The sequence below is a fragment of the Panthera tigris genome, chromosome C1 (genome assembly GCF_018350195.1).
Source record: "Panthera tigris isolate Pti1 chromosome C1, P.tigris_Pti1_mat1.1, whole genome shotgun sequence".
Lineage (NCBI taxonomy): Eukaryota > Metazoa > Chordata > Mammalia > Carnivora > Felidae > Panthera > Panthera tigris.
In genome coordinates, this window is record NC_056667.1 from 31,060,898 (window position 1) to 31,132,728 (window position 71,831).

The 71,831-nt window shown below is 41.6% G+C and overlaps 1 protein-coding gene and 1 long non-coding RNA gene across 3 annotated transcripts; both read left to right on the plus strand.

Annotated features, from left to right (window-relative positions):
* The first annotated feature begins 1,066 nt into the window (after positions 1-1,066).
* On the plus strand, positions 1,067-55,446 carry SMAP2 (small ArfGAP2). 2 transcript variants are annotated; one of them, XM_042996754.1, is made up of 10 exons: positions 1,067-1,156; positions 38,805-38,938; positions 40,209-40,294; positions 41,268-41,346; positions 44,775-44,861; positions 45,897-45,978; positions 47,227-47,336; positions 48,140-48,305; positions 48,764-49,080; positions 54,073-55,446. In XM_042996754.1, the coding sequence occupies exons 3-10, from the start codon at positions 40,212-40,214 to the stop codon at positions 54,196-54,198; spliced, it is 1,050 nt and encodes a 349-aa protein (XP_042852688.1). In that variant the 5' UTR covers positions 1,067-1,156; positions 38,805-38,938; positions 40,209-40,211; the 3' UTR covers positions 54,199-55,446. The 2 variants fall into 2 exon arrangements, with proteins under 2 accessions (XP_042852688.1, XP_042852687.1); XM_042996753.1 differs by lacking the exon at positions 1,067-1,156 and adding an exon at positions 7,114-7,625.
* Positions 8,395-17,161, plus strand: LOC122241258. Its single transcript, XR_006221292.1, has 3 exons — positions 8,395-8,412; positions 13,959-15,038; positions 17,060-17,161. It is a non-coding gene; the product is annotated as an uncharacterized LOC122241258 (long non-coding RNA).
* Positions 55,447-71,831: the final 16,385 nt, after the last annotated feature.

The window sequence follows — 71,831 nt, forward strand, 5'->3', positions numbered from 1 at the left end:
TCAGCTCATCTATAAATTTCATTTTTCTTGGCACTTTCTGTTCTAAAGTTTGTCTTACGCCTCTAATCAAGAGTAGGCATTCTGCATAACCATCATCCTGGAATTTCCCTTCATCAGCACACTGGGAATGACCTTTATCTTTTTCCTGTACTAAATGCTTTGCTTTCGGGATTTGGTGTTTTCCATTTTCCTAGGTTTACTTTGTCATTTTTTTTTAACATTTATTTACTTTTGAGACAGAGAGAGACAGAGCATGAACAGGGGAGGGGCAGAGAGAGAGGGAGACACAGAATCTGAAACAGGCTCCAGGCTCTGAGTGGTCAGCACAGAGCCTGACACGGGGCTCGAACTCATGGACCGTGAGATCATGACCTGAGCCGAAGTCGGACGCTTAACCGACGAAGCCACCCAGGCGCCCCTGTCATTTTTGACAAAGTATGCACGGGAGGAGAACTGGTTTGGGTTCCAAGAGGAAGCATATGGCTGATGCAAAAGAGGCAATTGAAGACAGTTTAAAGAAGCACGGGCAGGGTTAAAAAACACCAATAAGGGGCATGATGTACCTTGGGGCGAGCAACAGCAGAAAGCCTAAAAGGGCAAGAGGAGAGGGTATTCTCAGAAAGGCCACAGCTGTAGGAGAGGGTCACCCTCACAAGACTCTCGCTGTCATTTAGGGTGTGTTGGCTCAGCCAGCAGGGAGGGAGTAGAGAAAATTATTCAACCTCCCTCCACCGCTGCCCTCCGATTTCCCTCAGAATGCCTCCCATTGGCTGAAGCCAGCCTGCCCTCGAGTTGCACTGATGCCTTACGCTGCACCTGGGGGGCACACAGCAGGGCTAAGAGTAAAGTGGACGTGGAAAGGCCAACAGAGCACAGCCAGCACTGGAGGTAAAAGTTTGAAATCTAGTGTATCTGAGAGTCGCTCTGTTCAAAACTGCCTCTAGAGTAACACTTTGGCTGGTATGGAATTCTGGGTTGGCAACTCTTTTGTCTCAGAATTTTGGAGCCAATGTTCCATTGTCTCCTGGCTTCCAGAATTGCTGTCGAGAACTCTGTGCTATTCTGATTCCTGATGCTTTTTATGTGACTTGTGTTTTTCCTTCCTGGAAGCTTAAGATCCTGTCTTTCCCCCCAGCGTTCTGCTATGTGGTGAGGGGTGAGTTCCTATCATTATACAACAGGGCCCCAAAGTAAGCCCAGGCCAGGTATACTTGTTCTGTCCTTCCTCGGCCCTGAAAATGTAAGAAATATGGATACAGGTGCCCACTCTCCTACATCATCACAGAGGTGCAGCACAACGGCTCATGTGTGATGTTTGGCCATTATTATGCATCTGTGGACAATGCAGCAAGATTGCAATGGTGGTGAGTTAGGCTGGGATTCAGACACTGCTAATACAGACAGCTCTGTCTCCTCTCCTGGAATCTGTGCTGGTTGATAGTAATGGGCAGTTATATTGTGAAACTAGGGGCGAGGAGGGAAGAGGGAGACGTTCAGTAGAAGGAAGGGGCACAAATTGTTTTGAAGAAAGTGGTAGGTTAGTATGGCATGAACAATGGGCCCACCAGGGTCCTCGGGTCTCTGGTGATGGGCCTGAGCCCCCAGGTTAGAGGGAGAGGTTCAAAAGCCAGCCAAGCTGTCTTTAACAAAGACTATGAGACTGCACACAAGTAATCTGGGGCCTAAGTGACAATGTGTGACCCGGAGGTAGGGAGAAGCCACTCTCTCTGTCTTTGCAAGGGATTGCCTGGGATCCGGAGAAGTCTTGGTGCTGTGAGTATCAAGAAGTTGACAGGGACACCAGCCTTCTCACAGTGGGCTCCATTAGCTGTGGAAAAGTGACGCTCTTCCAAGAGTGTCAGGCTGTGGAAATTGACACATAGGAACTGGAAGAGGAGAGGAGGGTCATGTAGCTCAACCCCAGGGCTCAAAGAGTTGGCTTGTGCAGCAGACATATGTATTCAAGGCTGAACACTCAATCCACTGCAAGGCAGGGGAGGCTTTCAAATGTCACAAATTCTCTACACTAAGAAAAAAGTTTGAGGGTTGGTTGAAGAGAGTTGATTGGAAGGACTATGAGTTTATTTGAGACCCTTAGTTCATTTATTTACACGTGACAAATAGAACAGAGCTAGCAGTAAAGTGGGGGAACATAATTATCCAACTTTTAAAAAAAATTTTTTTAATGTTTTATTTATTTTTGAGACAGACAGAGAGAGACAGAGCATGAGCGGGGGAGGGGCAGGGAGAGAGGGAGACACAGAATTCGAAGCAGGCTCCAGGCTCTGAGCTGTCAGCACAGAGCCTGACGCGGGGCTCAAACTCACAAATCTCGAGATCATGACCTGAGCTGAAGTCGGACACTTAACCAACTGAGCCACCCAGGTGCCCCGTTATCCAACTTTCTTAATGAAAGTCATTTTATGAATAGTACCCTATTCAGGTAAAGTGACTGACCAGTCGATTAGAAGCTGGTTTAGTTCTGAGGCAGCTGGGTGGCTCAGTCGGTTAAGCGTCCGACTTCGGCTCGGGTCATGATCCCACGGTCCGTGAGTTCGAGCCCCGCATTGGGCTCTGTGCTGACAGCTCAGAGCCTGGAGCCTGTTTTGGATTCTGTGTCTCCCTCTCTCTCTGACCCACCCCCATTCATGCTCTGTCTCTCTCTGTCTCAAAAATAAATAAACGTTAAAAAATAAATAAAGAAGCTGGTTTAGTTCAACATATGACTCAAGAGTTGACCTCTTAACAAGATGATGATACACTAATGAAAATTTCCAATAGCAGTAGTCCCAAAATATTCACCATACCACCTTTCTGGTAGTATTCTGGGCATTTTGTCACAGTGGTTACTATAATATAACAGTTTTAAAAAGTTTCTGTTTAGTCCTCTTATTTCTAAGAGTTGGGTTTTCAAAATACTCAGATATAAAGACCAAGGAGAGAAACCATCTGGAAGTCAAGCATGATATGTGGTGTTAGGTTTCTCCAATTCATCCCAGTTTTTTGAAATCCACAGATACAAGGTGACCAAACTTGGTTCAGTAGCCACTGAGACAGATAGGAGGCTCTTCTCTCTGGCGGTAACTAATGTGAATCACTTTTATGATAAAATAACACAATCATATTATGGAATAAAGGGAACTGTTTTGTAAGAATTGTCAAGGTAAAATTCAAGACTTCAAAAACAAAATCTGTACTTGGGAAGAGAAGAAATTTGCTTTAGCCATATCCTCAGACCCTGGGATATGCATTCACTTTCCTCTAATAATAATAATAATAATAATAATAATAATAGCAAATACTTGATGTATCTGTTAAGATAGATAGATTATGGGGTGCCTGGGTGGCTCAGTTGGTTAAGCGTCCGACTTCAGCTCAGGTCACGATCTCACAGTTTGTGGGTTTGAGCCCCGCGTCAGGCTCTGTGCTGACAGCTCAGAGCCTAGAGCCTGCTTCGGATTCTGTGTCTCCCTCTCTCTCTGTCCATCCCCCACACTTGCTCTGGCTCTCTCTGTCTCTTGAAAATAAATAAAAATCTTTAAAAAATTTTGTTAAATAAATAAAAGAGATCCCAGAGAGCACTCGCAGCTTTTGCCACATGAGGATACAACAAGAAGTCACTGTCTATGAACCAGGAAGTGGGCTTTCAGCAGACATGAAATCTGTTGGTATGTTGATCTTGGACTTCCCAGTCTCCAGAACTGTGAGAAATATATTTATGTTGTTTATAAGCCACCTGATCTATGATATTCCATTATGGCATTCTGAACTGAGACAACCACCATCATGAAGGCTGATGGTTGCCATGCCAGGGGGAAAGAGAATCAGAGGAGTCTCAAAGCAGCAAATAAATGATTTGGACATGAAGTGACACATCCTTTTTGCTCAAACTCGTTGGCCACAACCAACCATAAGAGAGCCAAGAAAGAAAATCCTACCATGAGCCCGGAAGGCAGAAAGCCAGAAATATTTAGTGAAGAGAATTAATTGTCTATCACTCACTTTGTGGCAAGAGCTGTTCCAAATATATTGCAGGCACGGGGTGCCTGGGTGGCTCAGTCAGTTAGGCGTTGGACTTATGGCTCAGGTCATGATCTCAGGATTTGGTCCCTGCATCAGGCTCTGAGCTGACAGCTCAGGGCCTGGAGCCTGCTTCAGATTCTGTGTCCCTCTCTCTCTCTCTCTCTCTCTCTGTCCCTCCCCCACTTGTGCTCTCTCTCTCAAAAATAAATAAATAAAACATTAAAAAATATATATTGCAGGCGTTAGTTAAGCCTCATAACAATTCTGCGAAATAGGTCCTATTAATATTATTATCATCCCCATTTAATAGATGAAATAACTGAGGTACAGACAGGCTAAGTAACCTGATCAAAGTCACACAGACAGTAAATGGTGAAGCTGAAGATTTAAACCTACCCATTCTGGTCCTGTGGCCTGTGAGCTTAACCACCAGACTATGTAGTCTCTCACTAGATGGGAAATTTTGAGAAGCGCTGTCATAGATGATGGAGAGCCACTAAAGGATTTTTAAGCAAGAGGGTGTGACTCAATCAGATTTGCTATTGAGAAAGCTCTCATTGAAATTGAAACTGTAGGGTTAGACTAAGGCAGGATGGCTATTTGCATAGCGAAGGGATGGAGATGAGGAGGGATTGAGCTAAGATACATTTACTACAATTAACGGGATAATCTTGAGCTTCTGTTTCATCAACTTGAGCCTCTGTTTCATCATTTCTTGAACATGATTACGGTAATACCTACCTTAATGGGTTTTTCTGAGCATTATAAAAAATAACATAAGCAAAACCTGGCACTACTATCTGGAATTACAGAGATCTACATTAAAAATCCCAGCTCTACTACTCACTGGATGACAGAGTTCATTATTCTAAGTCTCAGTTTGCTCGTTTATAAAACACATGTTAGGGGCGCCTGGGTGCCTCAGTCGGCTAAGTATCTCACTCTTGATTTCGGTTGGAGTCCTGATCTCGTGGTTTGTGAGTCTGAGCCCTGTGTTGGGCTCTGTGCTGACACTGTGGAGCCTGCTTGGGATCCTCTCTCCACCCGTCCCCTGCTCATGCTTTCTCTCTCTGTCCTACTCATGATAAATAAATACGACTTAAAAATTTTTTTCTTTAAATGTTTGTTTACTTTGGAGAGACAGACAGAGTTCGAGCGGGGTGGGAGATAGAGCAAGGGAGACACAGAATCCAAAGTAGGCTTCAGGCTCTGAGATGTCAGCACAGAGCCTGATGCAGGACTCTAACCCATGAACCAGGAGATCATGATCTGAGCTGAAATCCGATGCTGAACCGACTGAGCTACCTAGGGGCCCCAATAAACACAGATAAAAAAACAAACAAACACGTGTTGGGGCTCCTGGGTGGCTCAGTCAGTTAAGCATCTGACTTTGCTCAGATCATGACCTCACCTCTAGTGAGTTCAAGCCCCGCATCAGGCTCTGTGCTGATGGCTCAGAGCCTGGAGCCCATTTTGGATTCTGTGTCTCCGCCTCTCTCTGCCCCTCTCCTACTTGCGCTTTGTCTCCCTCTCACTCTCAAAAATAAATAACATTAAAAAACCACGTGTTAATGTCAGAAAAGTTAAATAAGTTGAAAAATTATTACAAGTTGGTTGCAGGTTGAGAAAATTAGCTTAATTAGCTTAGGAGAAAGGCAGAATTCCTTCCAGAGAAAGAACTGAGATTTTGTTTAGGAAAAATACCTTGATGAACTTATGTGTTTATGAAAGTCAAGTCTCCTAAGCATGGATAGAAGAGAAGAGGATTAGACAGAGAAGTAAATGTTTTTGTGGGCTTTTTTTAAATGTTCATTTATTTTTGAGAGAAAGAGCACAAGCAGGGGAGGGGCAGAGAGAGAGGGAGACCCATAATCTGAAGCAGGCTCCAGGCCCAGAGCAGTCAGTGCAGAGTTCCATGTGGGGTTTGAACTCATGAACTGTGAGATCATGACCTGAGCTCAAGTTGGATGCTTAACCAACTGAGCCATCCAGGCACCTGACAAGTAAATGGTTTTGATCAATAAATAGAAAGTGTTGGTTTTCTACTGATGAGATGAAATTTTTGAGGGAAGCCTGGGCTTGGGAGAAAGTAAAGAGATGGAGGAGAGGGTTTCACTAGAGAGAACTATGAGAATCTGGTCTTACCAGCTTCCCCAGTCCATTCTTCCCACCGCAGCCAGAGTGATCTTTTAAAACTACTAATTGGATCATGTTGTTCCCTTTCCCTTAGTCCAGTGCCTGATACTTAGAAGTTTCTCAGTAACAATTTGCTGAGTGAATGAATGAATGAAAACACTTGCCAGGTAGCAGGTGGATCCCTAAAGAAAGAGACTTTTGTGGAGAAGTTCTGTGTAGTGAGGGCGGTTTTGGACACTGATGTTTAATAGTCATTTTAAGTAGTTCCCCATTTGTTTTGCTGTAATCACCCTTCCTCTCCACCGCATCCCCCCAAATAACCTTCAGTGAAAGTCTGCTGCACAAAACAGCACTGTTTGGGGAGGATTTAAGAAATGAAAAAAAAGTATCTAGGCAAACAATGTCCAAAGATGGCAGGAAATCTAATGAACAGGGGAACCCAGAATTCAGTGGGACCAGTGAGAGGTGACCAGAATCCTCTGAAAATGTGGGGGAAGATGTGCTGTCCCCCTTATGGTGGATTAGGGGCTTGGCCCTCCATTTGGCTGTTGAAGAAAAGAATAAGCTGGACGACTTTGGAGTAGCCACAACCCTCAGGTTACATAAGAATGATAAATATTTAACTCATAGAGACGTTTGTTTTGAGGATTATATTGGGATAATTCATATAAAGCACTTAGCACAGAGCCTGGCACATAGTAAGAACTCAGCAAATGTTAATTGTTTCTCTTCACTTTCTTCCACTCCCTCCACTAGCTTTCTGCCAGGCTCCATTCATTCTTTTCCAAGGACACTTAGGGGGCGTGCCCTGTCCTCTCTCCGCCCACCACAAGCTCCGCCCCTCACTTCTGCCTGGCTTGGTTCTTGAGAGGCGGAGCCGAGGGAAGAGCCCAGGGCGACGCGGTAAGGGCGGGGCGCATGCGCGGGCTGGGCTGGGTGGAGGTGGAGAGGAAGAGCTGCCGGAAGTAGGCGGCCGAGGTGGTGGCAGAGCAGGCGGCAGCTGCCAGGGAAACCGAGGCGCGGGACGCACGGCCCGCAGACAGGCAGGCCAGGCGGCGTCTCTGCGCGCCCAGGAGTGCCCCGTTTGCCTGGGCTGAGGGTCTCTAGTCCGGCAGCCTCCTCTGGACTCGGGCCTTTCCCTGAGCCCGCCAGGGGGCGCCGCACTGAGGGGGCTGCAGAGTGGGGGGCGGGCGCGGCTGACAAGAGAAGGGGGCGCCCGGTCCGGCCCGAGGGGGAGGGCTTTTCCCCCCGCTCAGGAGGTGCCCCTGGGCGGGGGACCCGGAGTCCTCACCTCCGAACTGAGGCAGGGGTTCCTGGGGGCGAGGAGGGCGCTTCGCCCTCTGCCCCCGCCGGCACCCTGGCCATGACGGGCAAGTCGGTGAAGGACGTGGATCGGTACCAGGCGGTCCTGGCCAACCTGCTGCTGGAGGAGGATAACAAGTTCTGTGCCGACTGCCAGTCCAAAGGTAGCGCATCCCTCCTGGCGGGCACGGGGTGCAGCTAGCCTCCGGCCGCGCCTGGGAGGTGGCCTGTGTGGGGAGGGGGTTTCTGGAGCTTAGGCCGCCCGAATCACGTTAAATGGTAAGGCGTGCTACTCTTACTGATGAGGCTGCCGCGTGTTCTGCGGCGCCGGGATGGTGTGGGGAGAGGCTGCGAGGGAGAGTGTGAGTGCCTGGGAGGGCCGGTGATGATGGGGGTGGAAGTGGCGTGGTGTGTGCAGGTGAGAATGTCTGTATGTCAGGGCTCCGAAGGAGTTCTGGGCCGACTGTCATTTAGAGGCAGCCCAGAGCTCACCGCCTTCCACTTGCAAAGCTGGGGGCGGGAGCGGGGGGGGGTGGGGGAGGAGGAGGAACTGCAGTGTGTGTGTGTGTGTGTGTGTGTGTGTGTGTGTGTGTGTGTGTGTGTGGAGACGGTGGGGGGGCGGAGAGGCAGAGAGCGGGGGAGGAAGAGAGGGAGGGAGGGGGAGGAGGGAAGTGACATGACGGTAGAAAAACTGCTTAAATAATTTTTTAAGGTGGTGATTGTTGCTGCCCGCTACTTGCGTAGCAGCTCCTTCTGTCATTTTACAGCCTTGCTGAACTCTGTCAGAGTGCATGGGTAGCTTTCTTTCTGGATATGTGAAGTGGGTACCTGCCTTATGCAGTGACACAGTGCGGATTTCTAGACAGCCTGGCCCTGGCCGTGGAGTGCGTTGGAGGACTAATGTATGTGTGTGTGTGTGTGTGTGTGTGTGTGTGTGTGTGTGTGTGTGTGGTGGCAGAAACTGGTACATTGTGGTTGAAGTGCAGGATCCTGTTTAGTCAGTGGAGAGAAGGAAGCAGTGGATGCATCAAATATGTTGTTCCATGATGCTTACCCTTCCAAAGGTGAAATGCGATCATTGTAAATGGGCAAAGCCATTTAGTCTTTGTTTTCTGTGTCCTCAAAGATTCATGATTTGATCCCATTAAAAATCAGTATGATAGGAAAGCTTGGTTATAAGTGAAAGCTTGGTTATATGCACCCAAAATGTATAGATGCAAGATTCTGTAAATATTTTGTTTCCTTATTTTCCTTCTGAATTCTTTGGAATACAATTGGAGAAGTTGGGAAAATACTTTTCCCTTTGGGGAGAAGGGGATAGTTCTATTTGGGGAGCTATTGTTAATTTGCTTCTGTTCATAATGCAGTGGATTTACCACAGTCCTTTGCCATATAGCATATTGGGCACACAGTATACAAGAAAGATTCAAATGTATTTGTATTTGTCAATATCGAGAAAGGAAGGACATGCCTAATTCATACCTTTAGGTAATTACCTTTTATTTTAGAAAATGAGGTTATGAAAGGAGAACAGGGACACGTAGATTTAAATACCTAGTAGTGTATTTTAATGCCCTCTGCTAATAGATAAATGGCATGTGCTCTTAGGAAAAAGGTCCCCAGACTTCTTTCCTGAATTTTTGCTGTAGCAAGAATTTGCTTTAAAAAGTATTTTAGAATCAGGGAGCCTGGGTGGCTCAGTTGGTTGAGCGGTGGACTTCGGCTCAGGTCATGATCTCCCAGTTCATGGGTTTAAGACCCACATTAGGCTCTCTGCTATCAATGCAGAGCCAGCTTTGAATCCTCTCTTCCCCCTCTCTCACTGCCTTCCTCTGCTGGTGCTTTCTCTCTCAAAACATAAATAAACTTTAAAAAAAAGTATTTTAGAGTCAATTTATATTGAGTAGGTTAATTTCTTATAGTTGACTCTTGTTAAATCTTGTCTTAGATCTACTGGAAGATTCAGTTTAAAATTTAGGAGTGTATCTCCTGGCTTTACTCACATTCCCTTATGTCCTTAGTTGACAGATCTGGAGTCACAGTGAAGCAACCCACGAGAGTGAGCATTGCTACATTTGGGGAGTCAGATGCCATTTTGATGATTAGTACTGCTTTCAACCCCCCATTTCTCCTACTACTCATACTTACTCATATTCCAATGAAATATAGCATATGGAAGAGAGAGCGCGATTCATCACTTCTTTCCCCCAAACTTTCCACTGCTCTTTCTTAATAGCATTACTGGGAATCAGGTAATGAAATATTAGTTAATTCTTAATGAGAACTAGTAACTACTGGCTTGTGAACTTTCTTAACTGCTATTAATGGTAGAATTCTGCCTCCTGAAATGATTTCTTACCACACATTAGCTTCACATTTTGGCTTAGTGGCTTCAGTGACTTGGCCATTGTAGTAGACATGTAATGACAAGGTGTCAGTCATCTTTCTAATTTTTTAAAATATTTATTTATTTTTGAAAGTGAGAGACAGAGTGCAAGCAGGTGAGGGGCAGAGAGAGAGGGAGACACAGAATCTGAAGCAGGCTCCAGGCTCTGAGCTGTCAGCACAGAGCCCGATGCAGGGCTTGAACTCAGACTCTGAGATCGTGACCTGAGCCAAAGTCGGATATTTAACTGACTGAGCCACCCAGGTGCCCCAAGTCATCTCTCAATTCAGTTTAATTACACATTGATGAAGCCTCAGCTTATCCATTTTGTGAATAATCTAGCTCCTTCCACTCTTTCAATCTTTGTCACTCATTTTCCTCCTCTTTCCTAATTTTGGTTTCCATAATGATCATGTAGACAACTACCGGGTCATGGAAGTTGACACTTCCATGGAAGTGTCCATGGAAGAGACACTTATATCAGGAGATTAAGTTACCTGTTAGCTCTGGTAAAAAATACATGTAGTGGGAGGAGGTATTTAAAAACTATTGGGTTTGGAAAATGAGATTCAGATCTGAGTTTATTTATCCCTATGTCTCATGTTGTTTCTTACTTAGAAATTGAGATCTAACTATACAGAACTTGGTGAGTGATTACTAATCCATTAATATTAAATCACATAATATAGCCCTGGGCTGCAGACCTATGAGCAGGTATTTTTGTGATGTTCTAAAACAACCCTTTGGTAATGGCTCTTCTGTTTAAAATCTTATACTTGCTTAAGGGTGTTACTATCTTTAGATATGTAATGTGAACACCAGAGTAGAAAACAAGCATGTGTGTTCTTTACGTAGTATGAGCTTTGTTGGTCCTGGGATTTTTAACTCTCTTGAACACAAGACTCACCAGTTTCTGGGACTTCTAAGGCACTGAAGTGATTCCTGTGTGGCAAAGGAAGCTGCTTTGTTACTACCTTTTAAAAAGTGCTTTGACTTACTTTTAGGTCCAAAGATATGGTTTCCTCATCACCCAAGGATATTGTGACCTTTTGGGTAAATTTTTGGACTGATTTAAGTAGTGATAGAACAAAGGACAAGCTTACTAAAAATTCCAGATATGCCAAAGGTAGCTCTACTCAGTTGAGGCTGGGTCCCATTTTTGGATAGAACCTTGTGGGGTTGTACTAGTCCAAGGCTTAATCTTAACTCTGCAGTTCCATAGTCAGTGGCCCTGAAATGACTCCTACTAATCAACCTCTTCAGAGACTGGTTTAAACTAGACACTATCTTACTTACCATGTAAGGATCTTTGTCATGACCTGAATACCTGTTTCCACTAATGGGACGTTACTCTCTCAGTATCAAATTTTTAAAAAAAATTCAGAGCTTTTTAATGAGCAGAGAATTAAAATGGAAGAGATTTGATGGTCTTGTGGAATATTTACTACAGACTGTGAAATACCACATGGAATTCTGGAGTTTGACGGAAACTTTGTAATATTTGGTACTTTCCCCTTCTGCTGCATCCTGTCTCTGAAATGTTTTACCTTGAATTACCTAACCATTGCTTCTGTTCCAGTTTCCATTATATGTTCTTAAATTTATTTTATTTTTAAAATTTTGTGTTTTTGTGAGAGAAAGAGAGTGTAAGCGGGGAAGAGGGGCAGAGGGAGAAAGAGAATCTTAAGCAGGCTCCACGCTCAACGTGGAGCCCAACTCAGGGCTCGATCCCACAACCCTGGGATCATGACCTGAGCTGAAATTGAGAGTTGGAAGCTCAACCGACCGAGCCACCCAGAAGCCCCTATACTTTTAAATGTAAGAGATATCACTGTCATGTGGTTCAAAATGTAAAAGCTTCAAAGGCAAATATGTACAAGAAAAAGTTGTATTCTTCGATCCAACTACTAACTAGGCCCAACCCTGGTTAGCTTCTGAGATCAGACTAGATCCAGGTGCATTCAGGGTGGTGTGGCCATAGACAGGAAAAGTTGTATTCGAATTCCTGATCCCTTGGGGCACCTGGGGTGGGGGGGCAGTTCAGCCAGTTAAGCACTGACTTCGGCTCTAATCATGAGCCGAAGTTCATGAGTTCTAGCCCCACGTCGGGCTCTGTGCTGACAGCTCAGAACCTGGAGCCTGCTTCAGATTCTGTGTCTCCCTCTATCTGTGCCCCTCCCCTGCTCCTGTTCTATCTCTCTCCATCTCTCAAAAATAAATAAATGTTAAAAAAATGAAAAATAGATAATCCCTGATCCCTTAGCCACCATTTTCCCTTCCTCGAAGTAACCACTTTTGGTAATACCTTATGTGATTTTTGAGAGATGATATATACACAAACAACTACTTTTTTGAAAGTGTACTTCTTTTAGTAATCTCTGTACCTAGTGTGGGGCTTGAACCTACAACCCCAAGATCAAGAGTCACAAGCTCTTCTGACTGAGCCAGCCAAGCACCCTACAAGCAACTACATTTAATTATATGCTTTTTCAGTGCTTTCATGCAGGGAGTAATATTACAGTTCATAGCACCTTGCATTTTCAATCAGTAGTATAATATGGACAGCATGCAGGTGCTCTGTCCATGCACATTCATTCAGGAGCTTCTTCATTCTCTCCAGGTGTTTTCTAAGGTGATACCTAGGATATTTTGATTAAGTTCAAAGATATGCCTAAGTGATTTGGAAACATCTGCTCTTGTTGAAGTCATTTTAGAAAATGTCCTAGGTCTGTCCATAGCACATATTTACCACATTTCAGGTGGTAAAGAAGTATAGGAATGGAAGGGGCTGCAGACTTGATGTTGAAACATCCAATGAAACTCCTTCACACTTATTTTAGCTTTGTGGCCTTCAGCACTGCCCTGAATTTTCCTCATTTGAAAAATGAAAGTGCCTTGTAAAATAAATGTTCCACAAATGTAAGCATCACTTGCTTATCACCATCGCTGGTCTGATTGATGCGGCCTTGGTTTTAGTTGTTTCACTTTCTGATTTTATGCCCTTAAATACTCTGGTAACTGGAAGCCATGGTTAGAATGACTCACTCAATAATTCCCTAGTCTTTAAGCCAAAACCATTTCCTATATATGGGGGTTCTGGCATTTTTGCAAATGTACTTTATGGTACCCTTGAGGATGGTCTCTGATTTTTTCCTCACTCTTCAAAATTGTATGAAAGATTAGACCAGGGAACTTTATGTAGAGATTTTCTAAAGTAGTCCTAAATTTTAACTCCAGTAAATTAATCTCTGGCTTTGCTTTATATTTGTTTTGTGTTGGTAGTTAAGTCATTGCGTGTTAAGTAACATTTTTTAGAACATGAACTTTCCTATCAGTTTTTAATTATTTTACCTATATTTGTGACACCTTTTGAGAGGTTAAAAAAATTCCATCAAATCTAGACAACAGAAGAAGTTTTGTGTCCATCTCTAGTTGTTAAACACTCTTCTCTGGCCAAGATCAAATAAGTTTCTGGGTTTTTACAGCAAATGCACCTTAACTCTAACAGTCATGGCTGGGTTGACACAGTTACACTGAAAGTAATTTATCAAAATCCTCATTAGACTGTCTTTTAATATCAACTTGTTAAGCCTGTTCCCTGGGAGATGCTTTCCTATTTGTTCTCCTTGTCCTTTAAATAACATTCTGTGGCAGTGGGATAGGGTACAAAATACCTTATCATTTAAGCGGAACTCTGCAAGCCTCAAATCCACACCATATATATTCTTTCTGAAAATATTTCTCAGCACTTACTTTGCGTCAGACACTGTATCAGGATATGTGGTAGATTCAGAGCTAGGGCCTTTGGTCTGAAGGATTACACAGTTGAATGGGGAAGCAGATGTGTAAACTGATAATGATGCAATGTAGTATTATCATGATGGCACTGTGTGCAGGGAGAAAGGAAAGACTGGAGAAAGCAAACAAGTCCGCCTCAGGAAGTCATGACTTCAAAGGCTGTGTAGGCTGTGTCTTGAATGATAAGCATGACTTTGCTAGGTGAATTTAGGGGACTTTGCATTCTAAGCAGAGGAAAATGGAATGTCCAAAGTTTCCAAAGTAGTGTGTGTGTGTGTGTGTGTGTGTGTGTGTGTGTGTGAGAGAGAGAGAGAGAGAGAGAGAGAGAGAGAGAGAGATTGATTCTCTAGTATATTTTGACTACATGTTGGAGAGTGGCAAGGGATAAAGTTTTTGACAGGTAGTCAGGGGCCAATAAGGTTAAAATCCTAGCCCTGTAGTTGATTTGGTGTATAGTATTGAGATTATGGATATGCTTTAGACCCTCTGCTGTGTAAGAAGCCCATACTATTGGAAGTCTACCTGCTACTCAAATGGAATAATAAGTATTGCAGACATGAAATGTTTTCTAATTGATGAGTAGTAAGAAAGGTCTCAATATTGTGCCCACAAGATCAGTATGGAAGTATGCCGTCACGAGTACATTAAATGATCTTAGAAAAGTCTAGTGAAATGCCAGCAGTAGATATTATGTCATTTCTGGAGTTGACGACGTTGATTTTGAGGCTGAGCATGCTTAGATACTCAAGCGGTTTAAGAGTGCTGAATATTTGATGTGTGCTCTTGGTTGCTGAGTGCTTAGGAGGTGTAAGCAGGTAGCTTGCAGCCTGATCTCTCAGTGCACTTTTCAGCAAACATATTGCTTTCCAATAAACCAGAAAATTACTTTCTTTCTGCATTTTTCATGTGATGTCATTATGATATGTAGGTGGCAGCTTTCTTGGGCACAGTTGTCTATGTAACTGTTCACCACATGAGTCATTGTCTGTTCCTATTCTTCTGCCTGAAAATTCCCTCTTGGAAATGATGTCATGCAGTTGGTGACTGCAACACTTTACTCATTATGCACATTGCAGTTTGCTCTGTATGTTATGTTGATGGAACCTACCTATGCCATAGACAAGGGATAAAGTGACTTGTTAAATGGACTCAGACTCAATTCCTTCAAATGATATCCCCTCGTAATAAAGATGCCAAGAAAGAATCTGCATAACACACACACATGTGTTACATTCTGAGCATACAGTGCCTAACTTCTGTTATTGTGTCTGCTTAAATCCTTATCACAGTTGTACTTCTGTTTGAGCAAGTGGCCAGTTTATGTAGATACTAATTTTGAAGAAGTTCTGTATTGGCCCTGGAATGTGACAGTTCAGCTTACCACACTGAAAAGGTAGGAACCAATCTATGTAGAGTAGAACACTTTAAAGTTAATTCACTTTTACCAAATTCCTCTACTGTTAAAGAAATATTCCTATATTGATACACTTAAAAAAATTATAATGTGCCACAATTAACATGTCCACTAGAATGTAAGCTCTACAGGGGCAGGCATAGATGTAGCTCTTAGTAAATATTTGTTTGAAGGAATGAATTGATCTTGTCATTATAAATCCTTTGTTTCTTACTAGAAGAAATCTTTTACAGATTATCTGAATAGTTGTTTAATTCTTAAGAAAGTTAAGTTTTAAAATATATTTTAAAGTCCGGGACCTGTCAGGGAAACAGAAACCATTGTAGGTAGTACAAGCAGAGGGGATCTAACATACGTAATAGGAACATACGTAATGGATGATGTAAAAGCTTAGCAGGCAAATGGGCTGGTGAGGCAACCCAGATATGAGCAACACCTTGGAGCTACTGTGACCCTAAGGAAATGAGAAGGTGCTCGTGTCACCAAAGGCCAGAAGTCTGAGCTATCTGGTGTAAGCTAGACGCACAGAAAGCAAAGCTGTGTGGTACAGCTGGAACTGTGACCCTGTAAGAGAGCATTACCCTGGCTTCCCTCTTCCTCCTTCCTCTTATCCTCATTGGTGCCTCCCATTGATGGAACTTACCCAGAAATCGGTTGGCAAGGGAGCCTGGGAGATGTAGGTCCCACTGACAGAGTGGAGCAGGGGTAGGATCCAAGTGGAAACAGGCAAGGCACAGGGACACTTAAAAAAAATCTCCATGATGTTATTCTTTCTCTTTATAGGTAAAGAGTTGAGTTATTTTGGACAAGAGATAAGTGTTTTCAGGCAGATACGACCTTGTGTGCTTCTAAAGAATCTTAAGGGTTGCTGAAAAAATAATTAGTCCCAGGAAGTAACGTAACAACTCAGTTATTGAGCTGGCATCCTATATAATTAGGATGTGTGACCAGGAAAATTGGCTTCTGTTGAATCTGTATTTCACTATTTTTTGCTCTAGGAGCAGTTTATCAGTTTGGGTACTCAGAAAATAAGTTCCCACCCCGTCGATCCTGGGAAGTGTTGGGCATGATTGTGTGTGTGTGTGTGTGTGTGTGTGTGTGTGTGTGTGTATACACATACACTAAGCTTGTCTCATCTACAACTGAAAGACTTGAGTCAATAACACGTAAGATGTACAAAGAAAGTTTTAAGGATTTCAGCCTTCTAACATGGTGCAGATGAGACTTTCCTTGACAGTTAAAGTAATTGCAGTGGAGCTAATTTTCCTTGTGCTACACACCATTTTAACTAGTGTTATTGGTTCGTCTGGGGTTTTCCCCCCACAGCTTCAGATAGGTTAGCACTGGGGGAGGGAGGTGAGATCACCTGATCCACTTTCTTCTATACTGGACCTGAAAAGTATTTTTTGTCTTCTAAGGAAGGTTGCTGCTGTTCCATTTAAAGGCAGAGCTTTCCAAGGTACTGCTAGTAGTTTTCTTCTTGATTATAAAATGTTTAATGAGTTACAAGATAGAAGTTTGGCACTTTCTAGAAGGGCTTTTTTTGTCAATCAGGTCACCTGCCTTTGGGCCCCTGCTACATTAATGGAATTGGTGGAACTAGGCCAGCAAAGGTTTTCAGTAGAGTGTGAGTATATTTCTCTTCAGGCTGTTATTTTCCACAGAGGTGACGGGGTAAGGGACTCTGAGTAAAGTTACCGTCTATAAAAATTGCAGATTTCATTGTTCTTCTCTTTCCTCCCAAAATTAATTTCCTCTTGGCAGGTACAATTCACAGATGTAATTAAAGTGTAATTTGGTATTCTAAAAAGCGTATCAGACTGCTTCCCAAAGTACCAGTTCTTTTCAGCCAGTCCATTTCGATTTAAGAGGTACATCTATGCATTTTTTGAAGCCTCATGTTTAATAATTACAACACTTTGCTACTGTATTTGACTCTTCCATTTTCCAAACTTTCTCCTTCCCTACCCCACTCTTCTGGCTCCTGTATTTCCCCACAGGCTTTGTGGATGCTGGTCCATTGATGGCTGAACTGCAGGTCCCTTCCCAGTGGAAAACCCCAGAGATGAGCCAAATCTACCTTCAGCTGTGGCCATCCATCAGTGTAAGGTTGCCTGGCGGTTGTCTTCAGTTTGTCCAGCACTCCTCTCCCTTGCTCCCCCTCCCCCCATCCTCCCTCGTGTGTGGCTGAAACTTGCCCTGGAATCCCGCCTTTGTAACATGTCACTGGGTAGTAATAAGATTTTAATACCGCTGCTGCTTTTCGTTTTCAAGTAATGTTAAATAGTTCTCTGACTGTTTTTGTTGACCATAGCCCTCTTTTGCCCACCCAGTTTGTATATTTCTTATGGGTATTCCGGTTTGCTTTTGAATGCATATAGGATATGGTTTATTTAGAAAGTATTGGATTTCATAAGCCCAACTGGAGAATACTTTGTTGATTTTTTTTTTCTTAATTTCAAGTCAGAACTTTCAAAAAGAAATTTCTTAATCTGAAAGACTGAGAACTGGATCCCTCAGGCACCATTTCATTTCTCCTCACCCAAAAAACAAATGTGTAATGTTCTCATTTTATGATGCGTTGAAAATAATAAAGCGAATACAGGAGTAAAGGAGGCCTACTCTCAGCTCTAGCTCATAAGCCTGGCCTACCGTAATGATTTGAGAAAATAGAGCACCTTCTCTTTTCCTTTTTTTTTTTTTTTTTTTTTAAATTAGCATGCTGTCTTTCACAGCTAGTGATGGAAAGACCGTAAAATCCCCAAGCCTTTACTGGGGCCGCCTGTCTTACATCTTTAAGGCCTGCACATTAATCCTGCAACGTAACTTACTGAAGTACACTCAAAGTTAATTTTATTAAGCTTCTTCCTCTTTCCTTGCCTTACTGGAAGTCCCCCAATGTGTAGATTTAGAAATGAATTCTCTAGAATTTCAAGCCTTGAGTTAAACATTTTGTCTTAATATTGTTTAGATGGTTGCTTTTCTTCTTCTGCCTTCAAAAAATAATTTGTTACAGAATTTTCTGTGTGAACTGGTAACATCTTATGCTGCAATCTAAAGATCGTGAAGGAGAGGGTGTCAGTGTCTTCTTGCTGATACTTTCCCACTTGCCTTATAATTGACACAAGCTCTTCGATGAATAATAGGAAGGACATTCCGTGCTCTTACCAGGATGCTTTTGTTCAAAGTAGCGATAAGCAGCGGTTAGTGGAAACCAATTTATGTGTGGCAGCTGATTTGAGAAAGAAAGAGTGAAAAAGATTTAGGCTCTTCTGCTATGTTGAAAGCATTTGTATTGAAAGAACAGCTGTTTGAAACTGGGGGCCCTGTCCCTCTGAAGGTAGGCCTGAGGAGTTTGGTTAGAGGAACTGTCTTAGACTAGAGGAGAATTGTGAGAAAAACTTTCCTGTAGTGTGAGTGCTGTGTGAACATCCCAGCTTGTATGTGAGAGAAGGAAAAATCATTCGATGCAGCATTGGAAGGAAGATTCCAGAGCAGTTCCTCTGAGCCTTCTGACTAGGTTCTGAAGCTGGTTTGTCTGATACGAGTGACTCAAATCAAAGGCCCATATTGTGGGCAGAGTAAAAATAGGGCTCAGTTTCATTAGACTTCTTTTTTTCTTTTTTAATTTTTTTAATGTTTATTCACTTTTTTGAGAGACAGAGAGCGTGAGTAGGGGAGGGGCAGAGAGAGAAGGAGACACAGAATCTGAATCAGGTTCCAGGCTCTGAGCCATCAGCACAGAGCCCAATGCACGGCTCAAACCCACAAACTGTGAGATCATGACCTGAGCTGAAGTCGGATGCTTAACCAACCGAACCATCCAGACGCCCCTCATTAGACTTCTTAATGCATTTAAGGAAAAGAAAAAATTCATCACCATAGACCAATTATTTTTTGTATTGTGGGATATTGGGGAGTGGGGAAGCAGGAAGGTCCTTATGCCTATTAAACATCTTTAAATGTTATTTTCTTTAAAAAACAAACTTTATTTTTTTTCCTGCTTTTGAAAATTACTCATATTTGTGAAAAAAAATGATTGGGAAGTATGAAAAAGGGTAATGATGCAGAAGATATTTCACATAATCCCTATCACCCATTGTTTTACTTGAAATTATTCCATAATAATTTTATATCATTGTTTTGCTTAACACTTATCATAAGCGTATTTCATGACATTAAAAACATTTACGTATCTTTACTGTATTCCATCATTTGAATATGTCATTGGTTATTTAATTCTTGCCCAATTGTTGAACATTTGGGTTTTTAGTTATTCAGTATTATAAATAATGGTATAATGTAAATTTTTGTGTTGTTGTTAGACTCATGGGTTATTTGTGTGTTCAGAGTTGAGTGGTCACGTGGGCCCTCTAATTTTAAAATGTTGTCAGGGAGTCCTCTTGGCTGAGCCCATGCAGAGATGGCCTTGCTGTGGGGTTGTCATTGTGAACTGCTTCACTGCAGTAGACATCTGTTGAAGTGAGGAGTGGAGAGCTGCAGAGAATCCTGGCGTAACCATAAAGAACAAATTTATGGGACATGATCACAGCAAGATGGGCCAAGATACATTCTTTTTTTTTTTTTTTAAGTTTTATTTATTTATTTTGAGAGAGAGAGAGAGCACACACACAAGCAGGAGAGGGGCAGAGAGAGAGAGAGAGAGAGAGAGAGGAAAAGAGAGAATCCCAAGCAGGCTCCTCACTGTCAGTGTGGAGCTTGACTCAGAGGTCGAACTCACCACAAACCATGAGATTATGACCTGATCCAAAACCAAGAGTTGGACACTTAACTGAGCCACCAAGGTGCCCCCCAAGATATATTCTTATTTTATGCATAGTCTTCCACATTATATGCTTGATATATGGACATGTTGCTGTTCATTGATGAGCATCTTTTGTTGTTCATACAGCCCTCCTTCACTTAACCAGTCCACTGGGAAGGTAGATTAGAAGTCCTCCATTGGTAGAAAGGGGGTGATACTGCTGCATTTTTTGTTTGTTTTGCGGTAGATTTTTTTGGTTCTGTTTTAAGAGCTTTCCTTGGACTGTAAATTCCACAAGGACAGGGACTGTGTGTTCCATGTATGTCTGTATACCTAATGCACAGCATCTGGCGCACATTGGCCATGTCTCCATCACGAACACTATTATTCTGTTAATGTGTGTTCGGATCATATGCTTTTTTTGTTTTGGCTTTTGAAAGTCATCCTCATGCTGTTAACTCTGATGTTTGAAGACCTGTGACAGTCCAGGAAGCCGAGCAGGTGAATTTCGTGGTTGCTTTATTGTGGTTACTTCTTTGCGCCATCTCTTTCTTTTTTGTGCTTCTGGCATCTGTGCCGCCTTGAAAGAGGGAGCCAGTCACGAAGCCAGTACTCTGCCCTCTCAGTGGGAGGTTTTCGTGTGACACATCATCTTGGGAGAAATGTAGCATGGGGTGTGAAACAGGAGGCTGAAAAAGCACTCCTTTAGCCTTTTTGTGGGATGGGAGTAAATGTTTAGACACTGCTCTCAGGTGCTACAGAAATTAATAATAACCTTGCAGCAGTTTTAGAAGCTCTTCTTATACCCACTGGAACAGGTTTACTTAATTTGGAGAACCCTGCTTTAGCTGTTTTGAAGCTGCGATTTTTTTTCCTAGAGGCCTGCCCTGGGTTCCTCTACACACTGTTCCTTTTGCAGGATCTTTCTGTCCACACCGTTGACATTTGCCTCACCCCATTGCCCCACACTTTCTGACCCGTATCTCATTATTGCCAATTCTGAAACATAGAGTTTTGAAACATGGTAGTGAGTGTTTTCTTTTTGAAAGGGCAAATCTCTACCTTTTGCTCTCCTCCCTTAAGCCAGGACTGTTTAGATGACTAACATTCACCTTGCCACTGGACTGTCTGTACTTTGATCCCAGAATTCATTTCTAGTATGCTGTTTGTTTGAAAATGAAAGTTCTCTAGCTTGTTTGGATACAACTGTGATTCAGTTAAACTGGACCTGATCTTCCGTCTGCTTGCCATTGGTTGGGGATCCAGTGATGTGTTAGGAAAGCTGCTGCACACCGTTGCAGAGAGAAGGCCATGTGTCATGGTCTTACACAAGGGTTTGTTTGTTGACTCAGATTTTGTGTAAAGCCTCCTTCTGGGTGAAAGGCACGAGCTTCCCTTCAAATAATGGAAAGTCATATTCTGCCTGGCCACTTGTTCTGGAGCCCTGGTATGTTCCACTCTTCTCCACTTTTGGGCTTCTTTTGAGGAAGAGGAATGTGGGTAGGAAGAGGTGTGAATAAGCCTTCACACACAGTCTCAGTTTTTGGGCATCCCAGTAGCAGAGAGTGAATTGTATGTTGTAATAGAAAAGAACATCTAAAGAACAGGGTATCAATTTAGCAACCATTATTGAGCATCTATGTGTAACACACTTTTGGGGGTATAGAAAGATGATTCTGGCTCCAGCCCAGCTGGTGATTTCTTCTATGAAGTTGGGTAAATGACTTGACCTCTCTGGGTCTTGGTTTCTCCATCTGTGCTTGGACTAGACAATCCTTATGGTTCTTTCTGTACTTAATGTTTATCTGTTTGTTACCGAACAAGAGAGAAGGCTTTTTCACAGAATTGATATATTCTTAAATCTCACGTGCTTCAGACTAAATGGCCTAGAAATAATTCCTGTAGAGAAGAACTTCTCAATATCAGCCCTATTGATATTTTGGCTACTTCTTTGTTGAGAGATTGTCCTGTGCCTTGTAGGATGTTTACCAGCTTCCCTGGCCTTGCCCACTAGATGCCAGTCATGACAGTCCCCACCCCCTGCCAATCGTGACAACTAAAAATGTCTCCAGACATTGACATTGCCTCTTGGGGAGAAGTTGCTACAGTTGAGAAGCACTGCTCTGAGGGCAAAGAGTGGTACTGTTTGAATGTGGGCTCTTCTTTCTTTTTTTTTAATTTTATTTTTTATTTTTTAAAATTTACATCTAAATTAGTTAGCATACAGTGCAACAATGATTTCAGGAGTAGATTCCTTAGTGCCCCTTACCCATTTAGCCCATCCCCCCTCCCCCAACCCCTCCAGTCACCCTCAGTTCTCCATATTTATGAGTCTCTTCTGTTTTGTCCCCCTCCCTGTTTTTATATTATTTTTGTTTCCCTTCCCTTATGTTCATCTGTTTTGTCTTTTAAAGTCCTCATATGAGTGAAGGCATATGAGTTTTGTCTTTCTCTGACTAATTTCACTTAGCATAATACCCTCCAGTTCCATCCACGAAGTTGCAAATGGCAGGATTTCATTCTTTTTGATTGCCGAGTAATACTCCAGTGTGTGTGTGTGTGTGTGTGTGTGTGTGTGTGTGTGTGTGTGTATGTATATATAACACATTTTCTTTATCCATTTATCCATCCATGGACATTTGGGCTCTTTCCATACTTTGGCTATTGTTGATAGTGCTGCTATAAACATGGGGGTGCATGTGTCCCTTTGAAACAGCACACCTAGGGGCGCCTGGGTGGCGCAGTCGGTTAAGCGTCCGACTTCAGCCAGGTCACGATCTCGCGGTCCGTGAGTTCGAGCCCCGCATCAGGCTCTGGGCTGATGGCTCGGAGCCTGGAGCCTGTTTCCGATTCTGTGTCTCCCTCTCTCTCTGCCCCTCCCCCGTTCATGCTCTGTCTCTCTCTGTCCCAAAAATAAATAAAAAACGTTGAAAAAAAAAATTTAAAAAAAAAAAAAAAAAAAAAAAAAAACAGCACACCTATATCCCGTGGATAATGCCTAGTAGTGCAATTGCTGGGTCATAGGGTAGTTCTATTTTTAGTTTTTTTTGAGGAACCTCCATATTGTTTTCCAGAGTGGCTGCACCAGCTTGCATTCCCACCAACAATGCAAAAGAGATCCTCTTTCTTCGCATCCTCGCCAACATCTGTAGTTGCCTGAGTTGTTAATGCTAGCCATTCTGACAGGTGTGAGGTGGTATCTCATTGTGGTTTTGATTTGTATTTCCCTGATGATGAGTGATGTTGAGTATTTTTTCATGTGTCGGTTGGCCATCTGGATGTCTTCTTTGGAGAAGCGTCTATTCATGTCTTTTGCCCATTTTTTCACTAGATTATTTGTTTTTTGGGTGTTGAGTTTAGGAAGTTCTTTATAGATTTTGGATACTAACCCTTTATCTGATATGTCATTTGCAAATATCTTCTCCCATTCTGTCGGTTGCCTTTTAGTTTTGCTGATTGTTTCCTTCACTGTGCAGAAGCTTTTTATTTTGAGGAGGTCCCAGTAGTTCATTGAATGTGGGCTATTCTTAATATCTATTTTCATTTTGTTCCTCTTCTGCTTATTACCTATCCTGGGGGTGGTGAATGAAGAGCAACCTCATTGGTCAAGAGCTATGTCACTCTTCTTTAGCTACTAAAGAAATTCTTCCAAAGAAGAAGAAATATGCATTTCCCAGCCAGTGGGCTCGGTTTGGATCTTCAGAATTATTTTTAGGATATGAGTAGATACTGGTTGTTGCAAAGAGGAAGTTAAGGCTTTAACCTGAAACAACCTAAAAAATGTAAAGAAGTAAGTGTCCCCAGGGAGTGAAGACTGTGACTTCTAGTGGATCAAGTTAGCTGTTGCTGCCTAAAGTGAGGTCATGAGTGATAGTTTAATCATAATATCAAATGTTGAAATATCAGGTCCACCTGGGAGATTTGGGGGTTTGTTTGTTTGTTTAAGATTTTATTTTTAAGTCGTCTCTATACCCACCATGGGGCTTGAACTTACAACCCTGAGATTGAAAGTCCAGTGCTCTGCTGACTGAGCCAGCCAGGTGCCCCCACCTTGCAGACTTTGAAATGATTGCCTAGCTGTTAGCTCAGCCATCCCTCCCCTACATACCTCCTCCCCACCTCCTCCCTCACACCATTGAGGTAGTGATTGAAATGTACTAGTTCCCTTATGAGACCTAATTTTAATACTTGTTATTTTTGCTATAATATGTTGGGTTTTGGTTGAATGATTTTGCATTTGCCCCCAGTGCCATCTTTTCCTCATTTCTTATAAATCTACAGTCTTGACTAGGTTGGGTACAGAATGATGCTGTTGGCTGACTGGGGTAGAGTGTGTTTCGTGACCATCCTTGCTGGGATGCTGTGGGATCCCAAAGCCATGATTTAAATGCTTAAGCCTGTGTTGGTCCCTATCCCTCGGTCCTGGCAGGCTCTATGTTCCATCCCAGCTGAGCTTTTGCTGGAGTAATTGCCCACATAGAGCCTTCAAGCCAAACAATTGTTTGTACTGAGATAGTCTCACTGTTTAGCTCCTAATGAAACAATCTCCTTCCTGCCCCCAATGAAAGCAGCTATTTTTTATTTCTTCCCTCCCTTTTTGGAGACGCTGTATCTCAGCCCCCACTCTTCTATCGTATTCATAAATGCTTTAAGCAGGGTCTTTGTGCAGAGGAAATTGGCTAGAGCCAAAATATCATGGGCTAACTAGGAGACAAAGAGCAGTAAGGACACCCTTTCCCCAACTTTCTGTGTAGGAATATTTAAATTACCTTTGTGTGATTTTTCTGAGTAATAAGTGATTTAAACCTCAAGTCCACATAAGAAAAATACTAGGTTTTTTAACAGTATACTAAATTGGGCCGTTGTTACCTAAAGGAGCTCACAGAAATAACCAAAACTAAAAATAAAACTGAACCACAAAACAACCATAGATGAGTGCCACAGGACAACAATAAGATGCTGTGGGAATCAGGGCAGGAAGGAGAAGAGGCTCGATTGGGAAAGTGGATGGAGCAAGATTTTCATAAAATGATGTTTTGTAAATACAAGTAATAGCCCAGATACAGCTATTTGTGAGAGATCTTAAGTTGATCAGAAAGTATGAGTAATCCAGTTTTCCTTATGCCCAAACTTTAGAATCTCCAGAATATGAATTCAGGGAGAGAATCCCAGGGAACTCCAGTGTGTCCTGCTTCTCTTTCCCACTTTGGGTAGCTTCTTCTGGATTATCAGTGCTTTCACATGTTGCCACGTCTACTCTAAAGCTCTGGCTCACATAGAGACACAGTCACTTCCTCTCATTCTTTCCCCTTAGCCCTGTTAACACTGTTTGGAACTTTGGGGTGCCTGGGTGGCTCGGTCAGTGAAGCATCTGACTCTTGATTTGGCTCAGCTCATTATCTCATTCATAGCGGTGAGATTGAGCCCTGCTCCAGCCTGCTTAAGATTTATTTTCTCCCTCTCTCTCTCTCTCTCTCTCTCTCTCTCTCTCTCTCTCTCTCCCTCTCCCTCCCTCCCTCTCCCCCTCCCTCCCTCTCCCTCCCTCTCTCCCTCCCTCCCTCTCCCTCCCTCTCCCTCCCTCTCCCTCCCTCTCCCTCCCTCTCCCTCCCTCCCCCTCCCTCTCCCTCCCTCTCCCTCCCCCTCCCTCTCCCTCCCTCTCCCTCCCTCTCCCTCCCTCTCCCTCCCTCTCCCTCTCCCTCTCCCTCTCCATCTCAAAAAAGAAAAGAAAAAAAAAAGACTGTTTAGAACTTTGAGTACAAAGGGAGAATAAAAAAGGGACTTTCTTACAAAATATATACGAAACTAAAAAATAGTCGCCCTTTCAAAGTTTAATTGCTGATCCTACCTTGGCTTGTTTCTAGTCCCTGTTCTGCTTCCCAATTCTGAGGTCTCTGTGCCTTAGCTTTATGGGACCAGCTTCTTGATTACCTTGCTTGATTTCTTTTTTTGCTCAGCACCAGGCTCTCCTCCTTGTGAAAGGTGCTGTCTAAGGACCCACCACGCAGGAGTTTATGCTCTAGAGAACTTGACCTAGAGGTAAAAGCCAAAGTAGCCTTGTGCTGCTGCTCACTTAGGGCTCTTTTACTCATTTCTTAGTAGATAGGCATCCAGGCCTCTTCCTGAGGTTGTTGACATAGGAGACCTCATCCTCCGGGTTAAATTCAACACTCTCCAGAAAGAGTGGGGCTTTCCACTTGGAGGCCCAGCAGCATATGCCACAACTTGTACTGCTTTCTCAGGGAGCATTTATTTAACAAGAACTGTGTACACACTGGGGTTTGTTTTTTTTTTTTTTAGAAGGGAAACTTTTATTTGGCTGCATGAAATTTAAAAACAGTTAAATACAAAAGCACATTCTTTTCTTCCTTTCTTTCTTCTTCATCTTTTTCTTCTTTTTAAAAAAATTTGTATTTATTTTTGAAGGAGAGAGACAGATCGAGTGCGAGCGGGAGAGGGACAGAGAGCACGGGAGGCATAGAATCCCAAGCAGGCTCCAGGCTCTGAGCTGTTAGCACAGAGCCTGACTCGGGGCTTGAAGCAACGAACCATGAGATCATGACCTGAGCTGAAGTCAAATGTTTATCCGACTGATAAACCACCTGGGTGGTGCCCCTCTTCTTCTTTTTAACAGCAAAACACATTCTTTTTTTTTTTTTAATGTTTTTATTATTCATTTTTGAGACAGAGAGAGACAGAGCATGAGTTGGGGAGGGGCAGAGAGAGAGGGAGACACAGAATCTGAAGCAGGCTCCAGGCTCTGAGCCATCAGCACAGAGCCCGATGCGGGGCTCGAACTAACGAGCTGTGAGACCATGACCTGAGCTGAAGTCAGACGCCCGACCAACTGAGCCACCCAGGCGCCCCTACAACAAAGCACATTCTAAAGTTTATTTATTTTTGAGAGAGAGAGAGTGCACATCTGCTCGAGCAGGAGAGGGACAGAGAGAGAGGGAGAGAGAGAATCCCAAGCAGGCTCCACACTGTCAGCATAGCTCGATCTCACAAAACATGAGATCATGACCTAAGCTAAAATCAGGAGTCAGACACTTAATCGACTGAGCCACCCAGGTGCCCCACAAAGCACATTCTAAACAAAATAACAAAGGTTATAAAGAAATTTAACAATTAAGAAACAAATAATTGTAAAATGTCAGTTCCCCTAATCTATGAAGTTAGAAGTAAATGGATATAAATATTACTAAATTTAGCTGGGGGTGTTGCTGTTTACTTTTTGTTTGTATTGCATGGTTTTTAAGACCAATCAATCAAAATTTACGGGGCACCTGGCTGGCTCAGTCAGTGGAGCGTGCGACACCTGGTCTCAGGGTCATGAGTTCGAGCCCCACGTCGGGTGTACAGATTACTAAAAAAAAAAAAAAAAAAGTAAAACTTAAAAAACAAATCAAAATTTGTTTGGATAAATATTAAGTTACTTTTGTAGATTTTTAAATACTAGCTCATTGCATTTTCTGTATTGTTTCAAGTGTCTCTACCTGGTTGTGTCAAACTTCAATTAATGGCTTAAGTAATAGTGGATATTTTATTACTGTCAAAGTGCAACAGTTATATTGCCCAATTCTAGAGAGTCCAATTAATTGGTAATAACGTGTTCCTAAGAATTCTATTAAGCACTGGCTCAGGAATTATAATGAGAGCAAATGTAGTATCAATTAAATAACAGCCATTTCCTAAAAAAGAGGTAAATCGAAATTACTTTTAAAGAGAGAAATAGGCAAATGTCCTGCTGTGGTTGTGGATGCTCAGGAGGCAACTGCTACTGAAGCTAAATCAAATTTGCATGTGACCCTCAGGCCTCACAGTTTAACCCTCTTCATTCCTGGGAAACCTGATGAAGGGAAAGCGTGCCCTGACCCTCTCAGGCTTCTGCTTGATGAATTAGCCACTTGGGAGAAGTTGGAATTTAAACTTTCTGTGAGCCAGTATTTGTCTGCTGGGACCATTTTCTTTTCTTAGCTCATTGAGCTTTCCTCCCAGTCGACAGGGATGCCAACCAACTTTGTTGAGCTTTTTTCTCATGGAACATAATCCATCTTTGGCAGAGGAAAAATATTTCTTTCCAGTTCTCTCTCAAGGTCTTTGGCCCTCTTTCTGTAGGAGTTGCACTTCTGTTATACACTGCTGATGTTTTGTACACTTTGGGAAGTTTCTTTATTTCTAAGCAGTAAGTTACCTTGTTAATGAACCTTCTGCATGTTTCATTATATGTTCTTGCTGTAGTTGCCTGTCCGTTTGGAAATTTCACTGGACCTGCAGACTCTTGTTTTCGTTTGACTTTCTTCACATAATTGTTTAAATGTTCCTGGCTTTTCTCCTTCAAGCCTTTTGAAAGGGACATTTAAGGTAACGGCATGGATGAGTTTCTTCAAATTGCCTTTGGACTCATAGTCTAGGTGGTCTCCATTTTCTGATCCACTCTCTTTGTCTAATCCCAAATTGCTGTCATTCGCATAATATTCTCTAGAGAGCAGGCAGGTTTATCATTTCCAGCACACTTCAGTCATAGATTTTTAGCTGGCTCTCTGTATCATTTACAACTTATTTCATTTGCGTCTTTGAGTTTTCAAGCATTTTTTTTTCCTCCCGTTCCCGTACTCTGCTTCCGTCCTGCGGTTTCTTGGAAAAGCAACTCTAGGCTTTCCTGAAGATGCGTGTTTTCAACCACACCATCCGTTCTTTCCCTCTGAAGTTGTTCTACATTCTTCTGAGATGCTCTTAGTGTTTTGGCACCAGTCTCTAGGAATTGGAGAGATTTCAATGTATCTTTGAGTGACCGTGTGTGTCCTCGAAGGCAAGCTGTCATCACTGCATGAAATGAAAGTTTAGGGGGCTCACTTTTCTATTCTTTTTTTGAGAAAGCCTATTGTGTGTTAAAGTGAAGAGGTGGATATATTTAGATTTGTATTTTTTGTCATACTCTGTGTTTATAATATCAGAAGACTAGCCTCCACTGGAGCCATCAGCTTGTGCAATCAGCCTAATCTTCTCCTTGACTTTATGAGATTCTTCAACCCCGGGCAGAAAATCTTTTGACTAACTCTTTTCCTCTCCTTAAAATATGTTTGTTCTTTACTATAAAAACAGTCATAGCAGCACATACCAGAACCTCCCAGGGAAACCCCAAGAGACTTGGGCCTTGTCTCAAGCTTTCAGACAGCACCACCAAGAACAGCTGGTCCAGGACTGGCTGGAAAGACACTTTGTGGCAGTCAGGAGGCCCTCTGTTTGGAATCAGGGACTTACCACGCCCAGGAGTCCCTCTGTCTGTGTCCTGTCCCTGAGTGTGAAAAAGGCCTCTGGGTGTCTATGGGTAGGATTGACCCTCCAACATTTCTCTGTGAGGCTGGAACATAGCAGCTGGCACCTGTGTATATGGTTTTAAGGGGGGAGTGATGTCTTCATTGGCATATATAGGTGAAGAGAGGGGTAATAAGAATTGATTCTAGAAGGGCCCCGATCAGGCAAGAATTTAAGCCACACTTAGGATTTTGGAGTTCACTTGACCACGAAGGTCCAGTTACATGTCTTTGAACGGGGTAATGACATCATCAGAACATACCTTGCCAGAATGTCCTTTTCGGAGGGGGGGCAGGAAAAAGGCCAAACTAGGACCCTGCCCTTTCCCTTCTGAATTGTTCTGAAGAGTTGAATAATAATGGTACAGGTTGGTTGATTTGGTAGTTCTTTATTACCAGTAAGATCACCTAAGTATGCACTAGTTATCTACTGGCAGATAGGATGAGTTATATAGCCTAACCTACAGTGAATCCCTACCTACTATGGACCAGGAAAATAAGACTGGGGTGGACCTTGAACCTACATTTACTAAAAGTTAACTGCCCTTCCTATAGTCTTTTCAGAGTATAATCTGAGTATACTTTTCAGAGTATAGTCTTTTCAGAGTAGTTCAGTGAATTTTAGAGATACTGTTACTACATTTTAGAAGAGGTAGATTTCAGAGATACTCTAATCTAGGTAAGGAAATTGACTCTTGGAGAAGTGAATTGACTTGCCTGAAGTCAAACAGCTGATTTTGTGGTACAGCTTAGATAACCGATATTTTTAGCTCTGTGGATAGCAGGGGCTAAGTAAATAACATGAGATATGTACAAGCATGTTTTGGACTAGTTCAGAGCAATTACTGTTTTTGCTAGGATTTAAAGGAAATGAATAGCCACTGTATAGAGTTGCTGAGGAAAGTTGCTGCACTCAGCTATAGACATGTGCCCTGTTTTGGGCCCTTTGGCTATGTAATTCCTATAGGCTCTTTTTCAGTTGTATTTAATTTTTTGGTCCTCCCTTGCCCAGGGCTGAGCAAAGTCCAGGCAAATCCAGGTCTGTAAGCACTGCTGACACGTACAGAAAGATGAAGAGTGTCTGCTTCCCTACTGATTTCTTAGCTTTAATGTCTTTAGAGAAAAGCCATTTTAAGTTGACCAATCATTTCATCAATGAGTACTTAGCAGTGTTGTACTTCACTAACCTTTTTCTGGTTACCTGGTAGGAGGATAATGTTGCTCTGCTTCATCTCCACTGATGTCATAGCAAGCTGATTGCTGTCTCTGTTTTATCACTGATGTCCTGAGTTGAGTTGGTTCACTTATCTCATATTTTGGTTGAGTGTATGACAGCTGCTATCTTCTACTAGAATCTCCAAACTTCCGTCTTTATCTTGCGTGTCTTTTTTTTCAATGTTTATTTATTTTTGATGGAGAGAGACAGAGTGGGAGTAGGGGAGGGGCAGAAGAGAGGGAGACACAGAATCCAAAGCAGGCTCCAGGCTCTGAGCTGTCGGCACAGAGCCTGACATGGGGCTCGAACTCACGAGTTGTGAGATCATGACCTGAGCGGAAGTCAGATGCTTAACTGACTGAGCCACCCGGGCGCCCCATATCTTGCACGTCTTTATCTTGCATACCGTGTTATTTTATGTAAATATGAGAGGAGTGTAGATGTAGCACCAGGAGATAAAAATGCAGAATAATGGGACTCAGTATAAGGCATCTCTAATAATGAGTGCCATCTAACAGTAAAAGTGACTGTCTTTTGAAATGGTATATAACTGACTTAGCACTGGAGTTGTTCAAGGATGACCCAGGTGGTCACCTGAAGAAGGATTGCCCACATTCAGTGAGGGCTTAGACTTAGTGACTTCTGAGGTTCTTTCTACCTCGGATTTCCCAAATTAACATTTCTTGGGGACTATTTACCTTTATTCTCTAATTGCTCAGAAATGTTTAAATTTGCTTTGTCTCAAACATTTAAAAAGCTTAACTTCCGTTTTTCTTTCAAATATATGAATGTGAATGGTGTCTCATTTTGAAAAAAGGAAATAACATATTCTTGCAAGAGAGACCAGATGGAAAGGAACTTCTCTTGCAGAACATTCTGAGAGCAGAGGTTGATTGAGTAAGCCCTTGTTCTGATGTGCTGGTTCCTTAAAATGTTCGTGCTTACAGAAGTTCAAAGTTACTGTTTATTGTTATTTTGGAACAAGGAACTAAGTGAATTCTCTCTTGTATAGGTGAAAATAGGCTGGTAGACATACCTCTCAGCAGACTTACTTAATTTCTCCAAGAAGCACTGGCCTTTCTGTGTATTCTTCTTCGTAGTGAAACAGGGGGTGAAGGGATATGGTGAGTGGAAATGAGGTAACTATCATTAGAATTGTTCTTAAAACAATCACTGCATCTTCATCACTTTGCCTCCCAAATTTCATGTTGGAGTTAATGACAGGCCAAGTCAAAGAGAAATAACCTGTTTTCAATCCAGAGTTTGTTGATTTGGCTTCTTCCTCACGTGTGTATCACATTCAAACCAGTTTTCAGTGCCGGTCACAAGCTCCGTGAACTGAATTTGACTCAGTTCTTTAAGTTCATCGAGCCTTAACATCTTCATAAATTGATTGTCTCATGTTGCATCTTCAGAACCATTGAATGCCAAGCAGGAAGGAACCCCACCGTTACCTACAAATCAGCTAATAGAACTATGATAGTAGAAGAGATCATGCAGGGATCATGTCTCTGCCGTCCCTGAGAAAGGATCATCCAGCCTCTGCTTGAACACCTGCACTTAACTGGATTCTGCCATTTCAGGATAGGCTGCATTTGTTTTCACACAGCCTTAATTGTTTCAGAACTCTTCCCCAGAGTGTGCTAAAATCCACTTCTACTCACTGGTGCTAGCTCTGCCTTTGGAGCCTCACCAAAGTAACTTAATCCCTTTTCTGTGTGGTAGCTTCACCTTTAAGGTGTTTGAAAACAGCTCCCTTCATTTTGCAAAACAGGAAAAAAAATTATATTACTTTTATCTTATTGATGACTTCATTTAAAAAAATATTAGTTTTGGATACACTGGTTGCTTGCATTGTGCTAAGTATTTGGGGTAAATGATGAAGGCGTGTGGTCCTTGCCTTTTAGAGCTCACATTCTATTTAGGGCAAGAGAGACCGTAAGCAACTAGCTATAATAAGATATTGAGTATTAGAAGAGCAAAGTACATAGACACTATTAGCCATAAATAAGGTCGAGATTTATTCCATTAGAGAGCTTCACAGAGGAGGTGGCATTGGACTGGATTTGAAGTTTGTGAAGCAGGGAATGAGAAGAAAGCCATTCCAGGTAGGAAGAATGGTGTAGGCAAACAGGTGTGAGCGCGTGGCAAATTTCAAAATGATGATTTCCTCAGCATGTATAAAGCACAGGCTTTTAGAGGGCTTTATCTGTCATGTTAAGGAGTTTCAACCTCTCTTGCAGCCAATAAGGAGGCATGGATGGCTGTGCTGTTTTTAAAATACGTGTACTGTTCTTTCTCATCACAGAAGTAACACAGGTTCATTGCAAACCATTCAGCAAGTACATAAAAATATAGAGAAGGAAATAGATATTTCACAACGCTACTCCCCAGAAAAAAATATCTTTTGGTATTTTACATATTAAAATATTAAAATTAAAATATTATCTGCTGTCTGCTCTTGTGGCACTTACAGTCTAGTGGAAAAGAGGTGGTACACAGCTGCACAAATAAAAACATGACAAAATGTTGTACAGCTTAAGAAACTAAAGGGTAAATGAAGGTTTATAATCTTTAAAAAGTCCTTATCTTTTACTGACTTACACCAAATCATGTACAGATCAAATGGTATAATATTTGAGATTTGCTTCAAAATGTTCCACGGTTGGGAGAAAGGGAAAGTGTGTGGGAGTATAACTGAAAAGACATTGGCCAGAGGTTGATAATTGCAGAAGGTGGTGGTTAATTATACTCTGCTTTTGTGTGTTTGACACTGTCTGTAATAAAATGCAAAAACCAGAAGAAAAGATGGAAGAGAGATTATTCTCTGGTTTTGATTGGGAGGCCGAGGAGTTCCTTTGAGGAAGAAACTTTTCAGCTGAGATCTTTGATAGATACAGGAGTTGACCGGGCTATAAGTGGCAGATGGTGGTTGGGGAGAGAGCTTTTTAGGCACTGGGGTCAGTGTGTAAAGGCCAAAAGCCACGTAAGGAATGTATTGGTGCTTTGAGGAAATGAAAGAAGACTGGTATTGGAGTTGACAGACTGGGGAAGTAGGCGTGGGCCAGATCACGTGGACTTTGGAGACCATGTTAAGGATTTTGTTGTTTAATCCCACAGTGAGAGAGGGAAGCCTTTCACAGAAGGGTTTTACGTGGCCCTTTACAAAAGGTCCCTTTTGCTTCTCTAAGAGTTCAAGCTGGCTGTTTTGTGGAGAATGGTTTTGGTTTGGGGCTGGAGGAGAAGAGAACATAAAAGTGGGGAGGCATCAGGAGGTTATTGCACCAGTCCAGGCAGTCTGGAGACTTTGTATTAGAGAAATAGGGTTGCCGATGAAGAGAAGGGATACTGAACTGAAAGATATTTTGATCTTGGTGATGATGTAGATATGGGGATAGAAGGAGAAAAGTGTACATTTCTGACTGATGCAATTGAATGGGTGGAGGTGTAACTGACTAAGACCCTAAGAAGGATGGAGGAAGAGCAGGTTTTGTGTCAAGACTGAGAGCTCAGTTTGGAATATGCCATTCAGAAAATTTGCACCAGTTAACATTTTCACACCTATATATGAGACACGTGTAAAGTTAATATTCGGGCTTCTGATCTGTACAGGTTTAAGTTTTAGAAAGATTCTGGGGTGCCTGGTGGCTCAGTCCGTTAAGCATCCAACTCTTGATTTTGGCTCAGGTCATGATCTCACAGTTCATGATTTAGAGCCCAGTCCAGCTCTGCGCTGACAGCACATTCCGTCTTCCTCTCTCTTCTGCCCCTCCCCTGCTCGTTTGCAAGGAGGTGGGGAGGAATGTTCAAAATAAGGACTCTCTCAAAATAAATAAATAAACATTTTTTTTTTTTTAAAGAAAGTTTATTCTGGCGGGAGGCTGGAGACCAATTAGTCTGTGAGCTCTTTGAATCTGGGGATCTCATCTGTACTGTCTCTGCCTTTGTATCCCTAGTACTTAGGTAGGCAGAGTGTTTGGCACATAGTAGGTACTCAGCAAATAATGCTCCAAGAATGAATGCTTATAGGTTTAGGTAGAGATTGATAGATTCAGGGAGTTTCCAGGGTAGATTCAACAGGGCTTGGATGGAGTAAGATGAAAGAGATTTTCTTTTCCTTGACCCTTCCTGTTGAAGAGCTTTTCAACAGTTCCATGATGCTGACAAGTCTCCCTATGGGTAGCCATCAATTTATTAGTGTGTTTTTCTTTTTTTGGGGGGGGGGAGGCAGAGAGAGAGAGAATCGCATGAGGGGCAGAGAGAGAGAAGTGTGGGTCACCCGAAGTGGGGCTTGTGCTCACCTGATGTGGGACTTGAACTCATGAACCGTGAGATCATGACCTAAGCCCAAGTCAGATGCTTAACAACTGAGCCACCCAAGCACTCAGTGTGTTTTTCTTTTGCTCAATATTTATTTGTTTGGAACTCTATAGGTTAGAGATCAACAAGCTGTAATTATCATAATAGTAGCTTCAAGCTATCTGTAATTCTAGTTTTCTTCTCTCTGCTGACTTCTCAAGCCCAGAACCCACTAAGGCTAGCAGCTTTGGTGGTGGGGGAAGTTGGAGTAGCAAAAGAAATTTACAGCAGGGCAGCAGTAGTTGGTATGTAGAACCTGTCCAGTAGTTGAACGTAAATAGTATTTAATTACATGCTTTCCATTTTACAAATGGAAACATAAGCCCTAGAGAGACTTGTCAAAACACATGCAACCAGTCAGTGTAAACCTAGATTTCCCTGATACTGGCCTAGTACCAACTACAGTCAAATTCTTGATAGATCATCCAAATTCATATACTTTTTAAATTTTCATGATTGCTTATTTCAGAGTGATTGCATTTAATTTTAACACTGTTTAATGCTTCCAGAGTCTGCTGTGAAGCACCTGTGGAATATGTTCACTTATCCATGACCTTGTTCTTGTGTTGTGCTAATTACTATCAATTTATATTGCTTTTCTATTTTGTTTGTTTTCACAATAGTTCGGAATATTGCCTCTCAGAGTCTCTCTCCATTTTCAACTTCGGAGTGGTATCTTTTGTATTTTCTCCTTCATTGCCATGACCAGTGTGTATCGAACAATGAAGTTTACCAGATTTAAGTAGGCAGGCCTTGGTAGCACCAGTACCAGGTACTGTGGAATCCAAGCGTGTCGGGTTGACAGTTTTGGGCCTTTGCATGTATCATGAAGACATGTGTGGGCACAAAGGCAGAGTGGGGGAGTCAAGCAGAGAAGGGGAATAGGTGGGGGTTTAGATAGCGTATTTTCAAAGAATATTTTCAGGGAGATGAAGCTGGTTAAAATTTCATGTGTTTTAGAAGATTTGAAATGGGATCCAGGGTAGATTTCTTCTTTGGGGTATTTAGTCAGTCAATTTTGGTTCTGACATTTTAGGACTGGAACTCATATTCCTGTCTAAAAAGAAGCATTCTGTGATGGGGCATAGTGTTCGTATATGTATACGAATGAGTTAACCAGCCTTTACAGTGAAGATGAGTGGGAGATGGGTTCTGGAAATCTCATTCTGTACCATGTTATTACGTGGGGCTCTCTCATATTGTCCATCTGTATTCTGTGAGATACACATTTTACAGATGAAGAAACTGAGGCTTAGAAAATTTAAATATCTCTGAAGGCTGCACAGCTAATAATTGATGGAGCTGACATTCAAACCAAAGTTTTTTCTGGCTGTATAGATTGTACTTTTAATAACGACACCTTTCCCCTACATTTTCAGCCATATAAAGTAACTTTTGTCTTTTGTCTTTTCCTCTTCTGCAATTTCATAATCTTTTATGGAGCATGCAGTTATTGATTAGTAAATCTAGTGGCTGAACACTAAAGGATGCTGAGTGGCCAAGTTAGAACTGTTACTATTTCATTGGGAAAAGGTTATGGAGAGATGTGGGAGGGGAGAAGAGGAGGCTGTCCTCTGACTTTCATGAAAATATTATTGCCTGCATTAATTATTATTGTCTCTGTACTGAGGCCTCGTCAGTGGCTCCAGAGTATCAGGTCTCGGTAATGTATTCCTCAGAGGCAAAGGGACTTTACGTACTCTGGAATGAGAGCTGGAGAAAGTCCACAGCAGTGGTAGTGACTTAGATGATTGGGAATCACCCTCTGGACTTAGAGCCAGGAAGCAAACGGCAGAACATTCCACAGCTAACTTTTAATTAGTGTTGTGGCTTTTGATTGTGTTAGGAAAAATATATTTTAACTATCTCGTCATTAGTTCTAGAATCTAGAGCAAAGAGAAAATGGTAAAGAAACATGAAATGTTAGCTTTTGGTCCCCCTTTTTCTTTTCTTTTTCTTTTTTTTTTTTTTCTTTGTTTTTTTTTTTTCTTTTTTTTTCTTTGTTTTTTTTTTTTTTGTTGGTTTTTTTTTTTGAGAGAGAGAAAGTGGGTGCATGTGCAAAGTCGACGCAGGGCTTGATCTCACCGCCCTTAGATCATTACCTGAGCCCAAATCAAGAGCCAGATGCTCAACTGACTGAGTCACCCAAGCACCCTTGGTCCCATTTTTAATCCTATATAACTTAAATTTTATCTGAATTCCTTTATGAAAACTATAGCCCAAATTAGACACACCACACCCTTAAGAAACCACATTCACATCTGTTTAGGCTTTTCATTTTGTTTTTATATAGCTCCCTGCCACTGAAAGATGTGTGTTAATGATTTGTGTGTGTTAACTATATGGCAGGCCTACTATGCAAATCAATCTAGGGGTTTCAAGGGGCTGAAGATAAATCTGAGCCTATCAAGATAATAGCAGTAAGACGTTATTGGGATAAAATCTCAGGCAGAGAACACCACCTGGTGGTTATAGGGAGGATTTGAGCTTTCTGCATTTGTAGTATTTTTCAGAATGTCTGAATGCTATAAAGAAATTACATTCTTATTTATAATAATGGTGAATTCAGATTTCTAAGAATAATTTTCTGCCATACGATTCTAGCATTGCTTCATTAAAACTGCTGTCAGGGGCGCCTGGGTGGCTCAGTCAGTTAAGCATCCGTCTTCAGCTCAGGTCATGATCTCATGATTTTTGAGTTCCAGCCATGATGGGCTCTGTGCTGACAGCTCAGAGCCTGGAGCCTGCTTCAGATTCTGTGTCTCCCTCTCTCTCTGACCCTTCCCCGCTTGCACTCTGTCTCTCTCTCTCAAAAATAAATAAACATTAAAAAAAAATTTTTTTTTTTTAACCCTGCTGTCAAAACCTGCAGACCAACCAAGTGATTGTGTCTGGCAGAATTGAAGTCTGGTGCCCTTGGTTCTTCCAAACACAGGCCCCATTTATCTCTGTAAAAAATCAGTGGGTGTCTTTTCACTCTTCAATGCAACCTCTAACTGGGATAGCGTGCTTATTTTATGTGGCAAATTTCTTCTAGTGGAATGACGGAGAAAGAAATATTAGTGACTTTCAGTAATTTTTTTGGCGGGTATCATATAAAAGCAAGTTGTTTCTTTCCTGTATAAAAATTATAAAGAGGAGTTTGATGATTTTCTAGAGTGATTATTAGGATGAGCAAAGTTGGCAAGTTCTTTTTATTAAAATTTATATCTGAGATTTCTTTTTTATTGCAATAAGCATCTTTATTATTTGACAGTCTTGAATTGAGATAATTGTGTAGTTGGGTAAAGTAGGGACATCAGCTCGAAGGGAAAGGATGCTATTAAGTTAATCAGGATGCATATTTTATAGGCCTGGTGGGGAAGGGAAGATAATAAAGTTTTAAATTTCAGGTTGAGACTTGGGCTGGCATGGCAAGTCTGTATCTTTTTTCCTAGTAGGAAAATTGAATCCAGCCCCCACCACCATTGAAAAGTTTCTTGAGAGAAGGTTATTCATGTAAGCTACTAAATAGAATGTGACATGAATTTGCACTTTTCCCCTGGGATATTTTTTATATAAGTAACAGTATAGTAACTCTGCATTCTAACAGTCATGTTCTCAGACACTGTACAAAGCCACTCCATACACAAATGCCCACATATTGTATAATTCCACTTACATAATATATCCAGAATTGGCAGATCTATAGAGACAGAAAGAGATTTGTGGTTGCCAGGGGTCTGGCGGGGGGGGGGGGGGGGCAGGGGGGAGGGGGGGCGGGAGGAGTTGAGAGGAAATGGGGAGTGCCTGTTAAGGAGTTTATTTCTTTTTGGGTAATTGAAATGCTTTGGAATTAAATAGTGGTGATGGTTGCACAACTGTGTGAATGTACTAAAAAAACACTGTACTGTACCCTTAAATTTAAACTAAACTTAAAAAAAAAGTGTCGATCCATGGAGAAGTGAACAAAATCAATAAAAAAAGGTGAATGTGGTAACAATTCTCTCATTTATGTTCTAGCAGAAATGCCTGATAATCTAAATATTCCAGCTTGGGCCTTGAATGTTGTTTTAATTTGTATTTTAATGCCCTGTTCTCGACCTTCACAGGGCCACGATGGGCCTCCTGGAACATTGGTGTATTCATCTGCATTCGATGTGCCGGAATCCACAGGAATCTGGGGGTGCACATATCCAGGGTAAAATCAGTTAACCTCGACCAGTGGACTCAAGAGCAGATTCAGGTACTTAAATAGCCCAACAGTATGTCAGCTGCTCTCATATTTCCATGTAAGAGCAGTTCCAGATGAATTTCAGTCAGACTGGGCACAAAGGTGAAAATAAAGGAAAATTTAGTTGTCAAACACGTATGTCAAGTTCTTATACCTTAATAGAGAAATTTGTAATCTTTATAGTTAAGATACAAGTTATTCTACTTATATTTTACTTTCTTCAAAACATAGTCTATGGTCTAGGATCCCATGGGTATATCCCCAAGGTATAAAGGGGATCTTTGGATTATTTTAGGAGACCCCTAGCATTTGCAGATCTAACATTTGTAGTTTTAGATAGTCACACACACACACACACACACACACACACCCACCCTCCAACTTCTAGACTTACAATATTTTATTGCTAAAATGTCTATGCAAATCTTGCTTGCTGTTAGGTTGGTGGGCTGGGGATGAGATACTTAAGTTAGTGAGACTAGATGGCTTAAGATCTGCACCGTGATATGGCTTCATTGTTGTCTATTTTCTTCCTGCTTTGAAACTTTTAAACGTAATTAAATTGTTTTTTTCTTTTTTGGGGGGTGGAGAGGGGGAGAAAGGATCTAAAGAAAACAGTTGCTAAAGTTGGCAATAGAAATAAGAGGTTATTCTTAACCAGAAAATGGCTTTAGAAATTAGACTGCTTTTATTGATTCAGTAAAAGTCTAAAAGATTAGTTATATTTTTCAGTTACACTTTATTTTATCTTATGGAGGAAATTACATGCCATAGAGGTATTTGGGAATTTGAAGATTTAAAAACTCTTGGGATTTGTCCCTCACAAGTGCTAAGGAATCTATTTCAAAGGCCTCATGGGAAACACATTTATTGGTAATAAAGCTGAATGGATTAATTAATAGTATAAACTCAGAATTGTAGTTATTGCCCAATTATTGCCTGCCTGATTCGGTACTGATTATTGCCTATCAAGTAGACATTTTGATTGGTAGTTAATGTGTCTTGGGCCCTCAAATGGGATCTTGAATTATTACTGAATTAAATGCATCTTGTCAGATGAATCTTTCAAGAAAAAGAACTCGGGGAGGGAGGTGGGAACGACAACCATGGGGGCAAATGGTTGGCAGTGGAGAGAATGGTGTTCTGGAAATCAGGTATGCACGTAGATCTTGGTTCTGCCATTGTTTGGTTGGTCCTTCAGTTGTAAAATGCTGCAGTTGGGTGAGTTTTCCAGTTCTTTTCTCATCTGACATTCCATGTGTCCCCATCTCTTTGATTGCAGTGCATGCAAGAGATGGGGAATGGAAAGGCAAACCGACTCTATGAAGCCTATCTTCCTGAGACTTTTCGGCGACCTCAAATAGACCCGTATCTTTTTTGGAGCAACTTAGAAGGCTGAGTGGTATTTTGGTGTTTGGGGAAAGTCACACAAGACTCAAGCCCCGTGATCTGACTGGGCCGTCTCCATGTGGTTTAGTCAAAGTCTTTCTTTCTTCTCTCCTGCCACCAACACATACAAAAAGCATATGTGTACTTTCTGATGTCGGAATGGTGCTGTCACATGGGGAAGATTCATTCAAGAATTAAGACTGCAGTAGTTCACTGAATTCTCCCAGAAAGTGACATCTCTGATAGTCTTGGCATCTCTGAAACTATTGTGTGCTGAAAAGAGTAGATTACTGTGCTGTATTGAATCAGTAAAACTACCATTCATTTGTAAATGCCTTTTCTGTGTCCTATGTGAAAGAATTAACTGTTACTGACTAGCTAATCAATAACCTTCTTCCCCTGTCAACAGGGGATAGCACCCTACTCACAACACCAAACCCCCTAAAGGCAGTACTTCTCAAATGTGGTTTGTAGACTGTCTCGCTAGAATTTTTCCTTTTGTTGGGTGCAGTAGGAACCTGTTAAAATGTAGATTTGGGGCCCTGCAAAAGATATGCAGCAGAATCTGGTAGTGGGGCACAAGAGTTAATAGCTTTAAGGGCACTCAGTTGCCTTTATTTAAGGCCTATTGACCTAAGCATTTTAAAATAGATAATTGACTGCTGTACCAGTATTCTAGAAGAGCCACAGGTTCCTCTGATGTCCATGTGAAGAATAATCCCATTTGCTGCTATCATTACCCTGAAGGAAAGTCATAGGAAATGGCAGTAACGGTGAAGGAGGCATTGTAAGGTTTTGGTCAGGGAAACTGCATGTGAAGAAACAGGAACCATATGGAGAAACCAGGCAGGAGGGAGAGGGGAGAACAACATTACACTGAATACAGATTGACCTATTGTAGTCATACTGTAGGAAAGATTTGTTTGACTTATCCTTAATAAGCTTTCTGCAGAGCTGTCGAGGGATTTATTCGAGATAAATATGAGAAGAAGAAATACATGGACCGAAGTTTGGACATCAATGCCTTTAGGGTTGGTTATCAAGCTTTGTTCATAATGAGTAGTGTGCTTATTAATCAGGCCAGGGAAGAATTTGAGAAGAGCCACTGAAATACTCCAAAGCCATTTTTAAAAAGTAGAAAAAAACCAATTATTGGGTCAAGACCATGAAATATGGAGCAGACTTCTGCATCAGGGACAGATAGGGCAAATCATTAGTGAGTTCTTTGCCTTGATCTGTATTTAGGTGTTAGTGATTCCTACTTCCAAATTGTTTCTTCAAATGGACATATTAGGCATACTAGATCAAACAATAATATGTGTAAACATGTGTGTGTATATATGCATTTTTTTCTGTAAATGACGTCAACAAAATTAATGAAATCACCAGAGTTTTTCTTCAGTTTGGCCAGCATGTATTTCCAGTGTGTTGATGGGCTAATTGCCAGTGGGACCCTGTTCCTGAGAAGGGTTTTAGGAGGAAACTTCTGGTTGCCAAGCTCGCTTTCCATCCTAGGCATGTGGTTAGAATCAAATACGATGTCTGACAGCTAGGGCAAGTATAATATACAAGAGGAAATACAGCATGGTTTCTGGAAGAAGAAGATAGGTCTGACTAATGACAGCTAAAGGAGAACCAATATAATTATTTAGACCTAAAAAAACTTTTGACAAGATTCTACAGTAAATTTGCTTAGGAATAATTGACTATTTCTTTGCAGAAGTATAGAGAAGAGAGTATGGGATTCTCCAGCTCTCGCACGCACGAGCCCTGTCTGTGTCTGTCTGCCTGTCTGTCTGTCTGTCTGTCTATCTATCTATCTATCTATCTATCTATCATCTATCTAGTTTTGCATTTTAATGGGGGATGTACTAGCCTGTGAAATCACATAAATTTTCACAGGGCTCTAAGTCCTTCCAGGCAATTTAAAGTCAAACTAATTGGAACATACTCCAGATTGATGTTTTGGGTTTGTGTGAAAAGGGCCATCAACTTGTAGGTGAGTTTCAATGTAGGCAGGGAAGTGCAAGGTAATACATTTAGTTGGGTAAAGATGATTCCTTCTGAACTCAGTGTGAGGGACTCTTACTTGTGGTCATCCAGAAAAGGAACCTGGAATTTATCCTAACTGTTTCAAGAAAGAATTAACCCAGTGTATAGCCACAGCTTGGATGGCATCATCAAAAAGAGTTTGGAACCAAAACACACACATCTCCTTTTATTTGTAGAAAACTATGGTCTGCTTAACTCTGTTAATTGTACCAAAAGATAAGAAATCATACAAGGTCAGAAGAGAGTATCTGAGACAATCCAGAAGATGGGGGAGGAGGGAAGAGTGGCCGTATGAAGATAGTGTTCATTCATAATTATGTTGCTGCTGTACTGTACCCATGTAAACAGCCCGTTTTAATCACGGAATGTTTTCACTTAGGAAGGAAATACCTCCTGTTTACCAAAAATCTCTTCCAAAAATTTTTTATTTGATGTACTTAGTTTTAAAAATATCCTTGTGAAGATTTATATGCCAAGAATTAATATTTGCTAAGTGAAGACAGTATCAAGTTGAAAAGAAAGTGGTTCTGTTAATTAAAGAGTATTATTTTTAAATGGACAGAGAAAGCATTTTTAACCTTGAGAAATTAAGTGTTCTGTATTAAAACATTGCACCATGTATGTGTGCATGTGTATGTATGGAACAGACATAGCCACACGTGTTCTTTTGTGATTAAAATATCATATTACAGATAATATGAAAATTGAAGTGGAACATCTATGCCTACTCTTATCTTTACCAATGATTGTCACCTTGGTGTGTTCCCTCCTTTTTCCTATGTAGTTACTTTCTGGAGGCCTAATTATAATAGTTATATAGATTGTCTACTATTTTCATTCAATTTAGCATATCATATGTTTTTATGTACTTATATAGTGTTCATAGCTTTTAATTGTTACATCCTTCAGTGAGTAACGAGCTCACAGTATATTTTACCATTTTCCTTCTGTGGAAGAGACAATATAGGAGACAAGAGAGATTGTTTAAATTTTCCTTCAGCATAGATAATTCTGGGGTGAACTTCTTGCTGCATAGAGTTATATTTCCATATTTTAGATTATTTTCTTAAGATATGTTACAAGATATGGTATTATCTAGGTTGAAGGGCTTCAGTATTTGTCTCTTCCTCCTTTTGCTAGTATACTTTCCAGAAGTTGTACTGTTTTATACTCTGTTCTCAGCGTCATGTAAGAGGGCTAGTTCATCCATATCAACATTAGGTATTACTGAGATCTTTCTCCTCTCAAAAAAGTATTTTAAACTTCATTTTTTGATCACAGGCAAGGCTGAACATTTTTTTAAATGTACTTCCTTTTATACGCCTGTCTTAAGTTTACTCTGTGGTTTGTTTTTTTTGTTTTTGTTTTTGTTTTTTTGCATTTAAATGTTAAAAATGTGACAACATTTATTTGCTGTTAAAAATGTGACTAATAACATTATAGTCTATGAAAGCATTATGAAACTGCCTCTGGAAGTAACAGAAACTGAGACATTCTGATCTTTTATTTTTGAAGTGCTTTTGGTTTCATTCAGGACACCCTAAAAAGGATACTTTAATCCTTTTGCTCTTTTTTTTTTTTTTGCCTTATTTCCTTGATTTTTGTTTCCCTAATCCTTAAGCTTGAAATTACAGTTTATTTCCTGACTTTTAAAAAAGGAGATAAAGACTGAGAAGACTTATGATTGAATTTAAAAATCCTTAAGCTTGAAATTACAGTTTATTTCCTGACTTTTAAAAAAGGAGATAAAGACTGGGAAGACTTATGATTGAATTTAAAAACACAAGGGAGAGAGTGCCTGGGTAGCTCAATTGTTTAAGCATCCGACTTTGGCTCAGTTCATGATCTCACAGTTCGTGGGTTTGAGCCCTGCGTCAGGCTCTATGCTGACAGCTTGGAGCCTGCTTCGGATTCTGTGTCCCCCTCTCTCTCTGTCCCTTCTCCACTTGTGTTCTGTTTCTCTCTAAAAAATAAATGAACATTAAAAAAAAATAAAATCACAAAGGATATATGTCAAGTAAGATGAACATGAACTTATTCACTGTTGTACCAAGGTGAGGCAGCTCCCCTCCAAGCATGAGCAAGTTAAACTTGAGTCACAAAGGGGCAGCAAACTGGTAAAACGTTTTTAACTTCTATAGATAGCCTAGACTCACAGTTCAGGAGTTACAAATGAGTTAGACAGAATGAGGAGGTACTTAATGGTATGTGAAAGATGTCTCTTACAGCACTAAGGCTAATGTGGAAGAGGCCAGCTCTCATGCCCCATATGAAGAAACCCCCAAGTTTGTCAGACTCTGCATCCGTTCAACAGGAATATTTTGTGTCCTTTTTGCACATTTGGAATTATAATTTTCAAACTATTAGTCACGTGTGTTCTTTGTCTTGTTTTGTTTAATCATTATAGAAAGAAAAAGATGACAAGTGGAAAAGAGGGAGTGAACCAGCTCCAGAGAAAAAAATGGAACCTGTTGTTTTTGAGAAAGTTAAAATGGTAAGTGGGAAAGTCTTTGCACTGGGTGGATGACCTCAGGTGTGGTTACATGTGGAGGGGAGGGCCTCTGGAGGGTGGCCTTCTGGTGGGTGGGGTGCGGTTGATAGCATACTGCACCACTCTTCCTGGGGCCCAAGGGTTCCACATTTACATTAGTTGCCTGCTGCCATTTCTGCTGCTTTCCCATTGTCTTCTTGCTGCCTCAGCTGCTCCGTGACTCTTCTCCTTGGGGCTGGTTGGGAGTTTGGGAACTGCATCTGCCCTTCTGAGCAGGAGGCACGTTCCATGCCGGAATGCCTAGGCTATGTGATACCTTCTGAGCAGATGCTACATTAATCCTTCTCTCTTTAGACCCTCTCTGCCTCATTTTCCTGTTGCAGTTAAGAACAGTCCAGAAGCCTGGCCGTACTAATCCATTGCACTCCTTCTTGTATTCTTGCTCTGTCATATTGAAGTAGACACCTTTCTTTTTTCACAGGACGTTGTGGCTGTAGTAGTAGATACTCTAATGTAAGAGCTTGGAATCTTGGGAGAGAGGACTTTTTACTATTTGCTTAAGGAAGAGTCTTTTATCATCACTCTGAGTCGCACTGCCTGCAGAACATAGTCATTAATGATATTGGCAGAGTGAATTAGGTAATCTTTAAACTGATCTCCCTTTTGGTATCAAAGGTTTTCTAATCACTGGGAGATTTGTTGGCTCTTGGCTCTTACACCATCAGACACCTTTGTTCTTGGCTTTTCCTGGGACCCAAACCTGCTGTTTTGGTTGGACCTCCTGGTCTGTGGTTGTCTTGGTTTCAGAAAGCCAAACAAGCACAGACGATATTTTTTTCACTTTAGGCTTGGTTCATGCACTCGTACTTCCTGACTTGATTCTTTCACCTGACACTTCCTGAGTTTTGTTTCTTTGGTAACCCTTTGAATAACAGCAGCCATACCACAAGAATACCTGTGGCTTTACAGTGAAGAGGGGGAAAAAAAGCATTTCAAAAACACCTACTTATTTCTTTCTTTAACATATTTTCACCTTAGCCACAGAAAAAAGAAGATCCACAGCTACCTCGGAAAAGCTCCCCGAAATCCTCAGCACCTGTCATGGATTTGTTGGGGCTTGGTAAGAGTCGGACTTTTCGGGGCGCCTGAGTGGCTCAGTCCGTTTAAGCATCTGACTTCGGCTCAGGCCATGATCTCGTGGTTTGTGGGTTCAAGCCCCACATGGGGCTCTGTGCTGGCAGTACAGAGCTCTCCCTCTCTCCACCCCTCCACCCCCCCTCCAGCCCAAGATTACTATACTACTCACACTTTCTTTCTCTCTCAAAATAAATAAATAAACTTTAAAAAAAAGTCAGACTTTTCCACTCCCATAATCTTAACAAATTATGATGAGTTCTCAGTCACCCTGGGAAGATAGGTGGAGATGGGATTCTTCAGTTTGTGTCTTCATCATTTAGATTGTTCTCTCGTGTTTTTCCTGTTGTTTTACGTCTGAGCAGTTGTTCTAAGAAGTGTTTACACTTTTCAGAATGACAGTATAGTGTCGTGGTTTAAGAGCATGGCCTTTGGAGTCAGAGGTCCATCTCTCCACTTGCTATCTATGTGACCCTGGGTAGTTTGCTTAACCTCTGAACAGTACTTTCCTAATCTGTGTCTGCAAAGATGATAAGAGTCTCTACTTCAAAAGTGCTGGAAGGATTAAATGAGATAGTGCCTCTCAAGCTCTTAGCCTCTTACCTGGCACATACTAATCATTCAGTAAAGGTCAGCAGGCTTCACTAAAGCAGCCCCTGTGAGCCATGCCCCAGCCCTCTCATTTTTCAGGTGCAGCCTGTTTCTGAGATGGCCTATTATTACCTGTGTTTATTTTTCTCCAAACCTTTGAAACCCTGAACTAGCAGTTCTGCCCCTTTCAGAAATAGAGTACTCTTTACCTTTCACAGATCTGATGGCTATACTTTAGTACATTTCTGCTGATTTAGGTTATTGGCTATTTAGGTTTATAATTTCTGTACCTTTCATTTTCATTTATCTCTGAAAAAGAGATAAAAGCTACACAGCTTTACCCCTCACATAGCTGGAAGGGAGCCAGCCAGCCCGTTTGCTGTGGTGCTAATATAGCCTTCAGGCCTGGGTTTCTGCTGCCCTGTGCCTGATAGCTGGGCTGCAGGCTTCTCCGGCATGCTCCTGGGAACATAGGGTGAGGTCTTTTTTGAGAGGTCCCATCCAAGCTGGGTGGTTTCAGAAGCCTAGATTTCCAGGGCCCTGATGGAGCATAGGCCTACTCTGTCTGCTTCGCGTCTAGAATAGAAGAAAGACATGGACTTAATGAGCAGTGCTACAGGTTAGCTTTCATCTCTCTTTCCAGATGCTCCTGTGTCCTGCTCCATTGCAAATAGTAAGACCAGCAATACTCTAGAGAAGGATTTAGATCTTTTGGCTTCTGTTCCATCCCCCTCTTCTTCAGTTTCCAGAAAGGTGAGTCACGTGGGCTCCTCCGAATTAAAGAGCATTTTGAAAAGGGTAATTTTGATAACTTGGTAATGGAGCCAAGTCATACTTCCTTGGTGGAATTGGACTTCGGTTTTCTTGATTTCTTGATTCTTCCCTTAATATTGTCATCTCTGTTACAGCCCAAGATTACTATTCATTCCATTTTGTCTCCTGCCCCAAAAGAGTGAGTCCTTTGAGTGGGCTTCTGTTGAAGGTGTGTCACCTTATAAAGGCTGCTACTTTAGGTCAGCTCCTCAGCGTGAGTTACTGCCAGAGAATTTGCAGGTTTGAAAGACTTGAAACTGTTAATGACCACCATCTGTGGAATGCCTGCTTAGGACCAGGCACAGTGCTAGGTGATCTTGTATATCAGCTTGCATATTTCTTTTATAATTTAAAATATTTACCACAACCCTACAAAACAGGTAGTTTATTGATGAGGAAACATGAATTCAGAAAGGTTATGTGACTAGCCTCTCATTATGCGACTAGTAAATGGCTGTGCTGGGACCTAAACTCCGTTCTCTGTGGCTGCATCATTTGTAGGTTGTTTTTATTTGTTTGTTTTTCACCAAATCTGTAGATTTGTTCTGTAGATCAAAGAATTGTACCAGAACTTAACTATCCGGTGTTTTCACATATTTGTATGGTAGGAATGTTAGGAAGCTATTCACTTGAGCCGTGAATTCTTATTGCAGATGTTAGAAGCGGCAGAGAGATGAGGGAGGTCCTTACCGAGACCCCTGTGAGGACCGTTCCAATTCTCCCCCTCCCCTCTTTGCCCTAAGGTTGTAGGTTCCATGCCAACTTCAGGGAGTGCTGGCTCTGTTCCTGAAAACCTGAACCTGTTTCCAGAGCCAGGGAGCAAATCAGAAGAAACAGGCAAGAAACAGCTCTCAAAAGACTCCATCCTTTCACTGTATGGATCCCAGACACCTCAAATGCCTGCCCAAGGTAGTTTTCATGGGGGTGGTGGCAAAATGCCAGATAGAGACAAGAGGACTTCTATGCAAGAATTATTTGTTGTAACAGAGAGCAATTGCTTTGGGGGCCAGGACGTTATACTACAAACAAACCCGAACCTGACATTTTTTTGTGAAGCTACGAAGTGTCAGCAGATGGGTAGTAATGTAACTCAGAGCCATACTCCTGTGGGGTCTGGTGTCACACTTGTGTGAAGTCTGACTCAAGGTCTGGACCTGGACCCTAAAAAGAAAGCGGCTAAGTCGGCAGCCCACTGGTAAGCTGTCGCAAGCCTTGTAGGGAATCTACTTTGCTATGTAAACGAACATTCTGAGTTGAGTAGAAATGCTACTGAGAAATTCTAGCTGGAAAGGAGTAGCCAGTGAGAATTTAGATTGACTTTGTGCACTTTCCTCTTAAACCGATCTGTGTGTGTGTTTTCTTGGCAGCAATGTTCATGGCTCCAGCTCAGATGGCGTATCCCACAGCCTACCCCAGCTTCCCTGGGGTCACACCTCCTAACAGCATAATGGGGAGCATGATGCCCCCTCCAGTAGGCATGGTAGCTCAGCCAGGAGCTTCTGGGATGGTTGCCCCCATGGCCATGCCTGCAGGCTATATGGGTGGCATGCAGGCTTCAATGATGGGTGTGCCAAATGGAATGATGACCACCCAGCAAGCTGGCTACATGGCAGGCATGGCAGCTGTGCCCCAGACAATGTATGGGGTTCAGCCAGCTCAGCAGCTGCAGTGGAACCTTACTCAGGTAAGCTACCCCATTTACTTGGGACGAGGGTTTTTGAGCCTTCCTCAAGGCCATCTCATTTTGTCTCTTCCTTATTCTTTGAACCCTTACAGTGTAGATGAGATAGATAATGCGGAGACCTTCTTAGGTTTGCCACGCCCTTTTCTTTTCCAGATCTGCCCAGTGGCAGATTTTCTGAGGAGTTCCGGGTTACTGTAAAATGAGGGCAACTGCCTAAGTCTAAATTTCTCCACACTTATATTAAAACAATAGCAGAAACAACCTATACAGATAAACAAGGAGTGCAAATAAAACCACTCATAACCCATGACTACCACATCCAGTAGACAGAATACTCCAAACTTCAAGTTACATGGTGGTGATCAACCAAATCCAGCAGAGCCGTCATCAGAGAGACTTGTGTGGAAAGACTAGAAGGTGCAGGGGGCTAGAGGTGACAGAACATAGATAAAATCATCCCCTAGAAAGAGAAAGACGTATCTCAATCAGGGGCACATTGAGAAGAGGTCTGAGACTTAGCAACTAGAACTCTGGTTACGTGGAGAATCGAAAATGAGGGGCTTGAAATATACAGGGTAATACATGGTAGCTCTGGAAAAGTATTGCTTCTAGGGTAATGGAGGTGACTTAGAAGGAAGAGGTGCTCTTTGGGGACCTGGTCGTGAAGGGAAAGTAACAAATGAGAAGTGGAAAGAAGGAATTACAAGATGAGAAGATAAACCATCCTCTCCCCCCCCATCCAAATAATCATTTCACTATAGTGACAGCAGAGGGCACTCTTGAACTAAGAACTCTAGCAAGCCTCCCCAAACCCTCACACCTGGCTGTAGTATTGCTGATTCAGAAGAACAAGGCACTACAAGATAAACAGAAGGTGGCAGGTGACATTTATACAGAACTCCTATGGGAAGAAACTAGAAAATGAAAATCAAAACATTTCAATAAATGAAAATTCTCCTCCCCAAAACCGCCATGAACAGAAGAAAACTGTTACACAAACCACCAACCTGAAGGAAATGCCCTTTAATACTGGAAGACAAAACAGCTTGAATCAGAAATTTAAAAGCTTAGAACCAAAATCGACAAAAAACTGGAAGTTGTGAAATGAAACTACTAAATTCAGGAAGTAAATTGAAAAAAGACAATTATCATAGAAATAAAGACTGAATTACAGGTTACCCAGAGGAGAATAGATTCAACTGAAAATACATTTGGCATTGAAGAAAGTCATGAAACAGGTAAGAGAATGGAAACTAAATATAGAAAGCAGGAAAATAAATCCAAGAGAAAGTGATACAGAAATTAAGCAAAGAAGGCCTAACATAAATATATTTGGAGACTGCCAAAGAAGAAAAACAATATAGTGGAGCAGAATTAATATATTTAAATCTGTAATACAAGAAAACTTCCTATAAATAAAAGACTTGAATACAATATTGAAAGAGCCTACTGTGTATGGAAAAGTTGATCCAGAATGGTCAACTCTAACATACATCTCAGTAAACTTTGAGACTTTATGGAACAAGAAAAATTCTCAGGGGTCCAACCCTCTCCTTACCACCACCCAACCCCCAAGATCTGCCATCTATAAAGCAACAGGAACAGACTTATAACAGCAACAGACAAAACAACAACAATGGGAGTAGGGTTTTCAAGGTACTCACGTACACATGAGACAGGTATTTTATAGCTAGACAAGCTATCATCCTTCAAGGATTGAAGCTATTAAAAAAAATCTTTAAAAAAATCTTAAAAATGTAAGAAGTCAAGACTTATAAGTCTTTCCTGAGGAGTATACCAGAAGACAAGCTTCATCCATTTAAGAGATGACTGAGGACATTTTGGCAGAAGGACCGATGGTGATTAAATATTTAATTGAGAATCTAAAATTAAGGTAATGATAAGGGTAGAAGAATATATATTGTATTCTGAACAAACAATGCAACTGAACATAATGGGAGGAGAAAGTGAGAAGGGGGAAGTAGAATAAACTGATTGTTAGGAAATAGGTGGAAGTCCAAGGGTGAAATAAGCTGACAAACCAAATGGTAGAAGCTTGAGTACAGACTAAAGCAAGCAAAAGAAAGTATTAGCATAAAGGTAACCACTAGAACAAAAATGAAACTTTATAAATGCCAAGCAAATATTTTAGAAGAAAATGGAATGCATAGACTATGAAGTACAGCAAATATAATAAACACAGCAAAAATGTAATGTGATAAAATTAAGACCAAACACATCAGTCATATCAATAGGTAGCTCTTCTATGAAAAGAAAAAGATGTTTAAATTGGCTCACAGAGCAATGGCTGATTTTACACTAGATACAAAGAAACCCAACTGAAACAAGAGTGATTCCAAGTCTGAAAGCAAAGAGATGGGCGAAGGAGTATCGGTGGAGCAGCGTGCGTGCATGTCCACACGTACGCATGCCCTTGCTATCTTTCTCAAGTTTAGGAGGCGATGTTTAACTGCTTTATAAAAACTGTCTTCGTGCTTTCCTTTTTCTGGAGTCTGGAATCATCTATATAGTATTGGTCTTTGGAGATGGGGTGGAATTTGGAATTCCCGTGTGCCACTGTGTGGGCCTTTTGCTTTTTTTGTGTGTACTAATTCTTTGATAGCTTTCTCTGTTCTATGAAAGTCAGCTGTGGAAAACTCTAGGTGCCTAGATTAGCCAGTGAACCTAGGGCTTCAAATTCATTTATCAAAGATTATACCAAGCAGTCTGTCTCATGACTTTTTAGTTTCCTGTTTCAGTAGTTATTTCTCCCTTGTCATTTCCTATTTTGTATGTTTGTGTTCTCCTTTCCCTTTGCCCTTGCTTTCAATTAGGTTAACTGGTGGTCTATTTTGTTAATTATATATATATTTTTTAAAACCCACAGGATTTTGTTTTATTTATTCCACAAGTTTTTGTTTGTTTGTTTTTGACTTCAATTTCTGGTTTATCTCTATTGTTTCCTTCTTATGCTGTCTTTTGATTCACTTTTGCTTTTCTTTTTCTAGCTTTCATAGGTGGGATTTTAATTTGCCTATTTTCAGTCCTTCATGTTTATTTGTATAAGTAATGAAGTGCTGTGAAACTGATTAGGACATGTCAAGAGGACATATGAGCCAACTTCCAGAGGCTCCCACTGTCCAAACGTGGGATAGTGTGAACATACAAAAGAGTCATACTGATGGATTATAACACTGAAGGGAAAACAAAAATCCATGAGTCCATAGTGATTCATTTTTTTTTTAACGTTTATTTATTTTTGGGACAGAGAGAGACAGAGCATGAACTGGGGAGGGGCAGAGAGAGAGGGAGACACAGAATCGGAAGCAGGCTCCAGGCTCTGAGCCATCAGCCCAGAGCCCGACGCGGGGCTCGAACTCACGGACCGTGAGATCGTGACCTGAGCTGAAGTCGGCCGCTCAACCGACTGAGCCACCCAGGCGCCCCTCATATTTTTAAATGGGTGTGGAAGAGAGAGGGAGGGAAAGCCTTATTTACAGTGCCTTAGATTTACAGTGCCTAGATGCCTTATGGCATCTAGTAATTGTAGAAAGAATAGGGTATTCACATATTCTCCAAGAAATACCCTTTAGATTACATACACATTACAGTGAAAAAAACCACAGTGGATACTACCCTAGCCAAGTGCTCAAACATCAGATTAGCAACAATGGGACAAATTAACATCATGTGCCTCCTGGTATCTTGTACTAAGAAGGACACAATATCACTTCTATAGAAATCTTGCCAAAAGTATTTAACTTGGATCCAATCATGAGAAAATGTAAGGTGAATCCAAATCAGAGGATTTACTGCAAAATAACGGCCTGGATTCCTAAAACGGTGTCAAGAAAGAAAAAGTGGTGGGGGAATTATTCTATATTAAAGGAGACAAGAGACATGAAAATGAACTGTAACATATATTATTGTATTCATATCAAATTTCTTGTATTGTGGTTCTAGGAAAGTGTTCTTTCTTATGAGATGCCTCCTAACTTACTAAGAGATGAAATGTTATGTTCTGTAATTTTCAATGCTCGTCAAAAATTCATATATATATATGTGTGTGTGTGTGTGTGTGTTATATATATATATATATATATATATATATATATATATATATGAAGATCCCACACAAGATATATCTATCTCAGAGAGAAAATATGGCAAGGTGTTAACAATTGTGAATTTAAGGAAGGATATATGGGTTTTGTTATATTCTTTCAGCTTTTCTATAAGCTTGAGGTTTTCTTTAAAAAATATTGGTGGGAGAAAAATAGAACTTCTCAAGAAAAACACTTGTACAGAAATGTGCCAGGCTTGGGAAATTTAAGGCATTTTTCTTGATAAGTAGTTTCTTCTGTTCACTTCCAGAGGCCAGTCTTTCAGTCTCATTCATAAAGAGGCCTCAGCCCCACCCAGACCTTATTCCACTGGTTCTTTTCACCCAGCAACTTCCCTTCTCACACACTGAAGACACGTTGGTCTTTTTTTCTTTCTTTCTTTCTTTTTTTTTTTTTTTTTTTTTTTTGCCTTCCTTTGTTCATTCTGAACAGTCCAGTTTCTCTTTCTTTTTCTCTGACACTGACAGTAATAACTCTGCTGGAGATAGGACAGGAGTGCTGGTCCGGGGCTCCTCTGTAACTCTCGGGGCCGGCAAGTTAACAATAGGCCCCTTCTTTTTAGGATGAAAGATTAGAAAGGAATAAAGAGAACAGCTTCTCACGATGCTTTTATGTTGACTAGCCCTAGGATTCCTTTCCTTCCCTGAGCACTCGTCTCTGTCAACATCTCCTTTCTGAAAAGTCCTTCATTTACGTGATCTGGAGCCCTCAAAATGATCTGTTAAGGTTCAGGGCAGATCTGTCCCATAACAGTTTCCCTTGTCTCATTGCCCCCTCCCCGCAGACAGAAGGACTCCTACCCTGTGTTTTTGCAGTAATTGGCTGCATGCCCACAGCCTGGTCTGAAAGTCTCCTCTCTCCCTTTCAGATGACCCAGCAGATGGCTGGGATGAACTTCTGTGGAGCCCATGGCATGCTGAGCTATGGACAGTCGATGAGCGGCGGAAATGGACAGGCAGCAAATCAGACTCTCAGCCCTCAGATGTGGAAATAAAAAACAAAACACCTGTATGGCTACCATTCTCCTCAGCCCTCTCTCCCCCACTTTTCCTCTTTCCCCAACTCCTCCCACCCCATCCCCCTTTCCTACCTCTCTGTTTGGTTTAGAAATTACTCAATCTGTCGTTTGGGGGTTGGCATTCTGCCCAGCCCAGCCACTTCCCGGACACGCAGGCCTCTCTGTTGCTTTATGACGAACATGTCCCCTCGCCATCCCGCCTTCCTCTGCAGCCTCAGCCCCAGTCCTCTCCTGGCACCAGCACCTTAGGAATTGTTGGCAGAAGGCACTTAAACTGTGGGAGAAAAGTGCACACCTTTGAGTACCTTTCCCGTGAGGTTAAACCTCCTATCAGACTCTCAGGAAGGTCTGTAGGTGTTGTCTTTTAGGCAAAGGGGAAGGTGTAGAGGTACTTCCGTATGTGTTGCTAAGCTATTTCTGCATGTTTAAATTTTTGGTTGAAGAGGGAGGCATCATGCTCCCATAATTTATGGGAAAGAAGAAGTACTGAAATCAAATTAAATACCCCTTGCGTCTTAGGTCAGGTTGGCCCTAGCCCTGAGCTGAGGCAAACACCCTGCTGTAGGGATGAGCAAAAATACTACTCTACTTTGCCTTGAATCGAAGCTTCAGGACTCGCCGCTTCAGTCAGCATTTATTAGCACCAAAGACTTTACGAAGGTCCCACACGAGAACACACACCCTGCCCCGCCTCCATGCTACCTGCAGTGGGATCTGGCTGTATGGCTGGAGGACCAGCCCCTCCAGCGGGAATGCAGAGCTTAATGTGTGTACTGCGTGTGTGTGTGTGTGTGTGTGTGTGTGTGTGTGTGTGTGCACGCGCGTGTGCGCGTGGATCCTCTCCCCATCTGCTCTGGGTGTTTTGTTTTGTTTTAGGTTTACACAGAGAGGAGTTAATTTATCAACAGCCTAAAACTGTTGCCACTTTTTCTTATAGTTTAAAAAAATTGCAGTCTCACAGATCGCTCTCTTCCTCCTCCCCCTTCTCTCCCAATCCGCCAGTCACTCTCTCATGCCTATGGTATCCCAGGCTGCTGTTTCCCCACCTTCTCCAGGTGTGTGAGGCAGAGAGCCTGGAGCTTTCCTCTCGGTCATTATTCACCCTACGTGAAAATTAAAACGAGAAAACTTTGCTTAAAAGATTTCACCTGTGGGAACCACAATTCCTGGTTGCCTTTCTCCTGTGTATGTGTAAATTCCTTAATAAATATTGCAGGGAAGGACCATTTGCTTGGCTCTTGCTGTGTATCACTCACGGAGAAAGGGGAGCCGCACCTAGGTTTTCTGCTTTCCAAGCGCAGTTCCCCCACTTCCTGGATTCTAAAAAAATTCTATACTGGGCATGCCCCAAGGACAGGGCCCAGGCTCCGGTGGTCAGAGAGGGGAGCTTTGTCCTTTGTCCAGTGGTGTCTGGAGGCGTGAGCTGAGGGAACCGTGCTTATCCGCTCCCGCTAGAGTCACAGAACACGGAACCCAGAAGTCCTTTACTCCCCAACAGATAGAGAAGCCGAGAGCCACCTCCCTTCCTGCTGCCCTCCCTTCTTTCCTTTGAGGACACCTTCTAAATACCTTCAGAGGTAATGAGAGGATAGCACAGTGGCGAAGAAAGTAAGCTCTGGATCAGGCTGCCAATATTCATATCCCCTCCTGGGCAAGCTACCGAACCCCTGGGTCTCAGTGTAAAGTGGACCCAATGGTCAAATGAAGCAATTCCTGTGGTACATTCTGCGCGGTATTGGACCCTGAGCATTCAAATGTTAGCAAGGATCGTGTGCCAGGCCTATGCTGGGCATTAACTCATTCAGCAAATATTTCATAAGTGTTTTCGCAATATGCCAAACACTAAGCAATGAATCAATACTCCTCAATTTCATGGGATAAGTGTGGCAGGAGAGACAGAAAACAAGTAAATAGACTGTTTAATTTCAGACAGTAACAGTACAAGGTAGGACAAGTCAAGAGGAGAGAGTGGGTGCGTGATCACCAAGATAGAGCGAGTAGTCAGGAAGTTACATTTGAACTGAGACCTGAATAAGCAGCCACTTCTGTGGAGATTTGGAAAGACAATAGAGCAAGCGTAAATGTCTGCCTTGGAAATTGTTTGGCTGGAGGTATTGGTTTGGGAGTCATCAGGGTATGGATGGTGTGTGAAGCCGTGAGACCAGATGAAGTACCTAAGGAGAAAGCATGGAGAGAAGAGGACTGAGCCTTGGGACCCATCAGCTTGTAGAATTTGGGAAGAACAGATGAGCAAAAATGAATCTGACATAGTTTCTGCTCTTAAGTTCACAGTCTCATGGCACAACAGATTTAGAATTGCTTATACGGTATATTACGGGAGCTCAGGGGCTCCTAGCCCAGTCAGGGATACCTCTCTAAGGATCAGGGTGTCAGAACTAGTCTTACAGGGGAGGTAGGAGTTAACCAGCAGGTTGGATGTGAGCGGGGAGAAGAGTATAAAAGACAGCACCCTGTGAACAAAGATAAAGAGCAAGAACATTTGGGGAAGCACAAGCAGTTCATTGTATGGTCTGATGTGAGTCGGTACGGGGAGGAGTGAGACTGAGGTATGGCCAAGCCAGATCATGGGGGCTTCCTATGCCCTAGGAAGGAGTTAGCCTTAGTGTTGTAAAGGGTGGAGTGACACAGAGTTGCGTTTGAGGCTGCTCACTCTTGCACTGCTGAGAACAATGTGTTCGAGGGAACGAGACCAGATCTAGTGGACCAGAGAGATGGCGAAAGCTGAACCCAGGCCATGGTAGGTGGGGGTAGGGGAGAATGGAGTGAGAGCAGCATTTCATGAACTGCGTATGAGGCATGGGAGATGCTAAAAGGTGTCCCACAACACCGAAATAAGTTTGGGAAAGACCTCATGTTATATCGCCTCTTGTGCATCTAGAATATAACATCCACATAGTAATGGCTCTGAAAAGTCCTGTGGTAAAGACTTTAAAAAAAAAAAAAATCAATAGGCCAGGGTGCCTGGGTGGCTCAGTTGGTCAAGCCTCTGACTTCGGCCCAGGTGATGATCTCACCGTTTGTGAGTTCAAGCCCCACACTGGGCTCTGTGCTGACAGCTCAGAGCCTGGATCCTATTTCGGATTCTGTTTCCCTCGCTCTCTGCCCCTCCCCCACTCACGCTCTGTCTCTGTCTCTCTCAAAAATAAATAAACATTTTTTTTTAATTTTTAATGTTTATTTATTTTTGAGAGAGACAGCGATAGAATGTGAGTGGGCTAGGGATAGAGAGAGAGGAAGACACAGAATCTGAAGCAGGCTCCAGGTTCCAAGCTGTCAGCACAGAGTCCGACGTGGGGTTCGAACTCACAAGCTGTGAGATCATGACCTGAGCTGAAGTCAGACGCTCAAACAACTGAGCCACCCAGGCGCCCAAAAATAAATAAACATTTTTAAAAAAGGATTCTTCCATGTCTCTCATGGCTTGAGAGCTCATTTCTTTTTAGCACTAAATAATATTTCATTGTCTGGATGTCCCACAGTTTACTTATCAGTTCACTTGCTGAAGGACATCTTGGTTGCTTCCAAGTTTTGACAAGGATAAATAAAATTGCTGTAAACACCCATGTGCAGGTTTTTGTGTGGACATAAGTTTCTAATTCATTTGAGTAAATAGTGGGGAGTATAATTGCTGGGTCATATGATAAGAGTATGATTACTTTTGTAAGAAACTGCCAAAACTCTTCCAAAGTGGCTGAACCATGCTGCATTCCCATCAACAATGAATGAGTGTCCCTGTTGTGCCACATGCTCGTCAGCATTTGGTGTTGTCGGTGTTTTCTATCATGGCCATTCTACTAGGGGTATGGTGGTATCTCATTGTTTTAATTTGTAATCCCCTACTGACGTGGTGTCGAAAACATTTTCAGATGCTTACTTGGTATCCATATGCCTTCCTTGGTGAGGCGTCTGTTCAGGTCTTTGCCGATTTTAAAAATCAGGTTGTTTTCTTAGTGTTGTGTCTTAAGAGTTCTTTGTGTACTTTGGATAACAGTCCTTTTTCAGAGGTGTTCTTTTGCAAGTAGTTCTTCCCAGTCTGTGGCTTGTCTTTTCATTTTCTTGAGTAAGACCTTTTTTTCATGTTTTTCTAGCATTTACCAAGACTTATTTTTTCGTGAAATCCATTTTTTATCTGGAATATCTAATAACCATAGAATATTACTTGGGGAAAACAACCAGAAAAAAATATCTTAGGAATGAGAATTGGGAGGTCTCAGTAATGGATGAGATGTGGGATGGTGGGAGAGAAGGAATCAAATCTCCCACGTTTCTAGCTTGTTCGAGAGAATTAATAGGAGGAAAAGCTGGCTTTTCCCTCTCAGAGGGCAGCTACAGAAAATTAGAAGTTTGGTTTTAGGCATGGTGAATTTGCAATGCCTGTGGTATATTCAGGTCTGGTTGACCAGCTGGAAATGGATTTGAGTCTGAGGTTTGTTCAAGGAAGAAGCTAAGATGGAAAAATGAACTTGAGAGTCAGCCCCATGGAGGTGGTAATCGATGACATGGGATTGGAGGGGATCATACAGGATGGATTTTTTTTTTTTTTAATAAGAGCAGGAGCATCTGGGTGGCTTAGTCAGTTAAGCATCCAACTCTTGGTTTTGGCTCAGGTCATGATCTCGCAATTGGCGGGTTCCACACTGACAGTGTGAAACCTGCTTGGGATTCTCTCTCTCTCTCTTTCTCTCTGCCCCTCCCCTGCTCATGCTCGCTCTCTCTCTCTCTCTCTCTCTCTCTCTCTCTTGTCTCTCTCTCTCTCTCTGTCTCTCTCGAAATAAATAAATAAACTTAAAAAAAAAATAAGAGCAGTGGGCTGGGCACAGAATCTTGGGGGAATTATTCATGACTTTTTCTTTCTTCCTCCCTCCCTCCCTCTCTCTCTCTCCATTTCTTTCTTTCTTTCTTTCTTTCTTTCTTTCTTTCTTTCTTTCTCTTTCTCTTTCTTTCTTTCTTTCTTTCTTTCTTTCTTTCTTTCTTTCAGAGCGAAGGGGCACAAGTGAGCAAGGGGCAGAAAGAGAATCCCATGAGGGGCAGGGAGGGAGAGAGAAGCAGAGTTCACCGGATGCAGGGCTTGAGCTCATGAGGACCTGAGCTGCAGTCCACAGTCCAGTGCCTAATTGAGTGAGCCATTCAGGCGCCCCTGGCAAAACAAAACGAGTCCAAGAAAGTGCAATGTCAAGAAGCCTTAGGGACAAGAATATCAAGAAGGAGAGATGATCACAAATATCAAATTAGCAGGAAAATTCAGTGAGATAATGGATTGATAAAAGGACTATTTAATTCAGCATTTGGAAGCTTAATGCAGAAACAGTTTTGTGGAATGGTGGGGCCAGAAGCCAGAGTATGGTGGGCTGGGGAATGAATTGAAGGAGCTGAAAAAGTAGAGAAACAAGCTCTGTTCAGTACGTGGTAAGCTTTAAGGGTTTCTCTTTTTTGTTTTTAGTTTTTTTTAATGTTTATTTTTGAGAGAGACACAGAGCACAAGCGGAGGAGGGGCAGAGAGCGAGGGAGACACAGAATCCGAAGCAGGCTCCAGGCTCTGAGTTGTCAGCACTGAGCCCCGTACAGGGCTTGAACCCACAAACAGCGAGATCATGACCTGAGCCAAATTTGGACGTTTAACCGACTGAGCCACCCAGGTGTCCCTAATGATTACTCTTAAGAATATAAATAGGGGGGGCACCTGGCTGGCTCAGTCGGTTGAGCGTCCGACTTCGGTTCAGGTCATGAACTCACGGTTTGTGGGTTCGAGCCCCGCGTCGAGCTCTGTGCTGACAACTCAGAGCCTGGAGCCTGCTTCGGATTCTGTGTCTCCCTCTCTCTCTGACCCTCTCCCACACACTCTCACTCTCTCTCTCTCTCTCTCTCTCTCTCTCTCAAAAATAAACATTATAAAAATAAAAAATAATTTAAAAGAATAGAAATAGGGTATGTAAATCACAAACCAATAAAGAGGGAAACTTTGGAATAAGAAAATGCAAATAAATAAAAATATCGAGTCTGTAAGCTTAAGGCGAACTAAGAATAAAAAGTAAAAATAGAAAGGTAGAATAGAATTAATAATACAATAAATGGAATATTCAAAATATTGAGATTGTCAGATTGGATAATTAAAATCCATTCTCTTGCTTTTTAGACCTTTTTTCTTCTAAGACCACCTGCCTTAAACTGAAGTGTATCCTTTGGAAGTTCCTTTAGTGAAGGTCTTTTTGAGTCTTGCCAGAAGCATAAGGACAGGAAAATGTTTAAAATGAAAGAATGGAAAAAGAAAGATCAAGCAAATAATCAAAAGTGAGCAGAGGTCAATATATTGACAAAATAGACTTTAAGGCAGAAAGCAGTATTAGAAACGGAGGATTTCTGTAATAACTAACAGTCCAATTCACAAGGAAAATATAATTCTAAACCAGTATGCATTTTTAACAGCCTCAAAATAAAGCAGACATTTATAGAACTTCAAGGGGAAAGAGATGATCTACCATCAGCGCATAAAACAATCTCCATCAGGCTTTTTTGTAGAAACTGACAGTCTGATTCTAAAATTTATCTGGAATTGCAAAGGACCTAGAATAGCATGATAATTTTGGAAAAAGAACAAACATTTGGAGAGATTACACTACCAGATTTTAAGATTTATTCTGAAACTAGAGTAAGTGTGGAATTGGTGCGGAATAGATAGATCAACACAGTTGAATATACAGCCCAGTAACAGCCCCAGGCACGTTGATTTACGAAAGCGGCAATGCAGAGTAGTGAAAGGAAAGTTGTTCAAATAAAGGATGCTGGGACATTAGATACACATTTAGAAAAAAGTGAAAGTTGACCCTCTACCTCACACCATAACAAAAATGAACTCTAGGTGGATTGCACATCTAAATGTGAAGTGCAAAATGATAAAGCTCCGAAAAGGTCATATGAGAGAATATCTATTTGTGGTAGAAGGAAAAAACTGAATAGCACTAATCATAATGAGGTTTATACAGTTGACTAGATTAAAACTAAGAACTGTTTGTCAAAAGATTCCTTTAAGCCAGTGGAAAGGCTTGCCACAGAATAAGAATATATTTGAAACGCATGATTAAGGACTTGTATCCAGAGTATATGAAGAACTCCTACAAAATTAGAAAGAGACAGACAACCTAGCAAAAACTAGGGAATGGAGACCTGATTGGCCACTTCAAGGGGATATCCAAATAACTAACAAATATATGAAGAGATGCCCAATCTCACGAGTAATTAGGAAAATACAAATAAGACCATAATGAGACATTACTGAACACCTACCAGAATGGCTAAAATGGAAAAAGGTAATCCAAGTGTTGACAAGAACGTGGGCAAGGGGAACTCTCCTGCACAGTTGGTGGGAGTATAAATGGATACAACTACCCGAACGTCCATCCGCAGAAAAATGAATACACTGGGGTATACTCATACAATAGAATACTAAACAGCAGTGGATATTATCGAACTACAGTTCTATATAACCACATAGAGGAATCTCACAAACTTAACACTGAACACATTTTTCACTATTTTATTTGAAAGTATGGTGCAGACGTAGTGATGCTTCCCCCCTAAATATCTGAGCATGCACTTCCTAAGAATGATATAGTCTCCTATCTATCTAACCACAATGCCATTTTCATACCATTGTAAATTAATAATTCTGTATCACCTAAAATTCAGTCCATTTTCAACTTTTGCCACTTATCCCAAGAATGTCCTTTGTTGCTTTTTTTTTAACCATTGCATTTGATTACTATGTCTACTTGATTTCTTTTAGTTTGAAGCCGTGTCAACTTCTCCCCCCCCCCCTCATGCCATTGCCTTTTTGAAGGACTCAATCCAATTGTTGAAAAGTTCTACATTTTTTTTTAAAGAAAGCTTGTTTATTTATTTTGAGGGAGAGAGCACAGGGGAGGGGCAGATAGAGAAGGGGAGAGAGAATCCGAAGCAGGCTCTGGGATGTCAGCACAGAGCCTGACACTGGGCTCCATCTCACAAACCATGAAATCATAACCTGAACTGAAATCAAGAGTTGGATGTTTAACCAAATGAGCCACCCAGGCACCCAAAAATTTCTACGTTATTTATCTACCTGGAAACTGGAAACTAGGTCTAGAGGACCAATTAGATTCAGGTTAAATATGTTGGCAGGAATATCTCATAGTTTATTTGGGGTACATCTTATCACTCCAGGGAGCAAAAGATACCCAGAAGAAGGGGTTTATACAGTAATTGGCAAAAATAAGATGCATTAATATGAAAATATTAAGGGTGTTCAATCAAGAAGAGAAAGATATAATTTATAGTATAGTGGTATGTATTGATATGGATGCACCATAGATTTTAGATTTAATGCCCTTCTTGGATAAAGAAATTGTGGTTTATATACACAATGGAGTACTACGTGGAAATGAGAAAGAATGAAATATGGCCCTTTATAGCAACGTGGATGGAACTGGAGAGTGTTATGCTAAGTGAAATAAGCCATACAGAGAAAGACAGATACCATATGTGTTCACTCTTATGTGGATCCTGAGAAACTTAACAGGAACCCATGGGGGAGGGGAAGGAAAAAAAAAAAAGGAGGTTAGAGTGGGAGAGAGCCAAAGCATAAGAGACTCTTAAAAACTGAGAACAAACTGAGGGTTGATGGGGGGTGGGAGGGAGGGGAGGGTGGGTGATGGGTATTGAGGAGGACACCTGTTGGGATGAGCACTGGGTGTTGTATGGAAACCAATTTGACAATAAATTTCATATATTAAAAACAAAAAAACAAACAAAAAATAATGCCCTTCATCTAGCATCTGGGCATGTTTTTAGTAGACAAAACTAAACATAATATTGACCAATCCCAAAAAGCTGAGAGGATGGAATTTCTTTGTATAATATGGAGAAAAGAATCCAAGACTCAAGGATTCTGAAGTGAATTACCAAATATGTCACCCCTTTCCCCCAAACTGTCCCTGGAAGAACCCTGAAGACCTTCCCTTTACCAAAGGCATGAGGCATATTTTGTTATAGAAGTACTAGAATCATTAAAACATGACTTAGTAGATGTTCCCTGTAGGTCAAGAATGCTAGCAATGTGTAGTTCCTATTTTTGGTGGAGTTGGGATATTCCAAAATAGAAGTCTTCAACAGTGACTGGCCTGCAATTTATGGTTGCAGAATGGATACCAAGATCTTTGGAGGTGATTAATTGAGGATATAGTCCCAGATAAATGGCAGTACACTATAGTCCTATATGACTATATGGCTGAAATTTCTCCACGTTTGGTGACAGAAGTCATCACGGTAGAAATGGAGCCCTGCATTCTATTGTTAGACCTGCCATAGAGCCTACTGAATAATGTGGAGGCCAGGTTTGCTTGAGGAGGAAGCTTAGTAAGAGCTCTGTAAGTCCATAATGTGTATCTTACTCCTGGCTTTCCCCAAAGGGACCCATTACCATTTGATCTGGGTAACTACACTGGGGAAACTATACAAAAACTTGGACAATATCTGGGTACTGGCTGTTAGCTATCACTAATTCCTAACTGCCCAGAATGTCACTGTCCGCATGTTAGGGTGGGAGCCCGTGGGGATCAGGTAATGGAGTTTGGACCCAAGTCAACCTCATCATAGGCCTAGTGGAACCTTAACCGCCTGCTATAGTAGTTCCCCTAAGTTCCTGAGTCTCTAGTGGGAAAAGCTGTCTTTAGCAATTGATGGAATTCACACACTGTTCTGCTGGCCTGTGAAGTAAGAACTGTTAAGAAATGAATGGAGAAGAGGACGCTTTTCCCAGAGCTTCTCCCTACCAAAATAATGAGTCAGTGGCAGTACTACATGCCCAGGGGAACTGTAGAGATGAGTGTGACCAGAGAGGCATAACAGATGCAGCAGTGATGATTCCTATTACATGTTCATTTTTAACTTGTCAGTCTAGCTGGTCCAGCAGATGGGGAATATGGCGGATCTCTGCCATAATCTAGTCTATAGAGGCTTGGACTCCATCACTATGGTAGATTGTATTTTCCAGAGATGGTCGCACCAATGCGTATCCCATTCCACATGTTTATCTTATAAGGTGACATTGGAATTCTTCTATTGAAAGGTGGGGTTATTTCTTCTCCCCTTGAATGAGTAGACCTTTATAACTGCCTTGACCAATAGAAGGCAGCAGATATGACCCAGTATGACTTCTGAGGCTAGGTTATAAAAGGGCACCATGGCTTACCACTCCTCACCCCACTCAGGACTCTTTTCCTTCAAACCCAGACACCATATTTGGTAATGAATACACCTTTAGATGATTCCAGCTCTTTGCCTTCGAGTTTCTCTGTTAGGACCCCAATGTCACAGAGCAAAGACAAACTGCCTTCACTGTGCACCCTGTCTAAATTCCTGATTCATGGGAACTATGAGAGATAGTACATGATTCTTGTTGTTTTAAGCAGGAAGTAATAGGCAATCTGTAATATAATCTAATATATAGGGAATCCAGCTACATCAATAAATCATTTCAGGCATGTTGGGATAACCCTTTTATTATTTTTTTATTTATTTTTGAGAGAGAAAGAGACAGAGCATGAGTGGGGGAGGGGCACAGAGAGAGGGAAACACAGAATCCGAAGCAGGCTCCAGGCTCTGAGCTGTCAGCACAGAGCCTGACACAGGGCTCGAACTCATGAATTACGAGATCATGACCTGAGCAGAAGTCGGATGCTTAACTGACTGAGCCACCCAGGCGCCTCAGGGATAACCCTTTGATTTTTTTTTTAATGTGAAATGTATTGTCAACTTGGTTTCCAAGGGATAACCCTTTTAAAGTCCTGAACTCTCTATCCTCTGTATCAAAAGAGAAGTACAGTACTTGGTGAGTCTCTTTGGATTTGTTAGCACATATATTGTGGTTGGGTGTATTGGCCCAGCCAATTATTGGACTGACCTGAAAAGTGGCCTCCCGAAAAGAGCCCAGAATAAAAGAGGTTTCTCCTAGTTCAGGCTCTAGGCAACTCTGCCCTTGGCCCTTAAGATTCTGTACATCAGTAGCAGATCAGGATTCTGCGTGGGGACTCTTCCAGTTCCAATGAAAGAACCACCAAGGAGGCAACTATGGTTTTCAAAGCTATGCCCTCTTGGGCAAGTAATTATGTTCCTACCTGGCTCTGGTTGGCATTGAATCCCAGATCATGAGACCCTAGGTGCCATGGGACCGCAGCTACCCATCATGAACGGAGTGGTGGTCTGCCTGGGCCATATCCTTGGGAAACCGTCAGCGTCAATCTACTTAGATCTTTGTCTCATAAGCCAATTGGAGTCACTGGAGAAGTCTTTTTTCACATGTGTTGCCCAGGGAGTATGGACCTGGTTGGAAGCATTCTGGAAAGAAGGTTGGGAGTCTTAAGTTCAATGTGTACATTTTCATGTGTCCTTACCCTTTCCTCTTCCACTGCTTCCACTGTGCCTGGTGTCCTTCAGTTCAGAGTCTTCTCTGTTTTACCCTCTCCTGAAACTAGTCTTCCACTCTCCCGCAGAAAGCTAAAAGAAGGACAGTCACTTGACTAGATACTGTGGGGGGTGCTGGAAATCTAACTGCTCCTGCAGTAGATTTGCAATCAATATTCTTTTTTTTAGCCTCACTTTCACTCCCCATTTTCAGAGGTTCCCCAGGCAACCAATTTTTTTTTTTCTTTTTGGGATTCTGTGATATATACTGGATTGCTTCTTGGCTTTCTCCACTGCTCGTGCAGGATCCAGCCTTTGCAAAACTCACAAGTCTGTCATCATTCATCCATTTTCTAGTTTCCAAAATTTTATTGTTTTTTTTTCCTCTATTCAGTTTGTCCCTGTGAGTTTATGGCTTTGGTTCCAAATCCCTTTCTCTGTGTTATGATGGGGTCTTGTGAGGAGGGAGTGGGGCATTTCATCTGTTCCCTTTAACTAGCCTCTAAGACCAGAAGACAAAGGCTGGGAAAGCAGAAAGGCCAGGGGTGAGACCCTTTTTTGTGAAGGTGTGTCGTTTTTTCAGGGGAGGGAATTGCAAACTTAGAGGCACCTGTAGGATGTGGGTTGTGACCACAGTGTTTGAGAAGTCCCATGTTGTCAAGTACGTTCTCTTTACGAGAGTTCAAGTTAATTACAAACTGAGTTCTGAAGTTTTCTGACTCTCCCATAAAAAGTGTCACAAAACTATAGTGTCTGACTTACTCATTTTGTGGAGGCTTAAGAAAAGCAAAATGAAGATGGCTTTGCTCTATCCTATGGTTTCCCAGAATGGAGAAGGGGCATTAAATAGTATTGAGAACCCACCCCTAGTGAAACCAGTAGTTGTAAAGAAACACAAAACTCTGGAGCTTCTTCCAGAGAAGAGAGAATAACTGCTCTGCACTCTCATGTGTTAGTGAAGGTTGTTCCCCGAGCAGAAAGAAGGACTCCAGCAAAATTCTGGATTATTTAAGTGGAGTGGTGAGATAATTTATAAACTGAATGAATTCACTGGAAGTAGAAGCTCAGAGCCAGGGGTGACTGCGGCTTGGAAAGGCAATTCTAGTAGTTATGTATTCATCTTTTTAACTGTTTGATTGAAGTGTATCCTACCTAGAGGAAAGTACACAAACGATAAATGTAGACAGCTTGATGAAGTGGCTAGGTATCTACTTTTACTTTGTATTTGAAGAACCATAACTGGGACATCAAACACGGAATTTTAAGATTAATATTGCTTGGGATGAGGCTAACATAGTCTGGTAGGGCACGATAATTCACCTTACAAGGACTGTATAACTTCCAGGATCGTTGTTCATGCTTCCATCTGGGGCCGCTCCAAGGCAGACTCTGAAGCGAGGATTGATGTGCAAGCAGTTTATTTAGGGGATACAGGAAATACCTGTAGGCAAGTAGAAGAAACAATACAGGCAAAGGAAGAGAGCCAGTCAAGTGCGTACTATTAAGCCGGTTACCACTGTAGGAGACTGGAGCTCAGTCTCACTGAAACTCTGGGACTGCAAAATACAAAGCTCAGAATGATGCCACCTAGTGGTGAGCAGACTGGGCATTCTCTTACCAACTACCAAGAGTCATGGTTTGGGAGGGGGGGGGCGGGGAGTCAGTGTCAGTCCCGGACATTTGAGGCAGCCCAGCTTCAGGCGCAGGGGTGCAGACATTGGCAGCTGACGTCCGCTGGAGCACACTGGAAGGTCTGAAGGACATGCACAGGACACCAACAGCATTAGCTACCGTAACTACGTTTTCCATCCTAAATGCTTGGAAGCATGGAGAGCACAGATGATGCTGAGTGCCAACATGGATTTTTTCTGCATTCTCTTCAACGTTCTCCTGCCGGAAATTGACAATCATTTGCTACCAATAATGCGTAGAAGACTCTATAATTGTCTATTGGAATTGAGCCTGACTCTGTATTGATAATGTTAATTTCCTCGTGACCCTATCATAAATCTGGGGTAAAAAAAAAAAAAAAAGGTATTTCTAAAAGACTGAAAATTGGAATGAAAACATGAACAGTTATGGTGGCTTGAAGAAAATATACTGACTATGCATGAGGAGAACCTGAGGACGAACATTTGTGACAAATACCTGATGAGGCTGTTCAGGTGGTCAGTTTATATGAGAGTGGGTCACTGAATTCTCCCTTTTTCTCAGTTCCGTTAAGAGATGGGCAATGATTTCAAACAGTTTCTGTTTCATTCAGAAGCTCATTGGTTTTTCTGCTGAAGAATCCCCCGTTTGTCTCATCGGGATGATGAAATGGCTTCATCTTTCTGGAACACATGCACTTCTGTGAGAGCACGTGCATAACAGCATTGGCTCAAGATCCACGTATCACTTTGTGAAAATGCGTTAAGGAAACCTAACTCAAAAAGTGGAGTTGAGAGGCCAGGAGGGGAGGGCTCTTACTTGAGCACCACTAGTCACAGCTTGCATCGATCGTCCAGCAGGAAGAAGGAAGATCTCCTTGTGGCCTGGCAACAGCAAGCAGTCAGTGAGAGGTCGTAACCACTTCCGCCTCCTGCAAGTCAGTGAGAAGGTACCACCGCTAGAACTCTCATTTTCCTCCAGTGAACTTTTGTTCAAAACAACCCCTCCCGGCTTCCTTCTTTCCTCCGTAAAAGGACGCTCTCTCCTCCTTTGTACTTTGGACTCGCCTGTGGTTCACCACAGTTTGCTTGTCCTGAATTACAGTTTTTCTGCTATTCCCAAGTCAACTCGATTTCGCTGGCTGAACTGCTTATTTTTTCCTTTCAGAATGTTGCCAGTGCAAACAATCGAAATCCAGTCCTGCAAGGGAAGATTTAATCCTGTTTTCCACTTGAGAGATCAAGTGTATTAAGGTTGTGTAACCGGAGTTGTGGGGCATACCTCTTTAAAAGGGTGAGCTGGGGCCTTTTCTTTGGATGATAAGGTTACCAACTCCTCTGAACTACTCCTTGAGTCTGTATTTTGAAGATTCGAAGAGACTTTGGAAAGACTTAATAAGGTGTCGTCATAAGGGTTTTCTGAATCTAATGGCAGAGAGGAATAGATGAGTCCTTTCCCCAGCATCTCTGTATACATAAGCAAATAACCTGGCATAGTTTGAAGAACCAATTCTAGATATTGTATTAGATGTCTTATGGAAATAATAGTTTATTAAACAAAAATTTCTAATAATTTTGGTGAGTGTCGAGCTCCATCAGAGAATACAGTTGAGTATCTTGCCCTTATAAACTATGCATGGATTTCCAGTGCTGGCTCATATCCATACTGAAAAATGGAAACCTCTTATTAATACAAAAGCCCAAACTTTTTTTTTTAAGTAAGTGGCAGCAGCCTAAATATATCTCCTCTTTTAAGTTGAAAAACGATTCTATTCTTTGCGTTGAGACTTATTTTCAGATATGTACTTTAGAAATTGGATTTATCATCACTTATTTTCATTGTTTTATTTAAAAATTTAATGTATTGGATTTAATATTTTTATCATATTTTGTGACACTGCTGCTTTCCTATTTACAGTAGACAAGTTTGTTCTCTCTCTTTTTTTAATACATTTGTTGAAATAAAAAAGGGATTTGAGGGGCACCTGGCAGGCTCTGTGGGTAGAGAGCATCTGATTCTTGATCCTGGATCACGAGTTCAAGCCCCATGTTGGGCATGGAGCCTACTTAAAAAAAAATTTTTTTTTTAAAAGGGATTTGAGACCTTCAATATGATACAGCCAACATCGTTTGGCATAAGTCCCCAGTTCAAGCTCAGTGTTATGAGATACTAGCCTGCTTTTTTTAGATCATGTTATATGCCTTTTGTTTCATTTGTACATGTTAACAACTTATGTATGTATTTTTCTCTATATTCAGATAATCCTCACTAACATGTATGTGCATATATACACACACACACGAATATACATATTTATGGGATAATTATTAGGCTAAAACATATGAAATTGCCTTTCTGTATGTTAAAAATGATTAAATATCAGGAAGTTCATATGGTTTAATCTAATACTGTCTCACTTAAAACTACTTCATGGAAATCCTGCCAAGTGATGTATAGCTCTAATTAATTCTTGTCGAAGGCCTTGGTGTGTGGGTGTATTATCATTCAGCCATTTTTGTAGTCTTTGGCATTTACTTTCCTATTTTCTGCGTATGGAAACAGTTCTGCAGTTGTCCTTTGTAACAGCGCTTTTGCTTTCAAGGGATAGATCCTCGGGAGTGGGAATGCTTTGTCAAAAGAAGTCTAGAGGCACCTGGATGGCTTGACTTCAGCTCAGGTCATGATCTCACGGTTCACGAGTTCAATCCCTGCGTGGAGCTCTCTGCTGTTAGCAAAGAACCTGCTTCATATCCTCTGTTCCCCTCTCTTTCTGCCCCTCCCCCTTCTCATGCTCTCTCTCTCTCAAAAATAAATAAACGTTAAAAAAAAAAGGAGTCTATATTTTTTTATTTTAAGAGATATTGCCAGCTTGGGGCACCTGGGTGGCTCAGTAGGTTAAGCGTTCTTATTTTTGGCCAACTTGGGTATAAAGTGGTATCTCGTTATTACTTTTAACTTGCATGTTTGGCTATTTTCCATATGCTCGCTATTTGGATTTCTCTTCTGTGGATTATCTAATTATATCCTTTGCCCATTGTCCTATCAGGTTATTTTTTCTCCTCCTGCTTCCACCTCTTTTAGCAGCCTGAAGCTAACCTGAAATCAGTAGTTAAGATATTGTCATCGACTGTGATTGCCCAGGCATCAGTTATGTGCATTATTGGTATTAGATGTGTTGAATTTGAGTACTATTCTAAATGTCTTAAGTTACAAAGTGATTTGGCATTACAATGAAAAAAGCTATCATGTTTGGGGCGCCCGGATGGCTCAGTTGGTTGAGCGTCCGACTTCGGCCCAGGTCATGATCTTACAGTTTGTGAGTTCGAGCCCCTCGTCGGGCTCTGTGCTGACAGCTCAGAGCCGGGAGCCTGCTTCGGATTCTGTGTCTCCCTCTCTCTCTGCCCCATCCCTACTCATGCTCTGTCTCTCTCTGTCTTAAAAATAAATTAAAAAAAAACAACTATCATGTTCATAAAGGCACAGAAACACAGCAGCATCAGATGTGATAAACATCAGTGTCTAAAAATAGTCTAAAGAGCTCTTTCATTAAGTATAACATAAAATTCTGAGCTATAAAAAAGCATTGTGCATTACTTTAATTGCAGAATTTTTCTGTATTAGTGGTACATACATAATGGTGTATTTTAACATAAATGGTATTTTGGAGTCAATCAAATACATGTTTTGTCTGTCATCGGCATTACAAATATATTCTGTGTCGGGGCGCCTGGGTGGCTCAGTCGGTTAAGCGGCCGACTTTGGCTCAGGTCGTGATCTCGCAGTCCGTGAGTTCGAGCCCCACTCAGGCTCTGCTGACAGCTCAGAGCCTGGAGCCTGTTTCAGATTCTGTGTCTCCCTCTCTCTGACCCTCCCCTGTTGATGCTCTGTCTCTCCCTGTCTCAAAAATAAATAAAACATTAAAAAAAATTTAAAACAAATATATTCTGTGTCAAATTGACTTTGTTTCAGGCATTTTTACTTACAAAGGTTTTAATTTTTATATAGTCAAGCATGTTGATTAGGTTCCCAGACTTGGTTAAAAGCATTTCCCTCACTATCTTGGATTTTCTTGCAAGATTTTTGTTCTGTTTTTACATGTAAGGATTTAATGCAGCTGGAATTATTTCTTAATATGGTTTAAGACAGAGATCCATTTTTATTTTCTTTCAGGTTGCTAAATATTTAAATTCGATAGGTTTCATTCATTAAACTACCATATTTGTCATTTAAGAAAATCTCACAGAATCCAGAATCTATTTTTGGATTCCCTAGTCTGTTACATTGTTTTCTTTGTCATTTCTCACCAGTATCATAATTACATAGCTATAACGACTTCTCAGTGCCTTGTAGTATCTGGAAGGCAAGCCCTTCATCACCGTTCTTTTCCTCACTTTTTTTTTTTTTTTGTTCATGTCTTCTTGGACCTTATTGTTGCATATGAATCTTAAGATCTTTTTATCTAGTTCAGAAATCAAAGTGAAACCCTGTTGGAATTCTAATAAGAA

Coding starts and splice junctions, on each gene's coding strand:
- SMAP2 (XM_042996753.1), top strand. CDS start 7,523: ATGACGGGCAAGTCGGTGAAGGACGTGGATCGGTACCAGGCGGTCCTG. Junction 40,295..41,267: donor CGGCGACCTCAAATAGACCC/GTATCTTTTTTG, acceptor AGCTTTCTGCAG/AGCTGTCGAGGGATTTATTC. Junction 44,862..45,896: donor TTTTTGAGAAAGTTAAAATG/GTAAGTGGGAAA, acceptor TTTTCACCTTAG/CCACAGAAAAAAGAAGATCC.